Raw genomic sequence first — 72,089 nt, 5'->3', positions numbered from 1 at the left:
AGTGTGTGTGTGCATATGTCTGCGTTGTTCGTGTCTTTGAATGTGTGTGTCTCTGTCTATGAGTGTTTCTGCTGTGTCCCACACAAAAAGGCAATGATACAGCAGCAGAGGCAAAAACATGTAACGCTTAAGGCCCTCCCCCCAAATTTAGGCTATAACAATGTACAACTCCACAATTTTTTTTTTGTCTTTTAGCAGGAAGAGAGACAATGACAATCACCTGAGAAACACCTTCATTGTGTTTTTTTTTCCACCTTTAGCGCTGTTCAGTGACAGATGGAAGATGATCCTATTACAAACAACACGTGAAGGGCCAGATTTTCCAGAGCAGCTCGGTTTACCCCGGAAAACAGTTTGGTCATCCCTCGGGGGATGATGCCAAGACGACAGTGAAAAATGCCACCATGCAGCCCTTATCTGCACCGCATAGTGCCGTTTGGCATTGTACCGCCTAATCTGTCTCCCACACTGGAACGAAAAGGTTTGGATGGGCTTTGCATCACTTATAACGGCCCCGGTGATTCATACCATACTCTATGACTTCCACAGTGATTTGTGTGCTGCAATATAGAGAAAGAATATGAGTGTACATCTGTGTCACTCTCCTGACCCGGTCGGTGTCGCTCTAGCAGGGGGATGTTGGGGATAAAAAGAAAAAAAACAGTGGAGGGGGCAAAGACGTCACACATCAAGGAGAAAGGGATATTATCTCTCTGGGCTGATGGTGGCTAAGGAAGCATGGAAGAAGAAGAAGAAAAATGTGACCCACTGGAGTAACAGGACTCTCCATTCATACAAATCAGAGAGTAAAAGGAAATCTAAGCACCTGATAAGTACTACAATAATACATATGGTGATGCAATCCTTATTTAACTGGAAGAGTTGCAGGCCAGATATAGATGCATTATAATAAAATGACTTAAGCATGATTTAAACATGAACACTATATTAATGAATATATCATGGCCGTAAATGGATCTCCATAGAAAACTTGATATTGAAATTGATATTCTGACATTGTTTTATTTTACCTTGTTGTGCTCTGAAAATCTCAATAATTCAACAGATATAGCCTATGCAAATTAGCCCAATGATAGGATATATTGAGAGAATAGGTATTCTGTTTGATCTCTCTACCACTATGTAGTAATGAATGATTCTGTGTTAAACCAATCCAAAAATATTAGATTTATTTATTTAAAATGATGGGTGGCCCAAGACCCAGAAAACAGCAAATGAAGGCCCCGGCCATTACATTTGTAGTACTTTCATAAAAAAATAGAGAATTCTTGATTTAATCAATATCTGAACAGCGCTGGACGAGTGCTATTCAAATAATTTGACACACTCTCTGTCAGATCATTGTGAAGATTTGTAAGTCAATGAAGTCAATCAAGTGAAAACGGTGTCCATCCAAACATCTTGCATCTTATACAAAATTATTATTCAGACATATACATATAATGTCCCTAATTGTCTCTGATTCACCACACACACATATAAGTGAAGTTACTGAAATGCAGTTGACTCTCTTTCCTCCACTATTTCCTACTACTAAAGCAACAAATAATTTGCACTTCATGAATATGAGTGTGTACTTTTGAGAGACACTAATTTTCAAAATTGTAGTACCTGCTGAGTGACTGACAGATTATTGATAGTTTTCCTCCCAGAAAGGCCAGATCTAAATGTCAAGCTTGATTGAGTTTTCCCAGTCTGTAGAGTAATAGCCTGTGCCTCGGTTTAGCTCAATAGAATCATCATCGCCCATCATCAGTCCAGAATGCAATATATAACACAACACAATTCTTTTACAACAACATCTCTGAAACTGTTTCACAATATAACTATCTTTAGAGAACAACTTTTTCTCATAAATATTTTTTCAGCCCCAGTGACACTGAAAAAAACCCTTAAACTATCGCTTTTAGACTCTGAATTGGACAGCTGCACAATTGCTCTGTATCCATTCTTCACCTGTACTATGCCAATTTCAATTAGTGCAAGACCAATGGAGGATGACAGGAGCCATGATATCACCACAGCAACACACACACTCACACACACACACACACACACACACACACACACACACACACACACACACACGCATACACACATGCACACACCACTTCCTCCTGGAAGGACCTTGGTCCTTATCAGATACTTCTTCAACACTGGCTGGGCTGCAGGTGTCTGACAATGATAATACACCTGCAGACCTTTAATCACTGGTTGGGACCATTTGAACCATAATTTTCAGAGATATTGCCTGCTGCTCTCTCTCTAGAGATGGTGAGGGGTGGCGTACCACACACAGCCATCCTGTAGAGAGGGAGAAAGAGACACCATCAGAGGAGATGATGAGGTGGCATATGGCCCTGAAAACCTGAATGGAGTTGGTGAGACATAATTTATCAAACGATTATATCAAATATATACAGTATATATATCTATATCTATATCTTCACAGACATCACTGTGATTTGCTCTCACACTGTTTGGCTCGCATAACTCCCATCCATATTTCCTCTTTGTCAAAGAAAATCCTCATGAATTGAGCTCAGATTAGTATTTCATGATCTATAAATTGAAAGACAATCAATACGCCCACATCTTCACAAATCACATTTATTGTTATTTTATTATTGACCAGGTCTCTCTTGAAAAGGAGATTGCATCTCAATGAGACAACCTGGTAAAATAAAGGTAAAAAAAAAAAAAAAAAAAGTAGTGTGCTAGTGTCAATGACTGACATCTGGCTACTACTGAACTACAATGAGAGGATCTAAAAAGGCTTGCAAGTCTTTGTCAATAAAGTCCCTATTTTTTCTCTGACATTGATACATCATATTGTAGATTTCATCTTGTTTTTCCATAAAATGTGAAAATGGCACTCTCAGGTCACACTCAGTTTTGATTTCCCATGCTTTGCCACTCAAACATTTCAACTTAAATCAGAAAATGTGCCTTTAAAGTTTGTAGACATGTATTGTTTCCTGCTTGACAGAAGTGTTGGCACATTATTTCAGCACACTTCAATATGCTGAACATACAGATATTGTGGTGTCAAGCTATATGTCTTGAAAGGTGGAGCAATGAATACCTCCTATGCTGTTCATTATGTTGAAATTAATCTAATGGTGCACTGCACATAACAAGCAGACATATTTGCAGACATTTCCTTAGAACATAATATGCATACATAATTACATTTGTGACGATATCTATGTTCATTATTCCTATTTAATCCACATAAACTGTAATAATTCAACTGATAAACTGTCATTTTCTCAGAATAGGGCAGATTACCCACATAGCCTTGAAATGTTCAATTCTCGCTCTCCAGAACTTGCTGTGATACTGTGCTATCTTGTTGGATGGTGACACATTGCATCCCAATGAACATGAAACTGTATCAATTACAGGAAAATCAAGCTGTTGTAGAATGAGGAATGACACCTGAGGAGGACCAAGAGACTTGAAAGGAATTGCTTTTGTAACTGTGCTCTGCATGTAGACAAATGCCTTATAGAGCTGTTAAAATTAACTAGCCTACTATTGAAGCATATTCATATTAACCTTCTGCATCTCTCTTTGTAGGACAAAGAATGTAAATTGTTTCAAATTGTCTTGAATCAGTCTTGAATCAGTTTACCAGTGGAGATGTGGTGGTGTATCTCTGTTGTGAGTTTCTCCACAACTATATTAGGAATCACATTTCTGAGAAATAGAGCAAAATGGAAAAGACAACAAAACCATAATTGAGTGCTTTGTCATGCAGTTTAATTTTATTACAAAAAAAGTTTTTATACAAATAAATATGCATAACAGCTTTTCTGTAGTATATTGAATACTTTACCTATTGCCTCCTATGTTATATGTGGCGGGAAATGACACAGCACGTCCATATGTATCATTTAACAAAATAAATAGAAGGAAACATTCATTTTAGCACCATCCCTTTTAAAGAATGTTGACTATAAACTTAATATGTCATATGACAGTTTCTTCAGTCTCATCTCAATAAACAAACATACTGTATTGTACACAAACAGGAAGGAAAAACAATAGCAGTTCCAGCAAACACAAGAGAACACTTCATTATGCTTGAACAACCATATCATATAACGAATTAAAGAAGGTTAAAATAAAATGAAAAAATAAATTAATTTCTTAATTAAAGCCCCATTGTGAATTTTGGACAAAGCGCCTCCTGTGGTGTCACTATGACTTGTTGATCTAATTTAATTTTTATATTTACGTCTTTGGATTTAAGACATTTTGTCTGATAAACAAATTGAGTAAGCTTTTCATACAGGGACTGACTGTATTTGACAGCTAAACCTAAATGTACTTTAAAATGGTTAATGCTTTGTTTACATTTGAATTGCTTGTAAACATTTGGGGCAAGCTGGACCTGTGTTTTTTTTTAAATAAAATAAAAACCATTAAGCTTTCCTGTTTGCAGTCAAATGATACATTTGGCAAATTATGATCCTGTTGGGATCAGTCATTGAAACAGAAATCTTCCACGCTGTTGAGTTTGATCCTCTGGAGCTCCTGGTGGTCCAGTAGCTGGTAGCTGAAAGACACTTGGTTGACAAACTTCCCGCTGGAAACCATCCTCACCACCGTGTTGTCACAGCCTATCTTCAGATGAGCTGCAGGGCAAGGGAGAGAAAAGCTTAATATAGGTTACAGTTCCTTTAGTACAACCAAGAGGTTCTGTAATGTGGGAGGCAGGGAGAGGTGTGTGTGCTCACTGGGGCCGGTGAAGGAGTAGCAGAGGTCTGCGACAGGGAGCATCTTGGACGTGTCGATGCCATTTCCTCCTAGCAATTCCACAAAATCTCTTGATTCTGCACATCCAGTCACGGACCTCTGTGGAGAGCAACACATGGCTTTACCATCAAATACTATCTATCAAAAACTATTAAATCCAGTGCCATGCACTTTGTCACTGTGAATTAACTCAGTACAATTTTGGTATATATTTGGCCAGTGTGTCTGTGTGTGTCTTAAAGTCCATATAGCTTAGCAGTACTAATAGTATTAGTAATAATGATAATAATAGTACAAATAATAGCAATGATAAACTGTGTTTATGTAGAACTTATCAAAACAAAGTGTTACAAAGTTACAAGATTTACATTAAGAGAGCAATAAATACAATAACATGAAGCAAACAATAAAAATGGCACACATTAATCAATAAAAGGGTTATAGACTAATACTGGTGTATACAATGAAAATAAAATATAATTAAATTATGTAAATCCCGTCAGTAAAAATATGTTTTAGAAGTTATTTAAAAGCTGACACTGATTTTGTAAGCCCAAACTTTGTCATGTAGTGTGTCCCAAAGTGTATAGGCAAGGACAGCAGTGGCCCATTCACCACTGGGCTTTAGCCTCAACTTTGAAATAGCCAGTCTCTCAAGCTGTGCTCAAGTTTAGGAGGGGCTAAAGCTGAGCCTGAAAAGTAATTAGATAAGTCTTAGAATAAATTCTAAAACTAACAGTTAGCCTATGCAGAGATGTTAAAATACACACACAAATGACAATGTGATATGTAAAAGAATTCTAAGACTTCCAGTCTTTGACATCAACTAGTCAGTCAACAGTTGTAACATCGGCCAAACCAATTGTGAGATATACAGCTGAGTATTGTCAGCATAGCAGTGCAAGAAGTTGCTATGCAGATGAATAATGTGGACAATTGGTAACACATATATAAAGAAAACAGTACTGGCACAAAGATTGGGCCTTGAGGCACACCACACATAATTAATGAAGCATAAGAACCACCAGCAGAGTTTGGAAACATTCAGTTTGACATGTATAATGACAGCCAGCCAGGGCAGTCCCAGATATACCAAGCCCATTCCTGAGGTTATCAATTACACAATATGTATCAATTTGACAATAGCATTATCAATTGTATCCAGTCTGAAATCTGCACTCATCAGGAGATTTTTTGTAACCTGAAATTTTTCAAAATTTTAAATATTTATTTTTTGGATTTGCTTAGACACCACACAATCCAAAATTTTGGAGAAAAAGGTGCCTTCGAAATAGGTCTATTATATTCAGGGGTTAAAGTGGGATTTGGCAGGTGGGGGAACCCTGTTTCCGGGGGGGGGGGGGGGGGGGTAAAATACATAATTGGTGGGGGGATCAGAAAAAAAATAGTAATTTAAAACAAATTTCCTGCATTTCTACACCACCTAACCCCTTGGATTAAGTCAAGAAACAGCAACCCTGTATAATGTTAACCAAAAATGTAAAATTATGTTATATTACTAGATTTCAGCATTGAGGTGCTTACATTCATGATTTTGCATTGGCATACTAACCTAAAAACCTATTATTGGGAATCGCGAGAAAGTTTCAGAGCGACAGACACAGAGCGTCCCCGTAACCATAGTAACTCACTCTCACTCCTGTCTGCGTGCGCACGGCGCGAGAGGAGAGGGAGAGACGCAGAAGAGCCGCGGACTGACATTACTCTGAGCACCATGCATGGGAATAAATGACAATATAATAGATTTGTGTATGTTTCTCGCTATTCAGATGGTCTGAATAACTCTCTGCTGCACGGTGCTGCTCTGTCTCGTCTGTCCGTGCGCTGTCAGTGTCTCTTTTCACGCCGCGACGTTATCAGTTATGAAATTATTTTTCACTGCGTGAGAAAATGGACTTGTGGCGTGAGAGCGTGTGAAAAATGTCAATTGCGTGAGTCTCACGGTCAATGCGTGAGAGTTGGCAACCCTGTGAACTCGCTTGACATTATTATGTATGAAGCTGCCAATCAGATTTATTTACTTATTAATCGAAGGTGCCGGAACGCACTTTAACCCCTGATTATATTAGTTATTAAGGACTGATGGATGTGGTGGGAGTGTGTGTGTGTGTGGGGGGGGGGGGGGGGGGGGGGGGAGGCTGAAGACTTATAGTCAGGGACATAACCAATGCAGAGAGAGCTATTCACATCAGAGAGCAGATTAGTAGTAGAAGAAGTAGAGTAGAAGAAGCAGGAGCACCAGCAGGGGCAGATTTCGCAAGGAAATCAGTGGTAAGCTGTCATAGTGCTATGCATTTTGCACTGAGTGATGTTTGTGTTCACCTTGGGAAAGTTGTTGTGGTGTCCGAGGCTGAACTCTGAGATCTTGATCTCCACAGGATATATGATAGAGAAGCTGCAGTTCCTGTGTTGCTGGGGGATCAACATTGTAAAACTGCCCTCTGGTGTCTGGGAGATGACGTTACAGGCTAGAAGGAGACGAGGCGTGTTAGGAGGGTTGGCATGATGTCCTTACGCGGAGACACACACACACACACACACACACACACACACACACACACACACTAACACACTATATGCAAATTAGTGCCAAAGCACATGTACTGGCAAACAAGCAAGGATGCCATACATACTTATATCAAACAGCTCTGCATTTTTTACATGTACCAGCTTAAAAAGGCACAAAAGGTGAATTCATGCTCTTTATCTTCTAAACCTCTCAACAAAACTCTTATTTAATGATCCATCTTTTGATTTCTGTTGATTAGAACAGGTTTGTGAAACCAAATGTATGACTTTATTGAAATTTATTGAATTATTGAAATGACTAAAACAAATTAACTGTTGACAACAGAATTCAAGTCAAGAATCATGTAAGCAAAAGTGAAGGCAATTTTTGAAGCTTATCACATAGCTATAATAGAGACATTTAACAACTGAATTTAGGTTCAGTGTCATAAAGCACCCTACCAGCCTTGTATTAGCCTCCATCACACACATTAATTGCTGTTCAAATCTGATCATTCTACATACAAACAGTATAGAAGAGGAGTCCCAAAGTGGGATGAAAGCTGAAGCATTTTTTTTTTAGTGATCATGACAGTCTACTCACGGAAGGGGTTGATGAGCTTCTTGACAGTGAGGGTGAAGCTGCTGCCGGCGTTGTGAATGCGGAAGTAGACCATGGCCACATTCTGCGAGGAGCGCACAGTCCTGCTTAGGGATCCTGAGTCGCAGTAGTCCACATAGCGCTCATACAGAGGCAGAGGGTGATCCTGAGAGCTGGGGAACTTCTCTCCTTTCATCACCCAGCCATCAAACACCTTTGTGGGACACATTGACAGGGAGATGCTGAAGCTAGGGTTGTATATTCAGTCGAAACTGATTTCTGCAGGTTTCTGGGAGATGTAATCCACGTCTTTATTTAATCTCGGTCTCCAAAGTGAATCAGTAGATCATAATTACTTTTAAACCGTGAGTGCATTTGTTAAATCTTGGTCTGTGAACGCAGCATTTAAGATTTAGACTATCATCTATCATGATAAGTTAAGCACTTAGAGAGCAACCCTGTGCAGGACAGTACAACATGGATAAGTGTCTCGAGGACAGGTTACCTAAAGTAAGCAGGTTATATAGACAATAAATAGCCTTGCTATATTAAAGGAGATTTTTGTCTAATCAGGAAGTGTTTCTGAGTTTAGAGAAGCAAATGCAGCCTAATGACGGGGGTATTAGGCTGCAATATATCAAACATAGGTTGTACCACGCAAAGCCACAATAAACTCCATCACCATTTCACCATCAGTGACATCATCTGCTAAATGTACACAGAATTAGCTAATAGAGCTAAGAAGCAGTGTCCTTAAACTGGGAGTTGAGCAGGGGATTACAAGGAGATTATTGGGAAAAACATTTCTGACAATGTTGCTACTGAAGCTCTATGTCTGACAGAATGATGACATTAACAAAACAATCTTTCAAATCAGAGTTTGATGTATGAGCTGAAATACAAGAGCAGATACTGGGTGAGATTATAGGCAGACCTGGTGGGGGGTGTTTAGTGCAGGATGTCAGGGGCAAGAGGGGTTTTGGGGAGAAGGCAGGTTACCTTGATGAAGTCCCCTCCCCTGCAGTCGATGTCAGCGCTGCCGTAATCCACACTGATCACCTCATTGGGCTCTGCTATGAAGAAAGCAGCACAGCTGAGCTGAGGCCGCTCTGCTGTGAAGGTGAACTGACCCTCCACTGCAACCATGTCCAGACAACCTGAGGGAGAGAGGGGGAGAGGGAGAGGGAGGGAGAGGGAGAGAGAGAGAGAGAGAGAGGGAGAGTGAGAGAGGGGGAGAGTAAGAGAGCAGTACAAGAAGTCTGGCATATCCCATTCAAAAATTATCCGTTTTTAATTTTGGATTTAAAAAGAGAGAGCGACAGAGACATACAAATACAAGTAAAAATACAATAAATAGCCTCTCTCTCTTTTTTCTCCCTCTCTCTATCCATCTATCTATCTATCTCTGTCACACACACACACACACACACACACACACACACACACACACAACCCTTCAAGTTAAATTCAAGTTTCTTGAAATCATCCCTGAAAACACGTCAAACTGCTGATCCTTTGTCTATCGCTGTTTGGGGAGGAGGAATATAAGCACAGATTTTAGACTTACGTAAGGGTCGGCGATAAATGAATTCCCCAGGTATTTCTCTCTTGAGCTCCGAGTTGAAGAATGAATATAATTCTTCTTTGGTTATCTCGTTGTCCTGTGCAAAATGTTTGAAGGGCTAAAGTTTAACAGGCACATGGGCTTTTATCTGTGTACAGCTGACAAGCTAAAAAAAAAAAAAAATCCAACTTGACAACCAGTTTAAAGTATCTTCTGAAGACTTACCTCAATGTACCTGGAGTCTCCCTTGAGAACAGACAGACACAACACAAGAAAGAAGAGCTGCTCCCTAAAAGTGCGCTCCATAACGCGCCTCTCTGTCCGCAGGACGCACCTGAGAAAAGGAAAGTATGAAGCGAGCTCTCCGGACAGCGCTGCTTTTATAGGACGAACACGGTCGGCTCTATTAAGAATAATTCCTGTAACGACCAATTCATACGGTCGCGGTCACCCACCGTGCACCCCCCTCCCACCCCCCAACCAATTGCGTGGCTGTGACGAGAGCAAGAGGACAAGCCGCCTGTGACTATCAAGTTGAGGAGAGAGAGTGAGAGAGAGTGAGAGAGAGAGAGAGAGAGAGAGAGAGAGAGACGTACGTACATTTTTTGTTTTTATTTCACACTTGCTTTGGCAATGTAAACGTATGTTTCCCATGCCAATAAAGCCCCTTTGAATTGAATTGAATTGGAATTGAGAGAGAGAGAGAGAGAGAGAGAGAGAGAGAGAGAGAGAGAGAGAGAGAGAGAGAGAGAGAGAGAGAGAGGGCAGGCAGATGCTTGAGGCTCAGAGAGACGGCACGGCAGTCAGACTTCATCCTCCCTGAACCCGTCTCAGTCCAGGTAGCTGCTTGCACAATGCACCTCAATAAACTCACTGTATAGACCAGCAGCTCCATGGGCTATATGAACAACTCTAAAGGTAATGTTAATTAATAGTAAGCCTGTAATCACATGCACTGTTTTGATGAAGACTACAAAGTGAACATCCATTATAAAACATTTTAATTGCACTGAAATTAAGCCATGATACCCAATGAGGAGAGACCAAAGTTTTCTGTTTAATCCAGAGGAAAAGTAATAGATTAATTGCTGCCCATCTCTGTAATGCCGCTGTTGTTTTATTATCCCAGCCTCTCTCTCACACCTACAACATCATCTTTGTGACAGTACATGCAACAGGGGAGCCGTCCTGTCTGTGCTGTGAGTGTAACTGAGATGGCTATTAGCAAAGACAGGATGATATGAAGCTAACATACACAGAACAGTGAAGTCCAAGTCTCCATGTAACTACCTGCTGTGATTCATGCGCCATTTACTTCACACCTAGAGAACATGCACTGAGGCTGCTTTCACGCCCGCCTGGCTTGACGTGGTCCTATCAAACCCCGGAGCATTCAGCCACTTTGTCTGTTTGTTTGGGGAGGTGAGAATGCACCAGGGTGCGCCGACACTACCTAGGCTTTGAGAGGTGGTCAGACACTTGCTGATAAACCCTGAAGAGGTTCATTTGAAGTGAGAATGCAGTATCCTCTCTGAATGTTTTCATGACCGCTGTAACTTCATTTTAGTTTGTTGGGAAAAGCCAAATAATGTCATAATACTGAACAAGTTGCATACAAAATTGTATGCATAATCAGTCAATGGAATAGTGTAACATTTTTGAAAGTCCCTATCACCAAAATGGAAATGACAAGATTTTGTTTGTTCACACATCTTGTTCATTAGGTTTCAAAATGTAGTCTAATGAATGGCTGACCTGCAAAACCACAGAGCTTTGTCAATAAATCATCGTTTGCTTGCGAATTGGCACTGAAAAATAAACCAAATCACTTGAAAACTTCCACAAAGTAACAGTTCAATTTCTGACACGATAGGTGAGAAGTTCCGAGTTTTGATTTATAGAGTTTATTAAGAGTCAAGGACGTACAGTACATGTCTCGCACCCGTCTGGGCTCAGCCCCTGTGGTCTGCAGGTGCCTCAGGCTGTTGAAAAGGTCACTTCATTCAAATAACGGAAATTGGTCCTTGGTGTACTCCGCACTGTTAGAGGAGAGTGGTGCGAAACACCATGTTTGTGTTTTCAAGATAAGCCATGTAGCCGAGTGCAAACACACTTGTTAAATCTAAGCTTGTAAAATCAATTTTAATATTTTTCATACACCTAGAAGGCAAAATACTAAGACAAGGTTAAAACAATATAAGTTCTGTGTCTCTCAAGTTTTGGGACAAAACTGCTCACGACTCCCTTCAGTGGCTTGCAGCTCAGATATTACTGTATAATTTACGCCAAGGTGTTTCAATTCACATAGTTTGGAAAGATTATTGCATGATCAGTCACATGAAATTGTAAAACCTCAGGGTAGACTGAGTCCCCCCCCCAAAAAAAAGATACAACTGTAAATTCAAAATCTAATTTGAACAGCGTCTTACTTATATGGCCCTGATCATATTTCCTGATTGATATAGCAAAATGGAAAAAAGCTCCTTTGCTTGCACGGATTGATGTTTAATAGTTCAACTGGATAAGAAAGTGAACAGCTGTAGTTTTAACTGTGGAAAACCATCAGAGTCATATAGGCCTTCTGTGCTGGGCCAACATCCCTCAGAATCAAGAAAAATATGTATTTACATGTTTATGTCAAAAACACAATATTCTTGTCCAATTCAATTTTTTTTTCCTGTGGTATCTCCAAGTGAAGAATGAAATCTGACCTCTGCCCCTCAGAATTCAGATTGAATCCCTCTGTTGACCAAATGGAAGTATTATGCTGGAGACAACACCACTCTCTTTGTTAGTAATGAATTTAACGTTGTTTAATTGTTTACATTATGTTGCACAATATATTTAATGTGCAGATAATGCAGTAGTCAGCAGCTTGTAATATTGTTACTGGCATCGCACATTACAACCATATGGGACCTCTGTCACATACTCAGACTCATTGATAGCCAGTTCAGTACAACCTATCCAAAAATGTTATGCCTTTAGAAAAGAACAGAACCCAAACTTGTTAGTGATTTACAGATGCTTAGGGAATTTGTGAGTTAGTTTCACTGCTCCACTCACCAAAGTAAACCTTTCTACCCGTGTCTTGCTGCTTTTATAGTCTTCCTTCAATTGTTGTAAATCAGATTTCTGTAGAAATGACGCAGTTGGCAAATCGTAGGTGTTGCCTTAGTGTAAATCACTGCCTTCCCTGTGGCCGAGTGCCAGTCAAACTGCTTGGACTGGCCTGTGTTACGCTCCACAGTCCAAGTGAAAATGTATCTCTGACGGGACTCTGAAAAGGAACGGTGTTACGTCTTGATCAGTTTATCAGTTATTGGAACACAGACATGGCTGTGCATTTAATTTATTTGAAATGTCTGTAGATGGTAAATATAAGATGTAGAGCTGCCTCCTCCCAGTATAGTGGAACGATGATCCTGAGATCCTGGATCCACAAATGAAACCTAATGATTGTCCTTTGCTGACTTAAATGGCTTTTTCAGGGACACGCGCGTTGTTTATTTCAATTGATGATAGCCACACATCATCTGTGTGCCGGTGACATTTGGAGTTATAGGGACATAATTGCTCACAAGGCCATATAACTGGCAAATATCCAGTACCTGTTTTCCATTACACTGGACTATAACAGTTTTATTGTATGAATTTTACATGATATTTAAATAAAAGCAACTATGTCACTATGGTTACAGCTGATATATTTGAAGTCATGGACACATTGAGTGCCAATTTGAGCTATTTTGAAAATTGCATATTGACCCATCTAGTTGAATAATCATCACATCTATTTTCTGCCTCTTTGATGCAATTTGCGTAATATTCATTTGGCTCTGGAAGTGAATTTGTGGAGATGCTGGCCACTTAAGGGATTTTATGGGCTTTTCATTTGGCCCTGAGAAGACTGGTTGAATAATAGAAGCCACTAACTAGTGGTGATAAAGCTTCATGAAGCTCTGTCAAATGAGATGCTCCCCTTTGTCCTGTCCAGACGTTATGTACATTATGTTTGAGTGGAGCGGACATGGACATACTTATGTCCACTTCAGTAAATGAGGCTACTCAAATATGCTTTTGCCATTTTGGGAAGAAGGATTTGCATCTGTGTGAGTTACATAAGCTCTTTTGACAAAAATGTCTCCATATGGTTTGAGAGTCACTTATGATTGAGTGGATTCTCGAGTCTCATGCATTTACAGGCATTTGTCATTCCTTGAATAATGCCAGAAGCTTCAGATTGTAGTCCAAATCTATTCCATTTCTCATAGGTGTATTTGCTGATTTGCTGCCGTTGGTCTCTGGCTTTGAAATTGCTTTTTTCAAGCCCAGTATTTGGAAGAATACAACCCAGTAGGCAATGCTGAAAAATCAGCCAAGGCAATGGGAAGACTCGCATCTTGACCCGCACTCACCCTCTACCTGATGACATTATGTCTGACTCCTGTCTCCTACAATGAAAGGTTAGGCAGAAAAGCCCGGAGCTCATTGCTACTGTTGCTACTAAATTCATATGGAGGGTGTCTCTCTCTGAAATAACAGTGTTTCAACACATGCTGCAGGCAGCAAGGCATTCTTTATCTACTGTTCACTTAACCAGACTGGACTCTGTTGCACAGTCAGTAGTCTGACTAAATGATAAAAGATGATGACTGTTTGATTGTGTATGCATCGCTGTGAGTAGAGGTATTCAATAGCTGATGTGCTGATAAACACATAAACACAAAGTGATAAACAGCAAGTAGTACAGAAATGCTTATAGGAAGTAAGCAGATGTATTTTATATAATGCTATATTTGACATTTTGACCTGCAGTATGGACTATTGCTACTGTAGACCTTCCTCTTAGATTTAACCGGAATAAAAATGCATTAGAGGAACTGCAAAAACGTCAAATGGCACGAATCAGCTAAAGATTTCAGATAGTCCACACCTCAGTACAAATCTCTGGAAGAGCTTTATTGTCAAAAGAATCAAAACAAATGCACGCAGACAACAGATAACAGCATCGCATGCCGATATAAATTCTGAACATGTTGCCTCACAGGGTCTCGAGCCAAACACTGTGACTGGGATGCTGTGACGTCACTGTGAGATTGCCTTGTATCTGGTTCCTCTGACACTGATAAACAGCCCTCACATTCAGTAGCAATGACATGTTAATGAAAAGTTCAATTATTCCTAAATGTCCAGTCTTCCAGGTGTTTCCACATTTTTATTAATAAGAACATTGCATTTCTTATCGCACAATAAAGCGTCACACCTTATCAATAATCTACTGCCATCACAACTGATGCTCAGACTAATACAGAGGGTGGGAGAGGAGAAGACACCAAAGAGGTCTAAAGAGGTTTGTTGGCAGCATGTTGAGCTCACCTGTAAGATCCAGTGCATCTCTGTTAAGATGTGAACATCAACACCAATCTGTTAAACATGTCCCAGAGGCCTGCAAAGACATCTTTACCTTGACATTCAGAGGGTTTGGTGGAGGAGAGGAGGATATTAGTTATTAGTTCTTAGTTTAGTATGTGGATACCACTTGCAATTTAAATTTTCATTCATTTGCACATACAAATGATAAAACAATGAATAGAGATAAGCCAACAAGAAATACAAACTGTGCAAGTGAGACAAAGAAACCCTAAGGGGCTTTATGAAAACATCTCATCCCAAAAGAAAAAAGACTTAATATGAATTAAATATGATTACAAAAGAATATGTTAGTGTTAAAACTAAAACTACATATTTATCTTTTTACTTTAATGAAATATTCCTCTCTTCTACTCTAAGAGAAATATATGCATCACTCACATACACACACACACACACACACACATGCACGCACACATGCAGACACAATGACTAGCCAGTATAGCTGTGTGGGCTACTGTAGGACAATACACCACTATATACCACTGTAAATATGCTCAGAATTGGATACAATGAGCATTGTAATATTTTCTCAGAACAATTTCCTCTGTAACACACACACACACACACACACACATACACACACACACACACACACACACACACACACACACACACACACACAAGTTGAATCTCAGTGGAGTTACACAGTTGCTTAACATCATGGGCGACATCATGTATTATGGTATTTTGTTGCTTAGTGGATTTTCTCTGGACTAGAACTGATTTACATGGTGAGTTTCACTTCACTGAGATGTAAAGTTGTTGAAGTTGGAGAGGTCTGCCACATAGATATAGTTCTGTCTCACTGTTTTGATTGTCAATTCCAATAACTGACAACAACAAATGAGGGATAATAACTCATAAGTCCCAGTCAGCCTTGATGCCTTTTTGCACAAGACAGGAGTGAATGACATCAGTATTCATATTCATATTGTTCTGTTTTTTTTCTTCTTAGTAGTTAAAACCAGGTGAAAAAACTGGAATCCTGGACAGTCAATTTTGCAAAAAGCTAAAGACAGCACATATTTCAATGTTTTTCCTTGGCATTTGCCTAAAGCATTATCATATGTCATGCCATTTACACATGCTGTACCTTAAAATAAAGCATAATCTAGCAAATGGAAAATATGTGCCTAACATCAATATAGGATGTATATGAATTTGTTTATTACCTTTACAACAAAGTGAAGAAATCCACATAAAATTGTCTCAGCAATTTCTAAAGGTTCCCATGACCTGATGAAATGTACTGTACTGTACTGCACCTTCCACATGCTCACATCCTGTACTTGTGAAATACAAAATATTTTCCTTATCTCAACATCCTGAAAACCTGTCTTGATAAGAACAAAATACAGCTTGAATGTAAAAGAGTGTTGCTTTGTCTCACCAATATAATGACAATACAAAACGTAACTATTATGTAAATCCTGTAGGTTAGGTCTGGTAAATTACAATTTCTTCAATATGTTACACTACAATTTCAGTGATTTCCCTGTGTGAATCTGCATGATTGCATTTCCGTTGCAATTATACTGTATTGATGTGTTGGTTATATAAGAACAAGAGCTGTGAGATTGAAAAGGACAATTTCACAAATGTGTTTTTTCAATAGGGGCTATACTGTATGGAATGATACTCTGAAGTAATGTCCTCACACTCCAAAGTCATATCACTTCTGACACGTCACAACATCACATCATTACATGCAAATCAAAATCAAAAACTACTCTCCATCTTTTGTGCCCATGCTGCGTATCTCCTTTCTCAGTGGAAAATGAAAAACAGACATGTATTCCACCTTTGCACATAACACACAGGGGAAATAAGAGAGGCATATAGGATGTTATCTGCCATCTTGACACTGTAGGACTCTCATCAGGACGAATTGTCCGATGCCATCCACATGCCACGGTGTCGCCCATTCCTTTCGTCTTACACCTTGACCCATAATCCTCTCTGTCAGCATCACATCACCTCGCCCTTTTTTTGCCTGCCACCCTCTATACTTTTAAAGACAATTAATGGCTCCTCTGATACACAAGTAAAAGGTTTGTGACAACCTCAGACGTCAGAGTACATGCACGCACACATGCACACGCGCACACACACACACACACATTCACAAACAAGTGTGAAAGCCTCCTTCATGCACAAGGATGAAACTGTAACATAAGCAGTCTGTGTCATGTGTATTGCCTGTGTGTGTGCGTGTGCGTGTGTGTGTGTGTGTGTGTGTGTGTGTGTGTGTAAAACGGATTCAGCCATGCATAATTCAGATTTAGGGAAACAAAGGCCTGCTTATGTCATAACAGGGTAAGCTACACATTCTTGCAAGTTGAGCAGAAGCGACTTGAAATCCAGCTTCCTGGTAAACAGGATGAGAGGACATTCAGCATCTTAGCTTTTTATGCCTTTTGCAACAAGACTTTGTATGTATTTTATGCATTTATCCATCTAATAAATGGATTTGAACACACATTTTGGTAGTGAGCTTGCTGGGCCAGACCAGAAATAAATGTATTAAAAGTAATTAATTAAAATGGAAGTTGCCTATGTCCCAGGCACGTTTTCTTTGTTTCCCCTTTATTTATTTGATATACTACATTGATAAGTGTTTGTTTTTATGCATAGTCATCTCATTAAGTCCATAGTTGTGCAATGACTGACTTTCTTCCCACACAGTGCATAAGATGAGGCTGTCTCTCATGTGTTCTGTGTCTCATCACTATACAAGATGTGTCTCTTTGTGAACTGTTGCCTAGAAAAAATGCTTCACGCAAGACAATTTGAGTGTCACTTTACTGTGTTTTCTCACATCTTCCTGGTTTTATTAGGCCTCCCTTTCTTTTTCAGACAACACCTACAACACTTTCTGATCATAATACAGGAAGGGAAAGTGACAAGATCTAAAAAAAAAAATTTGCCTGGAGCTTATAGGCTATATGGAGTGGGTGAAATCTTAACTCCCATACTCCTCATGCCCCCTGCTGGCCTGCTCAGGAATTACATCATGATGGTCTTTAATGCAGCAATATGGCTTAAGTATAAACAAGAATTCTGGTGATGAATAAGCCTATCACAGATGCTAGTATTACACCTGAGTAAACGAAAGAAAGAAAGAAAGAAAGAAAGAAAGAAAGAAAGAAAGAAAAAGAAAGAAAGAAAGAACAAACATATCTGCTTGGCAGCCATGAGCCATGTTGCACTGCACTCTAATGTGGAGTGGAATATAAAATCATAATGCCTTGTCTTTGCTAAACAATTTGGGGATGGAAGAATGAGATTGAAGGCGCCTGCATACCAAACGTACTTAGCTTCATCAAATGTATTTTTTATTGTATAAGTTTTAAAATAAGGGTTTCATGGCAAAATTATGTTTCCATTTTGGGAGAAATTGGGAGCAGATTGCAGCAGCAATTGTTCAGCAGATAAAATAATAATAATGATAATGATACTAAAAATAATTGTTCAGCAGACCTATCTATCTAACTTTCACTTTGACATGCCACTCAACAATGGCAATTGTAAATTGATGGACATACTGCATGTATACAGTGCATATGAAGAAAAATATATTGCTTAATGAATGTTTGAACAATGTAAACTTTCTGCCAATTAAGTTAAAGCCTGTCCAATGAACTTGCATACCAATTTTAGTGTGAGTATGGTTCATGAGAGGAAATGTTTTGAAATTTGTTTGAAATCTGAAAATAGTGGCTAACAATGTAATTGCCCTAAATTAAAATAAACTCTACGCTAAAGTATGGACCACATGACAACAATTACTACAACAGTACTCACTATCAATTTAAATTATAACATAAATGGGACTTGGATTAACATAAAACTATGACAGAGTTGTGAAGGCCTTGGTCTTGGCACAAGCAAACCTGCATTGAACAAAGCATTATAAAATAGAAAACTGGTTGTGGACCAAATACATCATCAGGAGGGAGTGGCAAGGTCTGGCAGAACAGTTTCTCAAGCTAAACAGAGACATTTGATAACCTGAGAAAATGTAGGGAGGAGGAATAATCTTAGTCAGAAAGATCTTTGGAATATGGAATACATCACCCAAAAACTCAGCCAGTGGCGAGGCTGCATGTTCAGAAACAGGAATGCTAAGACAGGTGCTGTCAGAACACAAATGTCCTCTTTCCCAAGGTTGATACACTGTGAGGCATCATCAAGTGTTGCAGACTGTGGCTTCTCCAGCAGTTCAGAAACTGAATTGTCCCAACAATCACAGGCTAAAGGGACAGCTGACCCTCCAGCAACAGCAACCACCAACAACAACAAAGAGGGCCTTGACACAGAAATTAGTGAGCTTTGGTTTTGGTTTGGTTTACAGAAGCTACAGAGGCGAGTGGGCAGCAGGGTGACCTAGTGGTTAGACAGAGTGAGGTTCAGGCCCCAGTCAGCAAGCATCTGCTCTGCTGAAGTGTCATTGAGCAAGACAGTGAATCACTACCAGCTCCATGGGACTACAGATGGGAAAAATGGTACTATACAGATTGAATGGATGCAACAAATGACAGTAAGGAAACAGATTTCAACTTTAAATGAAATATGAAAATGTTTAATTTGTTAGACTCTCATTGACTAACCCATCAGTCCTCTCCATCGCTGACATGTTGTGCGACTGACAGTGGAGGAAGAAGTGTGCATCAGCCAAAATAGACTTAGAACTTAGGCCTATGCCTTCATCAGAGCATATAAAAAAATGCTGCTGAGGAGGCCATGATGCAGACTAGTCTAGGGATGCATTATTACCACATTACTGGCTTTTTCTACCTTGGTTAGTCTATTGCTGTTCGGTAAATCAGGCTCTATGAAGCTGTGTGAGGTTTGGCAGCAATTTGTCTGGGGAGTTTTTTTGGCTAGAATTTTAGAATTTTTATTAGTTTTAGTCACATTTTAGCCATTTTCACCATTTAATATTTTTGTTTTTGTTTTATCAGATCTGTATACTCCATGTGGGCACATACATATATATATATACACACACACACACACACACACACACACACACACACACACACACACACAACTACACACTACACACATAATACATTAACACATACAGTATATGCATGTATGCATATGTACATACTGTATGTTTCTACTAGTGAAATCTCACTCAGTGACCACAAGGGGGAGTGGATTGCTCAATAAGACATGATGATGGTACTCAGACACAAAACTTTCTGTTGCAGAGACCATCCATTCCAAATACAAAATAGCCTACTTTTTCTGTGCAGGCAGACTCCCTTCTTGATTGCTGTTAAGAAGTAGTCAATGTTGATTACTCTGATTACACTACATGATGGTGTACCAGGGCAGCCAGATTGTAATGTCATCAAAGGCAACAGAGTCTTACAGGTTCGCCATTCACACTGCAGTTTGTTTAGGTGCCTCTACTTTCCAAGCTCACATCTAAGCTTTCGATTAATTGAATTGAGTGAAAGAATGATTGGTGTATTGATGCATTAAGCACTTTTTGGTCCTTGCCTGCAGCCTGAAACCAATTCTGAGTCCTCTGACCCAATGTATAGTGATGTGGTAAAGATGGGAGAAATGATGCTGCCCTGCTATATTGACTCAGGACCAGGCACCTGTGACGGCTGTGAGCTGGATCAGAGGTGACGGCCCACCTCAGCAAACACAGGATGGAGTATAAGTCAAGTAAGACACTTTGTGACGCCGTCTCCATAGCCCAGCAAGTGATCTGTCTTTTTCCCCGTGCTTTTCTGTCAAAAAAACAAGTGGGAAATGTGAGGGGGAAAGGTCAAACATGGAAGTCGAATAGAAGACCTGGTAAGACTGCAGTCCTGTGTGTCCTGGTTCAAATCCAGCCTGGGATCTCTGTTGCATGTCGTCCCCCTTTCCTGTCTCTGTCTCAACTGTGCTGTCCAGTAAAGCAGTAAATCCATAAAAAATAATCTAAAAAGAAAAAAAAAGTCCCAGTGGCTGGCATCTAATAGAGGCTATAAATAGAAGTTGTTATTTTGTATGGCATAGATTGGCATCTCAGCCAATTGGTGTGTAGTCAGTTATTATAGGTATTATTGTTCATATATATTTAGTGTACATCACATCAAACCACCAGATAGCTAGCTGACTGATCCTCTTTCACTAGCAACAACCAAAATAAAAAGTAATTGAGTGATGAAGATTCACAATGTGAAATGTTGTGTCAGAATTTGTTAGCAGCAGGTACTTACAGTTGTTCTCAGACAGTTTCAGGGAGGAAAAGTAGCAGGCTATTAGCTGTGTGCATTCGCTCGCTCCATTCCTTCATGGTGTCTCCATTCCTTCATGGTGTCTCTTGACCAAGCCTACATACTTATTACTCATTCATTTCATTGCTGCCATAATAGTTTATAGCTGTCTGATGGCTCTGGTTAAAGAAGATTTCACCTTTGGGATGTGTGGATTGCATGATCAGCCTCTGGGTCACCTGGGCGAGGCTGTATTATCGTTGATAGACCCAAAATGCACACTGGGAGCTCAATGTGGGCTGGGTCCTGCTTCAGTTGGCTATTAACCTATACCATTAGCCTGAATAGCCACTGAAGGCCTGTCAACTCAGCATTTTGTGCCACGCAGCTCGTAAACTGGCATGCAAGGTCTGTGCGTTCCATCTGCAGCCTGTAATTTAAAGGATGTGGTGTGCATTTTCAAAGTGCTGCACAATTGCGCACGCCTCATCCAAATGGTACCTTGATTTAATCTTGCGCAACTACCTCCAAGCTTTTGCAAATTAGGATTACACTTGTGCACACCTAAATGTTTGGTTATAACTTGACATTTCACACAGCTTCCAAGTTTATACAGTACCAATCCCACTCTCATCATCAGGGGTACAGGAGCACAGTTGGTGGCATCCTGGCATAGAGCCTGAAGCATGGCATTTTATAGTGGCAATACTGATAGTCATATGGCAGTGCCGAACAACATGATGTGTTAGAGCAGAATCATGGCTGTAATTGTTTTGGTTAAATTTGAAAGTGGTGGGACAGGAAACATTTATTTCTTAGCCAACAAAACTCTATCTCCACAGTTCTATGATTATGGGGAGTTGCCAGTTCATGCAATCAGGTAAATGGCTTAATCGTGCCTTATTCACAGTAAGGCAATATGTAGCCAAATGTTGCCTGAACTGAACACAACCTTTTTAATCACTTAAGTAAAATAAACTACAGGCAACTGACAAAATAATGTAAACACATGTTGTTGTACTACAAAGTTAGTTGTATCTGCACGTGTGGTTATTGTGTTACTCATTAGCTTCCAAAATAAAAACTTAAAAAGGGACATTGTCTGCTCTTGACAGCATATTTGAGGTGCTGGATATTCATATTTGGGTTGCGGTATATTCATATTTGGGGTGCAGTATGTTCACACCTTGCGGTTCTCCACCTCCCAGACAAGAACATCTGTTTCCTCTTGGGAGAAAACGTTCTGGACTCCCCTCTCCATTACGAAACTGCCAATGCACCATGATGTGGAGCACTCTGCTTTTAAGGGGGATGAGAGGAGCTGATTTGATCAGCCATGATTGACACCAGCCCACTCCACACCTACTGATAATTTATTCCTGCTAATCCAACCCCTTTCACAACTACACTGTCAGTGTGCCAGCACCTCTGGTCATGAAATTACCAAAAATCTGTTGGCCACACCCAAACGAGCTAGCGCCAAGGTGTGAGCCAAAAATGCTGAGTCGACAGGCTGTCAACAGCTGTGTTATGATCTTATCGTAACACAGCTGTTTCTGAACAGTGGGTCAGGCTCTCTGTGTAGTTGGACAATTCAAATGGATGGCATGAAAAACTGGACAGCACCACTCTGTCTTATTTCTCATTTCATTTTCAACATAGTACATTTTTGTAACATGTGGTTTTGATGATGATACAGATGATACTGTACAAATGCAAAAAGTAAGTTGTTTTTTAAATCAATAATATAAACAATAATGCTTAATGAATGTTGGTATTTGGATGGATTTGATTTTTTACTATGTATTTGGACAAATGGATCTGTATAAGATAAGGTAAAGTACCTTTACCTTACCTGTATAAGGTAAGGTAAAGTTGGACACAGTTTTGTTCATGAGGGTGTTGGGATGGGGAGGCGGATAATGGGTATGGCCTTCAATAAGAAATAGTTGTTAAATGGAGAAGCCTAAAATGGGTCACTAGTGTAGGCTATTGAGCAATGACCAATAAGGTAAAAAAAAAAAAAAAAAAAAAAAGTTTTCCAAGCTACATTTATACTGCAGAAACTGTTACCTTTACAGTTTTATGTATTTTCTGAGTCAAAGGTTTCATGTCAGTGGTGGAATATTACCTGTGATTAATGCATACATATATGTGCAACCATTATTATTTGTTATCTAAAGGTGACTAAAAGTAAAGAGATCTATAAAATATGAACATTTAGGATTCCTGAAATGTTAAAGGAGATAGTCTTTTATACCAACCAACCTTTCCCCTTACTTTTCTCTGTACAACCCCAAATGTTGTGACCACAAACAGAACAAGAACAACCTAAGATTCTACAGAAATAGTTTTCCTGCAACTGTGGTAGTATACTTGATAAAATGTTTACAACTATGATAAACAGACTGTACCAAAAGACCACAGACTGACTCCACTGAATGATAGACATTCTCTTTTATAAAATACAATATTGGCAAAATTCATTGTTTATGTGAACGGTAGCATAAACAGTGAAAAGTAGAATAAAACTTTTACCACCTCCTGCGATGTGAACACTACCATGACTATTATTAATTCTCCAGTTGCTTTCAGCTCACATTTTCTCCAATGTAGCTTTCGTGGTTGCTTTTTTAATATTGGTTGTACCATATGACAAAAACCTCACTCTTTTTCCACGTTTTTTTGTTTTATTTTGTTTTGTTCAGGAATAGTTTATCATAAATTCCTTCTGACTGCATGAGAGAAGAAAAGGCTCATGGATTTCAGCTATTGGGCAAGAAATATTTCAGTACGTCACCAGAATTGACACATCACTTCACTGAAAGGGATAACATTATCAGAACACCTACAAGAGTGGTGAAATCAACTCAGCCTTTCCTTAAGTGAATATTTTCTCAAGGAAGTGTAAGACTAAGCCCAGTGGTTCCTAAAACAGGGTCATTTTGAGACACCTAGAAAAAATTATGAAAAGTTTAATCACACTAATGTTTCATTCACTATAAGTTAGCACAAATAGGCTAGAAAATGTGTAAGAATGACTTGAGTCAAAGGTTTCATTTTCTCCACTGTTAGGTAGGGACAGGAAATCTCTTCAGATGGGGCTCCCTCAAGCACAATTTCATTGGCATCTGATGTGCATTTATTTGAGTGCGCTTGACATGAAAACCTTTGGGAACCCTTGACCTGGGCTGGGAAACTGTTCAAGAAAGAGTCTGACAAAAAAGCACTGAATCCATTTCTCAAGCAACGTTTTTTTTAAGGTTTTGTGTGTGTTTCAAAATACTCCTGCATACTTCTTGAAGCAGTTGTGCACTCAAATCTTTGTGTTGAGCCTTTATTTGCCTTTGCTCAGTTTGTGGCTGTAATACGAGGACACTAGGGCCCCACGGACATCTATCCCGTTGGAGGAGTCTGGACCAAAAAAGTTTTGAAGTTCACACCGACATCTAACTATCCACCACTCGGACCCCTGCGGGCCACTATCTCGATGGCTAGAGCGGCTATAAAACAGAGACGGTTATCAAATATATTCCATTTGTAAACAAAACCTTTCATTTCCCAGCATTTTGTATTCGTACTGAAGGAGCAGACATCGTGGCTCAAGACATGAGTGGACTGTCAACAGAGGAAAGTGATTTGCCCAATGGACCACGAAAGGTAAGAGCCCGGCTACTATAATAAACAAACTGCCGCTTCACTTCGACACACTCAACCACGTCGGTTTAAATATGGCCGTTTCTATTTAGGCTACTCTGCACTGTAATGCATAACCAATAAATGATTTAGGTCATATTTATAAAAGCACTCTGAAACTTAGATTAACACGGGTAGGCCTATTGTAGGCTACTGTCTGTTTTCGTCAATATGTCGAATTAGAATTAAATATTATTCCTATTTTACCCCATTTTAGCCTTTGTCCTTTGTCATAATACAGAACTGTAATCCATTACAATGTAATGTAATGGAGGTGGGTTGGCTATACGCCGAGATTTACCAACCAACTCCACACACAACACACACACACACACACACACACACACACACACACACACACACACACACACACAACTAACCACCACACATTTTGCTACTGCCTAGCCTAGACAAAAGGTCTAATGAATACAAAACCTAGGTTTATGATAGGTTTATGATCTTATTGCCTGTAATAGGGATGGGGATTGACTGCACAAATATGTGGACGACAGAGTGGGTGATGTGGAAAAATTGTCATGACAAAATATGGCTTGTTATAGCCTGATTGTAAGCAAGGTTGTTTAAGCTATAATAGGTGTAGACTAATTCACTTAATTGACTGTAATGGCCCCATTTGCTGAAGGTAGATTTTGTTACACATTAGAATAATTAATATCTTAAGACAAATACAAAGTCATGTCAAATACACCTACTCTAAGACAAAATCACTAGTTTTGCTATTAATTTTCCTTCTGCTTGACCATATCAGCAGAACTCAGTCTCCTTCATGTTAGTTGGTTTTGTCCATAACTCGCATGTCCGGTTTTTCTGAAGAAACGTGAAACATAATAGGGGCCAAGACGCATCAGAAGGTTAACCACTGCAGAAAGAGTGGTTTGTTTTTTATCAATATGATAATATGATTATATGATATCATAACTGATGATGCGGTGGCAACTGTGCTTTGTTGAGATTTGCATTTGTCGGCTGCTGGGATTCTAGGCTACTGCCCACTGAAATATAAAATAATGTCAGTGCTTTAAATAAATAAGATTATAGGACGGGGAGATTACTGCATCCCAGCTCCCTTTTCCAATGGCTGCTGAGCTTTGATCATGAAATCTGAGGCCTATTACTGGTCATTTTAGGTGTTTTTAAGTGTTTACCTGGATATGCTGATTTGGTAGATTTGGTAGAGTGGTGCTGGTGTTCAAGATTTGAGTGGTAGCCTATGATACCACTCAAATCTTGAACACCAGCACCACTCTACTCTATGTGAGGCAAGTTGAAAAGGTTATAGGCTTGCCACCAGGGGGCTGTCTACTGTGTAAATACGAAATTTTTTGATAAAGTGAAGGAGCAGATCTGTGGGCTATAAGACAGCCCTCTAATGCAAATGAAAGAAATGAGAAGAGAAAGACAACAAGAGTAGAGTATCAATAATTAATTTCCTCATAAAAGTCTCCCCCCATATTAAGGGAATACTCCAGTTTTTAAGCTCCCTACTGTGATTTTTTTTCCCCCACAGTCACTTTTTACAGTGGATTTATAAAAAGTGGCCATTTGGTCAAAAAATCTTTGGAGTTGGACCACTTTTTCCATCTCTTATTTTTGATATATCTAAGTCCTAAGAGACACCAGCAAAACCAATAAACCAAACTAAATTCCCATTCTTTGTATAATCATGTGGTACTGTGGCTATATGCTGTGGACTGGAGTAATGTTGATGGTCTTTTCAGTGTCACTCAACTGAAGAAAATGCTTTGGTAAAATCCCAACCTGGGCAGCAGCCAGGCCCGGTCCAACATGCAGCGCTAAAGTGCTTTCCTTGACTTTGTCCAGGGAGGAAAAACAGTGCATAATAAAAGTAAAACATGCTTTTATTGTGCGCATGCTTAAAGACATGTTTTAATTTCCTTTCTGACAGATGAACTGTGTTTATCCTGAGAGTCAAATTTCCTAAGTTGGCCCAGTGTTCCCTATGACGTGGAGGAGGCCTTAGGATAAGATACTGTATAATTCAGTGCAAATGGCACATTTATTATACAGTTTTGGCGCTGAAGTCTTCCTTTCACATCCCCCCCACCCTCACCCTCACCCTCACACACACACACACACACACACACACACACACACAAGGCTGATAGACTGAGTATCTTTGAGTGTCTATTTGGATCTGTTGAAAAAAACAACTAAATAAAATAGGCTATAAGCTGAAAGAGTAAGTGGTGAGTGGTTAGGGCATTGATTTTTTATCAAGTCATGAGATATAGCCTCCATCACTTAGATCACTTATTCAGCATGTTGTGGTTTTACAGTAAATGACCCCTGGGCAAGGGGCATGGCCACGGAGGAGATTAGAGGGTCATGATGGAGATATGGAGATGATACCGTACATGTGTGATGTACATAAGAGAGAGGGGGGCTCGAGGGAGAGAGAGAGAGAGAGAGAGAGAGAGAGAGAGAGAGAGAAAGAGAGAGATGGACCGTGGCCAATGATCCGCAAGGAATATTCATTTGAAAGATGAACTAAAGTAGCGACCCACAGATTTCATGCAGCCAGTTACTCTCAGCGGCATAAAACGCGAACATGGCACAGAGGATGAGGAGACGAAGCCGGATATGAAGCGGGAGGTGATACAATAATGAGCAGCCAGGTGGTCCGGTCTGTTTATTAATTTTATTCATTAGTCTGGGTCATTTCATAGATGCGCACGCGAGTGGTAGCCTACAGGCCGACGGGAAGGTTTTGATTAGAACACCTTTCGCTCCGAATATGATATCGAAATCCCCGATCCTGCTCCCCCGGCTGCAATAGAGGAGATCGAGGAGCAATCGGATCCACGGGACGCGTGAATTAAAGGGTACAGTTGTCTACACCTCACGCCCCCCGCTTAATGTGCTCAAACGGGGAGCTGGGGATAGGTGTGGAGGAGAGAGCGATTTCAGCCCGCAGCCGATGCTCGGAAACAACAGCAGCCTCCGCGCGGGCAGCTGTGGAAGAGAAGAAGGTGGTACCCAAGTGTCGGTGTTTATTATCTGGGATCTGACTCCGGAGGCGCGTCGCTGAGGCATGGGCTGCGCTCCCAGCATCCACGTCTCTCAGAGCGGGGTGATCTACTGCCGAGACTCAGACGAATCCAATTCCCCCCACCAGACCACCACCATCTCTCAGGGCACCGCGGCCACCCTCCACGGGCTTTTCATCAAGACCGATGCGGCCGAAACCATCCCCTCCGTCATCACCTACCAGAGCCGGCACTCGCGGAACAACTCTCACCGGGATCGCAAGGAAAACAGCGGCGGACACATCCGCATCGAGGCCGAGACGCAAACCAGCCACACCAGCGTCAAGGTAGGGCGCGTTGAAACACGGTGTGTTGTCGGCACATTCACAGCATCACCGCTGGGTAGTAACTGAGAATCACATGTGAGCAGGCCTGGGGTTTTTTTTTGGGTTTCCAAAAGAGGCCCGGGCCTGCTGGTGAGGTGCTTTGTCAAATTGCAATTCTGTAATGACTGTAGTGACCTGTTCCCTATCAGTCTCTCCCCACACTCACAGTCTGTATAAATGCCTCGTTGCAGCCATTTGTAGGCTATGTATCACATCGTGCTTTGATAGTAAAAGATCCGATCTGACCTGATGCAAGTTAATTATTCCACTGTTCCACTGCATTACTTGCATTGTTGCAAGGTTTATCCTAATAATGCTTGTAGATATGAATGACAGGTACAAAAACATGGGATAAAAGACAAAACCATCCACCCAGAATACAGAATTTATTAGTTGATTTCAGATAGTTTAGCATGGATTCAACTTTGTGGACTGTAAAAGATACAGCAGATCTATGTCCAGCTGTGTCCTGGCGGGAATATAGTGTCACTTCTTTCAGCATCAGGTCTTTGATGAGGAGGTAATCTGATATATAGTCCACTACTGTAAACAAAAGCTTGTTTACAGACTATTGTGTATTGTTTTTCTCAAAGAGCACCAAGTACAGCCCCGCAGCCTCAGGCCAACGATTTTAGAATCCTTACTTTGTCTCCAGTGGGAAAACTGTGTCTTAGTGTATCCAATTGGTTAGTTCACAAGTAACTGTTTTATAACACTATTTCGTAGCACAGAGAGTGGGTGTATGAAAGGACAAAAAGTCAGAAGATTAACTGTTTTGATGACTTGCATGACTTAGGTGCATCTCTGAAAAGAGTTTGATGTCGACCCCAATCAACAGTCTATTGCAGTGAAGCCTCTGCTGTCATACTTGCCATTATTTGGTTTCCTCATCAGCGCTATATGCAGGATAATTACATGCTTCAAAGTTAAGTGAGAAAAAGTGAGATTCATCATGAGAGATGGGTAGGTGTAGCAGCCAGTTTCAGATGCCACATGTTCTAAACTCTTCAATCAAAGCATGGAACCAGAGTTTTGGAAACATCAAAGTTATTAGTCATGTAAACAAATATTTTTACTTCCTGAGTGAAAGTTCAAAATGGTAAAAAAAAAAAAAAAAGTTTGTTTAGTCTGCTCAAGTCACTCCAGTGCTATGTCTAGTTTTGAGTTGTGGACGTGTTTTTGCATATTACTTGTGCAGTTTTAAGCTGTTGGAGTGAGCATGTGAACAGATACTTCTTCTTTATGATTGAACCCTGGAGGATAGCTCTGGCTTGTCTAGAAATTATGCAGCAGATGATCATGACATAAGACCCTCAGAATATTAACCCATTCAGGCATAGTACCGTTCTAAAATGAAATAGCCACATTTGAAAACTGTAACAACTTTAAAAAAGCAGACTTACTGTATGTAAACTCAATGCAGCATATTACTGACATAGTTTCCTTGAGGCCTTTCCTTAAAAAATCGTGGAATCATTTGACATTTGTGGATAAAATCATCTGCTTTTAAATATTGCATAATTAATACCATTTTGGACTGAAATTCAAATTTTTTATTCAAGTTTGGGATGGCAACAACATCTGGGTTGACTGCTCCTAATTTAGACTGAAATTTAGACTGTGATTGGATTGAATGAAAATCATTTGGGCAGCCTAACAGGAGGTTTCTGAAGCAGTACCCAATGACACATAATAAAATACAACACCTTAAAGTAATTTAGACCCAATGATTTAATGCCCTTTATAGATTTGTGTCATGAGTTTAGGGTGGCACAAACAGTGTAGCACTGAGAGAGAGAGAGAGAGAGAGAGAGAGAGAGAGAGAGAGAGACAGACATGTAAAGTGGGTTTGTCAGCTGCTCTTTTGCTCTCCCTCAATTCCTTCCTCGCTCTTAGGATTGAGAAGGTATCAATGATACCATTTAGTGTTAAAACCTTCTGCCCTTCCCTGCAGGATCTTGATAATCTGCCATGGTGTTGATAACTCTCCCAAGTGTGTGTGTGTGTGTGTGCGTGCATATGTGCCTGCATGTTTATATACACAAAGCGTTTGTTTACCCCTCTGGACAGTAAGGCCGGGGTGTGAACAGTCACATGTGAAAGAGCTGATGCTGGTCGCCTGTACAGATCTTCCTCCAGGGCCTCTCACACAGCGGCCGACTTATAAGAATATACAGACGAGGCCGTGGCTCGCTGCTTTCTCAACATCACAACAGCAGCCCCTCACTTTCCTACTGTCAGACCTGACTAGCCCTGGCCTGATCTTGCTGATGTGTTTGGACACACACAAATTTGGACATACAAACGTTTCCATTTGCATTTTAATACTAACTAACTGCATCAATAACGGTTACTATTGGTCTAGGCTAATGATCATCAACAATGTGTTTTTTATATTTTGAAAAATCCATTGTTGGTAAGACAAGTCTATGGCCAAAACAAAAGTTAAGTAAAACTTTTCCAAACCTATTAAGCCCAAACATCACAATTCCCCTAACTTGAGAAAAACTTTCGAGGTAGAGGCTTTTTTTTTTCTTTTTTTTTTTGACTCAAAAATAGTATAGAAGGCCTGCCCTAGAGTTAGAAACAAGTACTTACACTATGAGGTTAGATAAGCAGAAAATACCAGCACAAAAAGACACTGTAAATGATTATGATGAAAAGAAATGTGATCTGTTAGCTGTGATGTGGCAGATTTTTCCATAATGGAGGTTTGTAATGATGAACTGAAAATTGGCCTCGAGTTGTTCAGAAAAAGCAGAGTGAGGAGAAAATAAGCTTGGGTAAAATTTGTTAATATGTACTTGACGAATATATTGAAATCTTGCCGGTGGGAGTTCAGTCTAAAAGAGGTGTTTAGATTCACGTTTGAAGATGCTAATCCACATAATATCACAGTATGCTATAAGGAGATGGATTAGATCCCTGATCCTCACTGCACCGCTCCTCCAGCTTATGGAACTCTGAAAGTCTGTATCTATGCTAATCCTTGATGTTTCAAAACACAGTGCAGACATCACATTCTCTGATACATTTACAAAAATTATTCATGGCATAACAGAGGTTATTCATCCTGTTTACACACACAGCTTCTGATGTGACTATCCCTTGTGTCATTTGGGTGAACGCTGACCACAATTACAGTCGTCTACATTTCCCTGTATCTACATTTAGGTTTATGCCAAGTTAAAGGATAAGTTCTGTGGTTTTACACCTATATGTAATTTGTCTCTTACACACCTGTAGTACTTGGACCCACAGACAATATTGGCTCCAGAGTCAGCTGTCGGTTGAAACGGCGAGCTCCTGTTGCTAGGCCTCTTGCTGCTAACAAGCAGTCCAAATGGGGTTTGTCAAAATATCTCCAAAAAAGCCATTTGTAGGCTCCGCAGGGGAGTTGAGAGTAAACGGAAAAGTTGCAAAGTACATGAATTCAAATTAGCTCTGATGTCATGACACAGTTCTGGCATTATGCACACATTCACTAATCAGGAAATCACAGAACTAGTTTTTCTCTGCCGCAGCACAGACTGCTGTGGGGTGACAGCGTGCTACTGGCGGCGCGATCTAGTTCTGCGGACGGTCAGGTCAGAATGTAAACAGTTGCACATGGAGCCGGGTAGAGTTTGGGAGAAGACTATCCAACTGCCTGTAGTGGTAATGATTGTACTTTTTATATGGGCAGAATTATGTGTTAGGTCCGCAATAGGAAAGTACAAGGAAGGCGATAATCATGACAGCATGGTGGAAAAATAGAGAGCAATGAAGTCTAACTATCCAAGAATGAGACTGACCTCTAGTCCAGAAGGCCAGCGGCGTGGAGATAAGATGTGCTGAGCCCTTGTTGCAAGGACTGTGATTTACGTGAACACCAAGGCCTACTGTTAACAACGATGAAGAATAAGACACAAAGAAAAAGGACTACTGGCCTTTTATCTGGCAATAAAACTTAAATTGAAAAAAAAACATTTGAATGGTGGTTCTGATACAAATCGAAATGACGTAATACATAATAATACATAATACATACACGTACATAATACAGCTTCAGATGGTTGTGTGGCAGCCCTGCTCTGAAGGCCGCACTGTATCATTTCTGGTTTCCAGACAGTCTGCTGAGCTTCAAAGCACGGGCCACACACAAGGTCAAGTCTAGATGAGCAAGGCGATACTCTTTCTCACTTACTCAAAATGATTAGACACTGGCCTGTGGCTAAATATCAGCAAAAGCCAAACCTTCACCCTTCCTGTTCTCCGGCCATAATGTAAACTAACATCTTCATAATCTCTAACATCTTTTCAAATAATAAAAACACCTTCAAAAGAGAACATTAAGCATAACTTTATTAAGTTGATTACACTCTGTAGAATAAAAAATGCCTAAATGCCCCAGCAGGCCTTTGCAGTGAAGGCAATGCTTTATCTGTGGCAACAATGTGTATGGGCACAATGACAATTATGTGTATCTCCCAAAATCACTTGGCCCACTTTGGCCCAAGTGGCTCCCATCCCTAAATGAGTCCAATGAATTAGAGTAAAAAAAAAGTTTCAACTCAAAATGTCCTATACTCTGCTGATAATGACAATACTTTTTGCAATTGCAGATAATTAAGTGAATTTATCATCAGTAATTACATGGGAGGGTAGGAACTTAACAACAGTATTTAAATTCAATTGATGTGAACGCATGTTACCATCTCAATGCCATAAAATGTACATTTCTGATAAAATATCACAATCTGCTGTGTCAAATGTTTTTGGTAACAAAGACTCCTTAGTCCTTTAGACTATTTATCTGACACTTCAACTGATGTCATGAGGTGTTGTTGCCTAAGATGACACTGAAAACAGGATAATGGAATATTGAAGGGTCACCAGGTTTAGGCATCAGAATGATATTGCTCATTTTTGTTGGTCAGGAGATACACCTTCAGTTGGGTTATGACATCTGAGTATTACTAAAGATCTTTAAATGCAAGGCAGGCACTTGTTGAGCTACAGTCTATCATTTCTAGCTTTAACTGGTTTGAACTTTTGTTTTTTGTTCTGCTTGTTAAGGTAGGTCCAATATTCATAATGGAACGGTTGGATTTTTTGTATATTGATCACATAAATTGAATATCATTCATTCATATCAATGCAACAGTTATCATCAAATTCGGACCACAAGGCTGTGATAGATGATGATTTGTTAAAGATTTGGTTACTATTGTCAGGGATGACACCAGGTAGATGTTTACCAGGTGGTTGCAAGAAGTGCCATATTCCCTTCATAGCGTGTCACTTCACAGTCATCTCAGTTGCATAATGTCTCAGTCACAGCTTTCTGTCTTAACAGGCATCTGTTTCTCAATGACACATTCTAATAGCACTCCTAGAGGCTACTGACCAATAAATATTTACAGTCTGGCTTTGGCTCTAAAATAAGCCCTGCTCAGTTCACAAAAATACGACTAATTGCCAATCAATCTTTCAAGTTCACACAAGATCACACAACTTGGGCCATGAACTTCATATGCTATTTTTTTGTTGTCCTGCTGACTAGCAGGCCTATGTCATCTATCATCTGTATGACATGAGATGTGGTTTTGACTCCTTTGATGTAACTGCTGTTTCAGAATTACTGATAATAATGCTGATTTACTAAATACAAGATTAGGTGAAAGCATGTTTTCATTTATTCATATTTTTTTGATGTTATTTTACTATTCCCTGTAGAGTTGGGTTCAGCAGTGTGCCTTATTTTCCTGTTTTGAAAGATGAGAGGATTTCAGTGGTGTTTATGTTGTGCCCCATTCACCAGCAACCTATGGCTCTTACACTGCACTATTCTGTTTTTCGACTCCTCATATCACTTCACTAAACTGAATTAACATGTCATAGCTAACATGTAGTTAGACCATAGGGCTCACAACCTGAACCAACGGCAACCTGGTGTGAAAATTACTATCATTACTACTACTACTACTACTAATAATAATAATAATAATAAAAAGAATAATTAATAATAATGATAATAATAACTAGAAGGCACTCGGTAGAGTGGACAATTCTCCAACTTGCAAAGCTGCAGCCTCCATAACAGTTTATGTTTTGTTTATCATTTGTCTTTCATGTGTGATTTTCTGAAAAAGGAGCATGTGATTGCAATTCTGTTTAGCAGCCAACTTGGATGTTCCAGACGTCGGATGATACAAAGTCGTGGCTAAAACATGAAAATTGTCAAATGGCGGAAATCCCAGATCCGGATCATCATAAAAATCGAATTAACTGATCCTGGGGCCATGGGCTATCTGTCCACCAATCATCATCCAAATCAATTTGTAGCTTTTTGAGATATCTTGCTAATACACAGTCAAACAGCCAGAAACAGACATTGTCTTGATATGCAAGCTTATCATGAAAAAAAAAAATTAGTTTTGTTACCATTCCTAAAAACTGTATACCCTAGAAAATTAGAAAGGCCAACATTTGATAATGTGAGTTGAACTATTTCAAAACATATAATGTATATATGACATGGATAAAAAAACAAATTAATTAATATTAATTTCCATTACCACAAAATAATATCTTACCCACAGTATTCCAGTATGGCTGATAAGTTTGATTTGTTAAAGAAGTGTGAGAATTTGCAACAAGAATCATTTTGATGACCTCGTCGGTCTCTCCGTCCTTTCTCCCTCTCCTTCTCTATCGTCTCCCCACTCCCTCCATTTGGCTTCTTCCACCCTTTTTCTATGGACTCTGCCATCTCCCAATTTCCATCTACCCTCACATCTTTCTTTCAACTTCTCTGTCCCCTTTCCTCTAGACCTGCCTGTCTGTCCCCACCTGCCCCTTGGCTGTCTGAAACTTTGTGAATCAAGCATATAAACCTTCAGCAGGCCAAGACAAAATGGCACAAATGTGGCTCGTCAGATGACCTCTCCAACTTTCTCTCCTCTCATTCTTCTATCCATCCCAGTTGCTTATCTCTCTTCTAACACTCTAAAACCACTCTTTTTAACCCCCAGAGACTATTCTCTATCTTCTCTCTCCTGAATCTTCCTCCACCTACGCCTCCCTCCTCTCTTTCCACTGAGGATTTTGTCACCTACTTCAAGAAGGGGGGTGACGGTATCCAAGGCTTTCTCTCCCAACTACCCCCAGCACTCAACCCCGATTCACTCTCTACTTCTAACTCTAACTCCAGTGACTCTGGCTTAACAGCTCTCCCTCATTTCTCCCCAGATGATGCCTTAAACATTGCCATCAACAGGTCTACCACCTGCGCCCTTGACCCCATCCCCTGTTTTGTCCTCCAGACCATTGTTGCTGATCTGCTCCCTTTCCTTCCTCCTTCCTCCGTTTAGAGCTTTTCATGAAGCTAACCCTCAAACCATCTGACATCAGAAAATATACCCTGGTATCACTTCTTTCACTTCTTTCCAAAACACGTGAATGTAAGGCCTCTAACCAACTTTGTCTCACAGAATGACCTGTTGAATCCCAACCAGTCTTCCTTCAAGATGGCCCATTCTTTGAGCCTGTGCTCCTTGCTGACAATGAAGCACTACACCACTAGATCTGGTTTTCTCCCCTCTTCTCCACTTCTGACCTCTCAAGGACTAGGATGTCTTGTATTATAGATTAAGGCAGGCTGCACTGCATTCGCCTCCAGAGGAGTGTGTTGGACATGGTGCAGAGCAGACTGTTCTTCTTGAGGAGGCTCAACGTGTGCAACAGACTATTCCACATCTTCAATGGCACATTGTTCTTTGCCGTTGTGTGCTGGGTAGGCAGGCTGAACAGCTTGTACAAAAAAAAAGGCTATCTCAGGCAAGGGGAGGATGAGGTACCAACTGAACTACACCTTGGACGATACTGCCCTCTCCACGATGAGCTGGTGCAGCTACAGAGCGCCTTTAGCCTATGGCTCATTCCTCTGAAGTGTACCACGGAGCGCTTCAAGTGTTCCTTTGTGCCATTCCGCTGCACAATGCGTCAGCCAGCTAGGTGGGTGCTGAAGCCTGGTGGCACTATACTATACTTAACCTTGATATATCTCTGAACATATCGCTGTACATGAGATATGAGGTATATTTATGGGCACATTTATATAGGTATGTTACATCCATCTGTAGACCTGATAATGTGAATAGCTAACGATGCACATATTGGACATTCTGCATATATGGTCTCAATCTGGTCTGTAAATTTGTAACTTCAAATATCTGTAAGTCACTATTAACATCTGGAACTTGCTATTTGCCAGATTTTGTGTATAGCTTTATTGATCCATTTTATTTTTATCTGTATCCTTTTCTTTGCTGCTGCAATGACCCAATTTCCCCTCGTGGAGAATGAATTTTCATCATCATCACCATCGTCATCCTCCCCCTCCTGTGGAGAATGAAGTTCCATCATCATCATCATCATCATCATCATCATTATCACCATCGTCATCCTCCCCCTCCTCTTCCTCTTCATCATTACCGTCATCATCATCATCATCATCATCATCATCTTTAACTAAATCTTTAACCTCCTTGCTGGGCTCCTAAAATATTCTCTTGAACTCACCCTGCTGCAGTATTCACTCTCTTCAAATTCTCTCATCATCCTTTTCCCGCATTTCCTCTACTGATGGCCTTTGGCTGCTCATATTGAATTCAAAACACTAGGGCTGGCACACGAGGCTCCTGAGGGAGCTTGAGGCCATCGTCCAGCCCTGCACTCCAACCTGCGCTCTGCACTCTGCTACCAGGTGCTTAGCTCTCCCTTCCTGGCGTTAGCTCTCCTCCTACCTGGCTATTGCTTCAATTAGCTAGGGCCCCATTGGTGGAATGACCTTACCACCCCAGTCACTACGATCTTTCATTGTAAACTGAAAACTCACCTCAAGAAATATGCTTGAAGAAATATTGTGAATCCCCAACTCCCTCAGTAAACCCTGAGTAAACTGCTAGTGAATGTGGCAACAAAGCTATGGCACCCAACTGCCACAGAGCATTCCTTGGATTTTCAACTTGGCTTCTCAGCCTCAGTTGCTAGCTCTGTGTTTCTAAGGTTCTTCCTTTCATATGCCTTGTCTACCATGTCTCCCTCTCTTCAGCTGGTGATAACTACCTCTGATCGGACTGTAAGTGACTGGCCTGTGTCTGCTTGTACTTCCTAACCCTTATAGCCTCCCTAATATAGCTGTCCTACCTTGTGCCTACTCACAGAGAATTCTTTTATTGGCTTGTTCTCCTTCACATATAAAGCAAATTTGATACATTGGCCTATGATTCTGCTACCAAGGGTACTGACCTTGTAAAAGACTAAGGTTTCATCCTGTCAGGATATGTCCTGCATCTGAAGTCAGAGTCCATGTGGGGTTTTCACCTGGACACTAGTTTTGAGGTAGTAGAGAGCATCATAGGTTGTGTGTTTGTCTATCTGTGTTTCTCTGTGTTAGCCCTATTATGGACTGTTAACCTGCCCAGGGTGTTTCCCTGCTTTCTGCCCAATGCATGCTGGGATAGACTCCAGCCTATAGTAGCCCGTGATGCTGAATAGGAATAAGCAGATATGGAAAATGAATTAATGACTACTACTACTAATAATAATAATAATAATATCTTAATATCTAAGTGCCACTTGTGCTTGTTTAACTGCTTCTGTAGGGGTCCTTATCCACCTAGTGTTGGCCTAACACTTACATGTAATCTTGAACCCACCCTTTAACTAATGTCTTGCCTTGTTAACATTGTTAAAGTGCGTTAACTGCATCTAATTCTGGCATATTCTCTTGCTTGTACACATCTATGCACTCGTGTACATGTACACACACACACACACACGCACGCACACACACGTGTCCCCCCCGTGTTGTGCGACTGCAGATGTCAAACAGATAAATAACATTTCTTGTCTTGTTTACTCTATCAGTAGCGAGGGATAATGCATTACAATGCAAAAGAATGCAAAACAATAAAAATGAAAAAAGAAAAGTTCTAGTCTGTTTAGTCAGATGATGGTGACCAAATGAGCATGAATAATTGTTTGTGTGTGTGTGTATGTGTGTGTGTGTGTGTGTGTGTGTGTGTGTGTGTGTGTGTGCGCGCCTGCGTCTGTGCACTGGTGGGTGGTTGATTGTGTGTGTCGAGGGCAGGGAGGAAGCGTGGATGATTATTTTGTGCTTACTGGCTCATGTGCTCATATGCTCAGGAGTTTTGCAGAGCTCTTTTATGCTCTATTCTCATCCACAGACATTCATCTTGCTAACAACACACTATGTTTTCAAGCGCCGATGTTTTCTGTGCCTCGCTACACATACATGTCAGGCACTCTTCCAGTTAGGAACCAGAAATGCTTTTATTGAAAGGGTTTGGATTTAAGTCAGCGTTATTCAAAATGTATTTTTGGATAAGTTGGAATAGTTGAGATAACTGAGATAATTACACTAGCAATAGCCAGGCATTTTAAGCTGGCCAGTGGGTCATATTTTGTTTGAGGTCAAGACACATGCGTCATGCAACAACATCATAGTGATCATCTCCGAATGTGTCCTTGTAAACTGATGTCAGTCAAGTCATTAGCAGCTGTGGTTATTTTCTCACCATCAGATTATGGCAATATCTACCCTGGATCAGACACACACACACACACACACACACACACACACGGCAGTCCAGCCCTTTACAAACGTCAAGTTATTATTAGGACTGGGGGGATAATATGAAATAATCTCCTGTCTTCTTGATGGGCTAATCCATGGAAGTGAAGGCCAAGAGAGCAATGGAATTATCTCTACCAGGAATCTCTTTTTATGTTGTCCAAATTCCTTCTTAATTCCTTGAATTTAATATTCAAGGAATATATATATTTTAAAATGCATTCCGCTGCATACTGAAATTCTCAGTAATGATTTATTCATTGCTATGGTCTCCATGGTTTTTCTATCATGTACTCTAGCTGAATATTTAAGTTAATCTCAAGCGCTCATAGACTTGCTAGACCAATAGAGGACCATGCGCACTTAAATTTTACCGTTCATTGCCATGACTCAATTAATTGCCATTATATTCACAATTATATGCTTTTATTAAATTGTGTTCTTCACAGGCATATCAGTAGCCTCGATCATCACAGACATTCAGTGCCATTCATTCAGCATTGGAGAATATATCCTCTCCTAATATTTAGGCCAGTACACAAGTTTCAATTAGCACAAAGAACCAGGAAAACAAAACCATTAGCAATAATAAAAAAATAATTTAACACATATCACAAATTTAAAAAAATACCAGGCTTCAATATCTGATTTCACATATTGAACAGGAGAATATTTTCTCAATAAAAAAACAAGGTAATTGACAATGCTTGAGGTTTGGGATGTGCACAACTCATTCAGTGTAATGTGAGGGACACATACTATGTGTTATAAAGGAAGCAGGATATTTCATAGTTACAATATGTCACTCTCAGAATAAAGAACTTTATTTGTTGTGTCTCTTGTGCATGTGACCTTAACCTTGTAGTGCTACTTGATAGGTTGTTGCTTTCCATCATCAGACTGAATGTATGAAAACACACCCACACATCATAAGTACATAAGCAGGTCTAAATGCTTAGAAAACACACATATGCTTAACAATGTGCTATTTGTTCCCTTATTCTTTGCATGGAAACATCTCAGCAAACATGTTCAGATGAAGAGAAAGAGAGTTTGCACAATTGAATGAATGGAGAGTCAATGTTTTCATCTTTACAATTGATAGCAGAGGCACAAAGAAGAGGTAAAGAAAAACTGAATGAGTAGAGGTCAGAGAAAAAGCAAGGTTATGGACTCTCAGTACAATTACTTGACACATCTATACAGTATCACAGTTGAGTGATGCTGTACTTTACAGTGTAATTGTGATAATGATATTTTATAATCTACAGTGATGGATAGCCAGCTTGTGACAATAAAGTTACGCTTGCTGTACCTACTCAGTGCCTACAGAAAACATGACTTAACCTCTCATCTTGTGCCAAATGAGCCTATGTTTTTGTGCTGCTTACTCTGTAATATTGCATAATCTGGTGGAATGCATATTCACTAAATTTCATATTTATTCCAACATGTCCATGCATGAATGTTTTGGTACAAATGTTGCCCTCTTTTTATTGTAGTCTAAGCCTATAGGAAACTTACTGGCTTAACAGTCCATAATTTATTCTATTGTCCCACTTTATAAATTACACATGGTACATGTTCAAAACTTCAACCAATAAAGCTAAGCACATTCCATCTCCATTTATTAGTAAACCAAACATTACTACAAAAGTCATGAAATAGCCTAGTCATTATATTTTGGGAAGAAAAATAGCCTTAGATGAAAAAAACAAAACAAAACATCTGTATATCTGATAAAAAGCCATATACAAGGAAGCAGGGAGACAGCTTTTGGTTTACTGTCACATTAGGTATGCTATTTAATATATCTAACAACAACAAACAAACAACAAACAATATGTATCATCTGTCTTTCTGCTTCCATGTGATGCCATATGCCTCCAAAACTGTGTCAACCTTATTTGCGTGATTGGTATTGGTAAATCAGATGCAGGATTGGAGACATTTTCAAATTCATATGAAGATCATTCATATTATTGTTGTTGTTGTTGTTGTTGTTGTTTCTTTAGGTGTCAGGCATGGGTCAATGTTAAAGTCATTAAAGGCTAGTACATGCAGGTTTAAGAACATCCACCTCTAAGCCTAATTACATATGACACATAATGATGATGGGTGGTTGAGTCACCAGCTCCTGTCCGCTGCCCTGCGCCTGTCATACATGTTCTCAATATTGCTAAGTCAGGAGTTTGGAGCGGATTATGAAGATCACACCTCTAGATACACAGATACACACACACACTCTCTCTCTCTTTCTGCGGGTACCTCATAGTTCTCTTCAAAGTACACAAATGGTCATGGTCATGCCCAAGTTCAAGTAAGCTGGGGAGAGACCTGGTTCTGGTGTATTGCATTGTCTCTATGTATGCATGTGTGTGTGTATTTATGAATATGTTTGTGGCACAAACCACATATTCTAACAAAAGAGCTTTTGCTGTAGCCCTCTGGAGAAAAATGACTCACCTACGCAAAATTTGCTCAAAAATAACCTCGACACCTGATGGTTCCTTCTTGGGCAGAACACAGAGAGCTCAATGTGCCGTCCACTATGATATTGTATGATATTGCATACCGCTGGGTGGGTGTGTGTTTCAAGCATGGTGTACAGTATGTGTCTATGCGTGTGTGTGCATGTGTGTGTGTTTGTGTGACTGTGTTTGAACTGTGCGTCTAGCTGAGTGGCTTATTCACAACAGAATGACGCACGTAGTTAAGAAGCCTGTAGAAACCGCCCAGACAGGCCCCACAAAACACAAACACGCGCACACACACACACACACACACATGTGATGCTCCTGCACTAGGATTATGTAGGCAAACCTGTGTGTTCAATCTGTGGTTGGCTGCTAATACCTTCTAAAGAGGTTTGCAGTGGACGGCTCCATGTTGAGTCACTAATGCTGCGGGAGTGTGTGTGTGTGTGTGTGTGTGTGTGTTTACCTGTGCAGGACAGGAGATCGCAAAGCTTTTACTGTAGTAAAGAATCCAGATATCTGCTGTATAGGGTGCTATTGTATTCTGTTTCACTCCTGGCATCTGCCTTCTGAAAGGAAATGTTACCTTACTGGTGTGTGGAATGTTGAAACAGAGAGGGGGGCAAGAAGGGAAAGAAAAGGTGGAAAAACAAGTGATACAGATAGGAAGATAGGTGATGCAAGGAAAGACCCTGTGTCAATATGCTTCTGGAAGACAATGGTAAAATGGTAAGCAGTGCTCACAACTCTTTTGCTTGGTATGTGTGCGCTCTTGCCCTTTTGCGACACATTCTCATCTTGTGCCATTGTATTTTTTGGCAGGTTTCAGCTACAGAAGAATGTATAGGACCTATGCGACTGACCCAAGAACCGATTCAGGTAAGACACACTTTGTCCAGAGTAATGTTTCATCTCATTGTCTAATGTTTGAGTGATGGATGTGCACTGATGTCATTTTGAATGGCAGAGGGTTGATACTGTACAACCAGTGAAGGAAATGGTCTAGAATGAACCAGAATGTCAAACCAGCAGCAAAACAGTGCCAGTGCGCTGGATCACCCTGAACAGCAACTGGTTTTAGTTTTACATTTATGAAATGGTAAAAAATAACATAATGAAATAAAAAGTTGTAAGCCTTGCACAATGTTTTGTCACACACACACAAGCAGCCAATCAGAAGATAGGAATGTGTGTGTCTTTTTTCTGTCAACTGCACAATGGCTGAATAATCTACAAATTTAACCTGCAAAAGTATTATTTGATATCTCACATTTCTTATCTGTTAATTCTTAGGAAGCAGAAGGTAAAGAAAGACAGGGAAAGACAAAGAAAGACTCAAAAGAAAAAATAGAGCAGAGAATGACCAAGGGAAACTATGGAGGACATACAGTAAGTCAGTGGAAATTTTGGATAAGGAACAGTATTGATATTGCAGTTATTCTGACCCAGAAAAATATTTTCGCGTTGAATAGATTTTGATAAGAAGGCCTGCACCAACGTTGAAATCCAGTGTAAATATGGCATCAGAATGAAAGTTGAGATGACAGCCATAGACGTACATAGTTGCTATCTACATTGATTTGTGAAATCAGAATCTAAAGATCTTTCTGATATCCGTGTCCAAAGCTGTATAAATATGATTTTTCTACTGTGTCATAATGTGATACTGTGAAAAAGTTGTGCTCCTGTGGCTTGATGTTGAACCTGGCCACCTGCTGCACAACACCATCCGTCTGGGAATTTAACAATATGGCATTTACCATACCTTTAGTTTTTCATCATAACAAGTCAAAATGTGCAGTGACATCTGAATAAAATTTACTCCCAATTAATTATTTTCTTCACTATCTACTATAAATAGCTTCTTCATGGCTGCTCTCAGAAATTAATGAATGATACAACTTGAGCAGATTAAATGGAGCTGCTGCAATTAAGGAGGAATTAACTCAGTTCTGATATAAATCAATTGAAGGTGCATATTTGCACATTATATAATTGGACCAGTCAGTTTATTGCAGGACAGGAATGTGCCATTTTTTCCACTGCAGCCACATCTGCCTGAATCATCCTATCTCACTGATGCTTTTTCATACAGACACTATCATTTCATTATCGGTACCATTTGAATGATGCATTTGTGTGTATTTGTAGAAATGTTCGCCTTAGACTATATTCCCACAGACATTTGTTGTCTGTGGGACAACTTGTCTCGTCTTGTCCATCAGGAACTTGGGATTGAGCAGGGATTGGGACGGGGATTGTCTGAGTTCATCCTCTGGGCAGGGATTAGGTCAGGGTTAGCCAGATTTGCCCTTGTGTAACAAAGAAAAGTGAGAGTTACCGCAGGTTAGCAGTTGGGATGCAGGTACCACAAAGCATTCCTCTCTTTTGGCAGTTCCTACCTTGAGAATCAGCTAGTTTATTAGGTGCTTGCTTTTTGCTTTGATTTAATTTGCTTCTTTTCTTTTTTTCTTGTTGTGTTGGTCTGACCACTCTCCAGGGGTTTCTGGGTTCAGCTCAACTCCTGCTCCGGTGCAGTGATGTGAGCGGCCTGGCATGCCACTCATGTTCATGTAGAGCTATAGTATCTGCTCTATCCCTTCGCCCTCCTCCTCCCGCCGCATTTATCAGGCCAAATAACATCACACCAGGAATCTCTGGCAGCGCGCAGGCAGGTGGAGGGACCAGAGGCTTTATTAAAAAGCCTTCTAAGACCTAAACACATGCCCCATAAAACCCTCAAACTGCTCTCCCAAAGCAGCGCGCTGCACTCGTACGCTCCAGCCTTCTGCTGGATCCATGACCTAATTCCCCCCCTCTCCCGCCTCCCCTCCCTCCACAGGAATGGAGAGATGAAAAGAGAGAGATAAAATGCTCCGCAGGAGAGAGTTATATGTTGCAAGTTTTCCTTGACGTTTACTATTCCCTCACAGTCCTGGAGAGTATCAACTTTAGATAAGCTTCTAGTCCAGCTTATCTAATGATTCATGCGCTTCACCCACTAAATAGATTGATGAAGGCAAAGCAACTGCTCTATGTAAATGAATTCTTGCAAAATGCACTATATGTAAAAAACTCTATCTACAGTTTGTATCTCTTATACTGGTAATTCCATTGCCTTAATTCAGCAGTTCTTCTACTTAAACAGTAAATAAGATAGAACTTTGCTCTTGGGAGCAATACAGTGAAACACCAGTGGCTTTTATTACATGCAATATCAAACACAGTGATGAGAGCTTCATTATTACCCATAGGGCTTTATAGTCAGCATGATATGTGCTTTGCAGCTCACATAATTAACTGCAGTGTACTGGATAATTTTTGAGGCTTAGGAACATAACATTTTGTCACACTGTGTAGCAAACGTAAAAACAAAAACAGTTGTGGCATGTGAAATTATTGTACTATAAAGAATAAAAGAATAAATCAATTTATATCAATTATCAATCATAATCAATCAAATTTGTGTACAATCAATAAGTGTGATTGTACACAAACTCACTAGCTCTTCTGGGCTCTGGAATGTTGGCACAATGTAAAAATCACGGCAAATAAAAGAATAACAATGGATCTCAATGGGCCGTTATTCTCCTTCAAATAAAAGCCGGTACACTCCCACACAGACAGGCAGCGCTCAAAGCCAGTTAGCCCAGTGACACGTCTCTGTGTTTTGGAATCTCCCAACTTTAGATGGCGTCTGGCCTGGGTGTGCAAACATGGCGGATTAACCTCTGAACTCTGAATATGTGAGTCAGCTCACCGCAGCAGTCGGGACAGGCCTCGGTGCCAGCTGAACACAAGCGGCGGGGCCTCTTCATACACGGCTCTCCATTAAGTGATTGTGTGGAAACAGTTGGCTAGTGTAGGCAACTGTATAAACATGCTTTTACTTAAAGGACACTACAATCAAGTAGTTGTGTAAACATACATCCACTTACAAGACATTATAGTAATTCACGGTCAAGCAGGAGTGTATGTGAGAGAGAGAGGTACAGTATGAGGGTGTTTTCTGCATGCATGTTACCGTAAATGTGCGTACTCAGACCAATGGCGCCCCCCACCAGGCTTGTCGTCGGTGCCGGACTGGGGCGGCAGGTCAGAGATCTGTGGGGACGGCGTGGTCCCAGGGCCGGCTGGGTCCTGTTTGTGTGGAATTTCACACGCTAGCACCATGGTTACACAAACCAGCGCCATGGTTACACAAGCCAGCATTGGATCAAAGGCTGTGGACCTTTCACAGGCACTCACCAATACCACCTCATTTTCTCCCTCCCTCCTTCCCTCTCTTCTTCTTCTTCTTCTCTTTCTTCTTCTCCTTCTTCTTCTTCCATTTTTCTTTCGTCTCCTGCCTTTTTCATGCCAGTGACTGTCTGTCCCGTCTCCAGGAGTGAAGGTAGATAGATGTCACACTCTGAGCTACTCTCCTTCTCTAGTTCTGATTGAAGACCCTGTAGGAAGTGTGGAGAGTGATGCACTCTGATGACTTTAGCAGCCTCCTTTTTTCACCCGCTCACTCATTCTCTTTTTCTCTCTCGCTCTCTGTTGCACCTCCATGCACTCCCTCTGTCACTCTATCCTTTGTTGTCCTTAGAGGGAGTCAGGAGGTGATGATGCTGTGAGGCAGAGCTGAGTACTATTGGTTCTGGCCACAGCCCAGCTGCCCATGTATGTGTGTGTGTGTGTGTGTGTGTGTGTGTGTGCGTGCACGCATGCATGCATGGGAGCACGTGTGTCTTTATGTGTCTCTTATTTCCTCACCACTTTACCAAAGGTGGCTGGTGTGTTCCTGGTGAAACCGCAGTGTGGGATCAAAAACATGTGTCCGCACTCTGCAGGCTTCACATCTGTTGGTGTGAAATACAGCTTTCATTTGTGATTATCTGCTGCTCAGTTTACTCTCAGATAAAGGAATAATTCACTGTTCTCTTTGGAAGAAGGGATTACTCTGAAGGTGGTGTGATGTAGTCTGTTTAGACTGGCTGTACGTGAACAACACTTTTTTCACTCTCAATTTTTAATGTCCTCAAAAATTCCTCTTCCTCACTGCTAGACTTTATGACTGAGGTGAGTCTGTTACATGTCATCCAGATCAACATAAGATTTAGAGAGTTTTGTTTTCATCTCCATTTATCTAAATGGAGTCTGAGTAAAGAAGTTGTTAATGTCAGTATTATTCCAACTTAAAGCTACTTATAATAATCGCCATAGCCTTCCAATTCCCCCTGTTTCATTTCAAAAGTTATCCTCACCAAAGACTGGATGACGTCCTTGATTTAACTCTTTTGGCTCTTATACACAGGCAATTTACAAATGGGTTTCCTGTGAATGTTTTTGTCATCTAAAATGATCATTCAAATTCACCCATCCATCCATCCATCCATCCATCCATCCATCTCTCTCTCTCTCTCTCTCTCTCTCTCTCTCTCACGGTAACAGCACTGTCTCACCCCAGCGTCCGACCCTTCCTGTCCCCTCAGGTCCTGCTGGTGTTCGCCAAGGAGGACAGTCAAAGCGATGCCTTCTGGTGGGCCTGCGACCGCGCCGGGTTCCGCTGCAACATCGCTCGGACGCCTGAGTCCGCCGTCGAGTGTTTCCTCGACAAGCATCATGAGATTGTGGTCATAGATGGACGCCACTCACGCTACTTTGAGCCTGAAGCCGTCTGCCGGTGAGCCTTACTGGTGTTTCTGTTTGTTTGTCCATCTGTCTTTTATTGTCTCTTTGTCTGTCTGAATTGCACTGTGTCTCCATCAAGTAGTTGAACTTTCACACTTAGCCGGCTTCTTCCTCCTGTTACATATCACCGCTGTCAGGTGAAAAACCTTGAATCTCCAAAATGTCAGCTTTTCAGGAACAAAGAAAAACAGCCTTGCGGTCAGCCTTGACCACCGTGCAGTTTTGACATTTTCCAATGGGTTTCGAAAGGGTTTTATAAGCCTATGAGTTCAGAGACTGTTCTCAACCCGTAGAGGAGCATGTAGTCCTTCAATTCAAGGGAAAACATGAAAATCACCAAAATTGGAGTTAAAAGGTTTTCACCCAACAACAGCAATATGGAAGGGTGTCTGAAGTGCATGATGTCTAAAAGCAGCTGTACAGTAAGTTGCTAAGGGGCATTGTGGTGGAGGGCTGCTATGCTCCCACCTGTTGGCTCCATCTGGTGCCTACTGGAAGCACTACAGGCGTCTCCAACCTGAGGCTGCACACCTGGGGTTAGTCGGGCTTGTTGGCTGGAACAAGCAACACAAAAGGCTGCTGCCCACAGTGTGTGGCTGTAGCAGGACAAGTTCTGGATACTGAATACCAGAATTACTGGCTTCTGAAATGAAGTGGCACTTGAGTGAGCCTGTGCTGCATGATGTGAGTTTTTGGCTGACCCGTGAGCCAGATAGTGGCCTGGTTTGGACAGGAACCAAAGAAGTACATAGCTAAAAGCTAGAAAAGGAGGCCGGCTTTTTTGTTAATTTCGTGCCCAGTTTCTATTCAGTTATTTTCACAATAAAAGCCACTGGCCACTATTCAGAAAAAGAATTTCATCTCTTTTCCTTCACATCTTTGATTGTTGTACAGCCACACTGCTGTGTGCTCATTATGTCACATGCATGCATGCTGTCAGGTACTCATTGGTATTTTAAGATTGGGCTGAGTCAACAAATTTGGGGCAGTTGGGACTATCAGGCGGCACAAATACAGAGGTACAAATTCTTGTACTTCTTCTAAACAGTGTGCCTTTCGATCCAGCTGATTCCCTACTAGTATTCAAACGTTGGATTTTTACAAATCAAAGGAGATAAGTTACATGCCACACACATGCCACATTTTTACAAATTGAACATGGACAAATCGGGATAGATTCCTGTAGTGTGAGAAAATGTGTTTGAAAATGAGTGTTTGAAAATGAAGACTAACAATTGTCACTAAGTGTTGAGCTCATGACAAAATATGCATGGCAAATTGATGAATAGTGATAATAAAAGTGTTGTGTAGGTTACTGTGGGCTGCAACTGATCTCCACAAGCCTACATCACTGTACTACCCACTGTCTTGATATAATTTTTTTGTCTGTGTGATTGTCTTGTCACAAAGGAATCCAGTTTATGTAACAGAGATCCCGGTGGATGGTAGTTTAATATGTGGTCCATGCTTGTCTTATCACCATGTGAGCGCACCTCTCAGTCACTATAACAAGGATTTCTCTAAAGGCCTTTGGTTTAGTGTGAAACATTCTCCCGTTTTGCAGTCTGTTAGTATTTTACTTCTTGCAGTGTGTGTGGGTAGCTTAAGCTGTTGTTTTGCCAGCAGTGAAATAGTCCATATTCCTCAGCATTTTAAGCAGTGAAAGCTATCTGTATGTTTAATTTTATCACGGCCATGAATGTGTGAAGATTGCTTGGCTATACTTACTGTTAGATACAGTGCATCCATCCAAAGTTCTTGGATACACTATGAGCCAAACCACCATATACTTTGTAAAGTGATTTATTATTAGTGATTTATTTTCCCCAAAGTAAAGGAACAGATCCATTCGTCTCTCCTGTCTCCCGATTACCGCAAACGGTTTGGCAACTGCTCTTTGTCAGTCCATCGCTCCTTCACTCCTCTCCTTGTCACTATTTTCTCCCTATCTTTCCTTCTTCCTTCCCATCCTCATCCCCCTCAGGAGCCTTGCCATCATCTTTCCTATCCTGTCTGCCCCCCCCCCCCCCCCCCCCCCCGTCCCCCATCACTGCCTTTTTCTCTCCCTTCCACCCCCAAACCGGTTTCCCTCATGGCCTGCCAGCGCTGTGGCTTTGTGGCCGGCCTCTGAAGCAGATGCTGTGTATGGTGGGTCTGTGCGAAGGAGAAAAATGTTCTCCCCTCTCTTGCGGCAATGACATCACCTCCAATCTGCCCACATGTTTATCCTGTACCTGATTTTAAGCCACTTCTCATGAGCTCAAACTGTGGATCAAATGAATACATATTAGTCTCAAAATGCTCTCCTGTTGACTTTTAATCCGTGTTAATTTTCCCTCCAGGTTGATCCGGGCCACAAAGCCCTCTGAAAACACAGTTCTCCTAGCCGTTGTGCCACAAAAGTAGGTGTGATTTTACCTCTGGTCATTCATTTGTAGACTTACTGTATGTACAGTGCTGAAAATATTAGATAGAATTAGAAATATTGCAACATTAGGCTTTGTATTGAAAAACAATACCTGTGGACCACTATATATACTAAACATGTTTATGAAAAATGTTTGCACATGGTAATGTTGCATTTCTGTCCATGTGTCTTGTATTGTATAGATCCCCGGATCAGGAGGAGCCATCTGTTCTCCCTCTCCTCTGTGCTGGATTCAGCAGAGTACGTCCACTAAGTTGCCTTCACTTGTGTTTATATTAACGCGAGCTTGTGGAGAAACGGTACTCCCTGTTGCTAATTTGACTGTGGAACAGCATTTTCACACATGCTAATTCTAAATGATCTATCTTCGCTCTGTTGCACCATATGTAGGCCTGAATGTGTTACTCTTGTTTTTGATACTCTAGGAGCCGCCGCACACTAAAATAGCGGCGTGTTACGCATTTTGAGAGCGGCAGTTATTGTTATGGGTGTTTGATGGTGTGAAAATGACGTCGGAGGTTGCAAAACAAGTCGCCCCTGAGTAAATCCTGACTCATTCAGTTTTCCCGCTCCCCTCCCTCTCCTTCTAACACCGCTTCACCTTGTTTGTCCTCCAGAGGTATGTGGAGAACAGCAGTGTGTCAGCTTGCTATAATGAGCTCATACAGATTGAACATGGAGAGGTGCGCTGCCAGTTCAAACTCAGGTACAGTGGGGGGGGGGGGGGGAACCTCATCAACCACACGCTTAACATGCGGTCGTACACTCACACAATACATCATCCAGTATGTAATCACATGGTGGTGATGTTGGTGTTTCTCTGTGAATCCTGTACACTAGTGATTAATGGCTGTGGCTTTACTTATCCACAGGGCGTGCAACTCTGTGTTCACTGCTTTGGAGCACTGTCAGGAGGCTGTGGAGATCACCAGTGAGGACCACGTCATACAGGTAGGGGAGATACACACTCACACACACATACTGTATATGCACATGCACTCACACATACACTCTGGCTTTCTCTCTGTCACACACACAGACGCAGAAACCTTAACTTAACCTTAACCTTTGCTTGGTCTTAGTATGTGAACCCAGCGTTTGAGCGAATGATGGGCTACCACAAGGGGGAGTTGATAGGGAAGGAACTGACTGAACTCCCCAAGAGTGACAAGAACAGGGCTGACCTGCTGGACACCATCAACACGTGTATCAAAAAAGGAAAGGTCAGTCACACATCCATCCGCCCATCCATCCACCCATCCATCCATCCATCCATCCAATAACAGGATACTGTTGTGTTGCCTGACTGTTTTGTCCTCTGTGAAGGAATGGCAGGGTATCTACTACGCCAGGAAGAAGTCAGGAGACAGTATACAGCAACATGTGAAGATCACGCCCGTCATCGGCCAGGGAGGGTAAGCAATCTCTGCACAACCCAAACTGGTCACATACATTTCCAAGATACGTATGTCTGGAGTACAAAATAGAAATCAACGACAGATTCTCCCGTTTCTCCCCACAGGAAGATTCGACATTTTGTAGCCATCAAGAGACCGCACAGTGACAACAATAAGCAGGTGAGCCAATGTGAACTCACTGTTAGATTGTGAAAGACGGTTGATGATGATTTAAGACCTCACTAGTTGTTTACCTTCACTCTAAGACAAGTTGAAGATGTTCTGAAGGCAGTAGATGTTGCAAAATCGTCAATTACTGATTTTTCACCCGATCAAGTATCACAGAACTGGCAGTTACTGTTAGATAACAACTTCAGATAAGCTCAAGTGTTTGATTTAAACACATTCAATGCTTCAATTCCACGGCATGTAAGTGTGTTGGTCCTCAAACAAAGTGAAAGGCATGCAGCCTTACTGGCTTGCGGCTCTGCTGTGCAGTGTGCCTGCTCTGGAGCAGGTGTGTGTCGCTTGTCTCAGCTGGGTTCCAGACTAATAACGTCATCCTATGCTAAGCTATGGCTAAGCACTGGGATCCCCCGCTAAGGCCTGCGAGGGCTAGCAGCCAGGCGCCAGGGCTATTTATACCTAGGCAAAGCTGCACTCTGACTAGCCTTAGCTCATTGCTTACTTTCATCGTGTGTACATAAGGTGAGTCAGCCGCTGGCATCTGCACGCCAAAGCCAAATGGCATTCATTCCTGGTCAGTGGAATTGGGAATCCTTAGACATGGCAGCAAATGATCCCATTCCCGAAACCATGGTAGTGAATATAGTCATCCCTTCCCAACAGAATCTCGCTGTTCAAAACTGAATGGTATGTTCATGGCATTCCATGTTCGCCACTGATTATTAGATGCCACCTTTTTTAATTTAATTGCACTACACATTATGGAAAGGAATGGGGGCAAGGCATGATGACAGCATTATCCATTTGACTATCCAAGGCCACAGAGGAACTTTCAGTAGAGCACTGATCTGATATCACTGCTTAGGACTTTTTCCTTTAAGCACTTAAACCCACACTTTATTCCTTTTCTTTTCCCACCCAGACCCTTGGCTGTGGACCATGGTTTCCATTTCAATGTGTTGTTTAGTTAGCAGTATTTGTCTAAGCACTCTAGACTTATAGCAGGTTTTAGGGTCATTTCTGTTTGTCTTTTCCTCTCAGTTAAGGGCCATCATAATCTCAACTATTTCCCAGCTTTAGTCAAGTTAATTCAAAGATGTTTTTTTTTTTTAGATGTCTGTTTGTGCTTTGCAGCCCAAGAAGCCCATTAAGATGCAGCCAGCTAAATCTGGCAACCTTGTATGTCATTAGAAGTGTTTATACTGTCTTAATCCTATTTACTCAGTATGGGACGCACTGGAGACCTGAGAGAGAGAGAGAGAGAGAGAGAGAGAGATAGAAATGACGAAGAAGGGATGTAAAGAGAAAATGAGCAATTGTGAGAGAGAGAGAGTGACATGGATTCTAAAAGCCAAATAAAATTAACCAACATTTAGTGTACCCTGTTCTGCCTATCGAAATAATCTTTTTTCTGCTTTTGTACATAAACATATGTGTGTATATACAGTATGGTTGGATGTATGCGTACATACATGTGCATTATGCATAATCATCAGTGTACTGGAGAGGGACAGTCAGTCACTAGCAGTGTAAATCCTCTGTAACCGGATTAGAGGTTCCTGGTTCTCCCTATCTCAGATCCTGTTCCATAGAACCTCAAGGTCCTTTCTGGGTTGAGGTCAGATATACTCCCACACCTCTCCTTAACCCAACACCACATGTACCCTTGTGACCAGGGGACGTGACTGACCTGGATATACTGACAGACTCATAATGCACTTATACAGAATAAACTGTATAAATCATATTCTAATTGTAGCTATTTTTATTTCCTAACAGAAATTGTCAAGTTCCACAAGCGATTGGGAACTTTTTTTTCTAAATTCACTAAAATAGAGATTACACATAACCTGGTGGGAGAGAAGAGCAACTTTTGTCTGTTTTGCAGCCTCTGAAGAAGAACCTCCTTTGCCTTTTCTTCAGGCGCTGAATCTTTTAAGACTGGAACATTTTTTTTTATATTTTAGTTAAAAGATTAGCATGACATTTTCATCAAATATGGTGAGTTTGTTAGCTTTTCAAGGTGTAAAGATTGAAGTTATACTGGAATCCTTTGTAAGTGATGAGTCAGTGTAAAATGGCTAACAAACATTGTGATCATGGAGAAAATGTAGCAATATGCTCTCAGTTATTAACTCATCATGGCAAAAATGTCATAGGACCCACATGTTAAAATCAGTGGTGGTGCAGTTTACTAAAAGTAGACCTGCTTTGTATCCTTCTCCTATTCATTAATAGGTCATCTAGTAAAAGCTCTTTTTATTTGCAAGTAGACAACAAAATTCAGTGTTTGCCACATAAGAATATCATATCAGAATTAGAAGTAGAATCGCTTTTATTCACAAAAAGTGGATGAATAACAAATTTGACTTGGTCGTTTGGTCTCCACTCCTCACAATAACAAGTCACACACTGCAGACTGCTTGTTGGCTCGGCTCCTCCCACAGACAGTAATCACCTGCTGATGAATGAACAGATTATTCCGTCTGCCAAACATACTCCTTGTCTTTCTCTCCCGCTCTTTCTCTCCTATCTCTACTGCTTCCATCCACTTTCTCTGTATTTCTGTTAGGGCTTGCAGGCCTCTGAAAATCTTGAGGGTATCCACAGGCTGTAGCTGCAGTGATGCCTTTCATATTTAAAGAAGTTACATTTACCAGGAGTCAAAGAGCATCCAGATTATGTAAAAAGCGGTTTGGGGACATGCTCACATTCTGGCGTCACCAGAGCAGTCCCCTCATCCATATTCATGATTACACATTACAACCTTCATCAATTGAGTCATTTAGGAGAATGAAGTGTTCAGAACTCTGAAATATATCAAAATATCAAATATTTCAAAATATGAAAGGTCCATGCACACATCCAGCGTTGCTCTGTAATATCTAATTTGCAGTTCAAAAGCCCGACAACTATGCACAATTAAAAGAGTATACTATATATTTTATTTCAAAAATACAGCATACACTTTGGTAATATATTATATATTAACAGAGTTTAGTATGCAGTAAAATACAGTATATTCTATTACTTGTGCATGGTTGTTGGGTATTTGAACAGCAAATTTTGAATTCTTGAATATTTTTAGCTTGACCACCATGCATCTTTGAGCTTGTTCCATGGGTTTTGAAATGGTTTTATAGCATGAGGATGAGTACCATAACCATTCACTGGGTAAAATGGGTGGGTGAATGGGTGAAACGTTCATTGTACCCATTCACTATACCCCTGTTGTAAGTCTGATACATGAGATTGAAGTGAGATTCAAGAAAACATTCCTTGACACCTTGATTCACAAGCTCACACAAACCTCGTATTGACAGAACTATTAATCCCGCCAGTGTGTTGCTGTATGGGAGCAGGACATGTGCGACGTGCCTTTTCTTGTCTGATTATATTCTTCACACTGCAGCGAAGATGAACCAACTTGCAACCTGCTCTCTCTCTGTCAGGTTCACAAGTTCAACAAGGAAGAGAGATGCAGCGGAGAACATTCTCAGTCAGGTAAACCTTGATTGGACTGTTGATTAAGAAATTAAGAACCATTAAGAACTTTAATAGATTATCATGGAGTAGCACTATTTAGAAGTGCTTTTTGAAGAATAACATCTCGTCTTCAGTGTAAATCTACCTCTCTTTCTTGTTCTCCATCAGTCTAAGCATGTACTGTAGGTTTTAATGTATGTTACTCCCCCTACAGAGTGCCATACTTTGCGTCACCGGGACAGGAGGAAAGATTCGGTTGATGCCAGGTCACTCAGCTCTCGCGGCAGCGACGGTAAGACCGTTAAAAACACATTATCTGTCACTTGCTTCTTTGTTGGAATGAATGGAGCTCCGGTTTTCGCCGCCGTAAAGGGAAGATGAGCGAGGGAAGGAGAACATGACAGAGAGAAGGAAAGAGAAAAGGGAGAAAATTATGCAAAGGATACTTTAGAAAGGAACAATAGGCAAAAAAAATAAAAATAATGAGGCGATGATGGGAGATGGTGAGTCAGAGTGTGTTATGGTAGGTGCTTGAACTAAAGAGATCTTAAAGAGAGATGTCGGGGGCTGATGACATTACATGCCTCCCTCCTCATTCCACTTTGACGCAGCTGCTGCTATTTTCAGGTGTCTGTGCTGAGTGCTGCTTTTCTTCTGCTTCTCTCTCTTTTTCAGTGTAATTGCTCTCTCTCTCTCTCTCTCTCTCTCTCTCTCTCTCTCTCTCTCTCTCTCTCTGTCTGTCTCTCTGCATACCTATTCACCTCATCTTCCATTACACTTATCCCCATATTCCCCCTATCCATACATTTTCCTTTCCTTTTTTGTCTTTCCTTCACAACCTATATTAATGGAAAGTAACTCAAGCCATAGTATGCTTGTACCAATGCAATATAAAACTTGTATTTTGTTAAGTAGGCATGTATTTACTGATTTATGAAAGCCCTTTGGTTATCTCATTTTAATTTTCTGGATTGCAGCCCCCAGTTTACAGAACCGAAGATATTCCTCTGTGGCTCGGATTCACTCCATGACCATAGAGGCTCCCATCACCAAGGTATGGTGCATCCTGCTGTCTTCTACTCACATGTCTTATGTGTCTTTGTCCTTTTTTTTACCCTGTCTCTTAAGTGTTTTTTGTTCTTTTTTTGCCTGAATGACGTGAGGCGTGTGATCAAGAATTCCAACTTAAAACTTAAAACTGAAACTGAAACTGAAAACTTAAAAGGAAAAGCATTATCTACAGGGACCTTCTTCAAATAAAAAAATCATATTAAATTCTATAATTCCATGTGAGCTGTTTTGTAACCACTTTAAACTCAAATGATTGAAATTATGTTTCTTAGAATGTAGGAATATCACATAAATGTACTTTATGGTCTCCTGAGAATCTAAAAACAAAACTGTGATTAGTCATATTATGTTCAGTTCTGCATATTTTACAAACATTTGTGCATATTTTAGGAAAGGTCAGTCAGGTCTGGTCTGAAAGTCACACTCTATTCACAGTTAAAGTCCTCCACATTAAGCCATTTGTTACAATGTGTATTTGTGACCATCACATTTTATAATAACATTCAGAATTATCAGTGAGGTTATTGGTGAGGTGTGGTATTTCTTTACCAGGAGGGCTTTCTGAATTCTCCATGACCTGGCTGTCATGATACTATGAGAGTGGATGCTTTGTGCCTGTACTGTACACAGTACCTCACATTCTCTTTGGTCTGCCTCCTACTGTAAGTCCTGTGATGCCCTTGTGTGTTTGAGAAGCAGCTTTATTTAGCTGTTTTGCCCCAGACAGGATTTCATTGGCATCACATGCACAACTCCATGACAGATGCACAAAGAAAGAAGCGCTCTGTTGTGGCACCCCTTGCCCAGGGGCCTTTGTGTGTGTGTGTGTGTGTTAGTGTATCTACTGCTTGTTTTGTCATGGAAAAATTACATTTCTTTTTCCTCTTTTCCAGGTAATAAACATCATCAATGCGGCCCAGGAGAGCAGTCCGGTGACGGTGGCGGAGGCTCTGGACCGGGTGCTGGAGATCCTGAGGACCACTGAGCTCTACTCCCCCCAGCTCGCCTCCAAAGAGGATGACCCCCACACTAACGACCTCGTCGGGGGGCTCATGAGTGTAAGAGGCTGTGCAGATACCTATGCTTTTTTACGCTCACAGGTGTGCAGACAGAAACACTTTTTGAGGAGAAATAGTCTGTAAAAATGTTCTTATACCTTATGCGTAAAGTTGAGCTAGATTCCCCGTGGCTTCCAAAAACAAATCAAATGTGTATTTTTTGGGGTGCTTTGTTTATTTCTTAATTGTTGAATAAGTTCAACTATGAGGCGAGTCACTGAACGTGAATATTTTGGTCTATTCTAAAGGTAGAGCCGATTTTTAGATCAATCCGCTGAGTGTGGCAACATCCAGCTAGGAAGATTTCACGTTACCAAAGTACGGTTAACCAGCTTTTCTCTAATTTAAGCCCATCTAATGAATTACAGACTGATTGCCAAAGTGGGAATTTGTTAGTTTTGCGGAATATGTTTTGTAGCATTATTATTATTAATTATTAATAAAACCATTTATTGTTTTCTTTCCTCAGGATGGGTTGCGGAGACTGTCTGGGAACGAGTATGTCTTCTCCAAAAGTACGTTTCAAAGGACACACAAGTCATCATATTATATCACTGATCATGTATAATATCATTCTCATATATTATATCTTATCATTTTAATATATCAAAGTACCTTTTACTCACTCTGCAACTGATCTGCTCCCGTAGTTCATGGCAGTGAACACAGTATTTTCGAGTCCTTGGTCCTTCCAAATCATAAAAACAATAAAAAAGTTTGTTAAATAAATAGGTTTCTAGAAGTCTGGATCTATTCCAAAAGTGAATGCTTTGTTAATAAGTTAATAAGCACAGTAATCATAACTGGTTGTGGGGCTCCGACAATGATACTATATACTGATAATGATTATACTGACCACAGTGGTTCCCTTATAAAAATTAGAGCCACTGCCTTGAGTGATTCTCATGAATAAATATTAAGTGGAAGTTGGCTACTGCCATGATGAACCCATTACAATGTTCTTCAGTGTGACTCCTTACATTTCAATGGAGGAGGGTTATTGCATATCCCCATTGTACTGATTAAAGTCACGATGACTTATGCAGGAGACAGAGCGCTTAATTGAGAGAACATCTGAACCAATAATCTCTGCTATCTCATCTATTTTCTGAGAAATAGTCCTGTCTTACTGTGAAAGGCTTCATCAGGTTGAAAATGTATTCTCTACTCAGACTGTTGCTCCATCTGCTCCGATACAGCTCCTCACACACTTATCCAGTATGTTTGCACCTGCTGATGTCTGTAGACAGAAGGTAGACGACCAAGGTTGATACAGTCTTAACCCTTTATCTGACTCTACCTCACACACCTTGCTCTTTATCTGTCAAACCCCACACACCACTCCCCCCCGAGCCGGTTTGCTCTTTTAGATGGTCAGTGGAATCACCTTGAAGTGTGTGTGTGTGTGTGTGTGTGTGTGTGTGTGTGTGTGTTAGATATGAGCCAGAGCCAGCTGGCCATCCCAGTCACTCTGAATGATGTCCCTCCATCCATTGCCGAGATGCTGGATGACGAGGAACGCTGGGAGTTCAACATCCTGGAGTTGGAGGCAGCGACACACAAGAGGTACAAAGAGAAACGGAGGGGGGGATTGGATGAAGGGAGCAGACAGGGGAAGGGCTCATACTCAAAAAAGGCAATATATGTAAAAAAAAAAAAAAGAAAAAAAAAAAAGAAAAGTCAATATATTACTTGTTGCTCAGTATTCATTTCTAAAGTATTGTTACAATGCATTTCTTTTACACCAAAATTGACGGTTGGCGTCCTCTCTTCCCTTCACAAATCTGAATAACTCTTTTCTCTCCTGTGAATGATCAGGGAAACCTATTTTTGATTGAAACTATAATATTATAACTGCAAATGAAATACTAATTCAATATACTACTTGTTATTGGGAAAAGTAGTAATATAACTGTAATGCAATACTAAGAAATGCATTACTGCCCAACACTGGATGTAAGGAGGGAATTTCAATAAGATAAAGACGCAGGAAGAAAGGATAACAAAAAATACTGAGATGAAGTAGAATGAGTAGAGCACAAGTATCGGGTGAAGGATAGGAAAATATTGATTAAAAGCACCGCTCCATCCACCCGTTCCTCTGTGTGACCCCTGCAGACCCCTGACGTACCTGGGGCTGAAGATCTTCACGGGCTTCGGAGTGTGTGAGTTCCTGAGCTGCTCGGAGGCCACGCTGCGCTCCTGGCTGCAGGTCATCGAGGGCAGCTACCACGCCTCCAACTCCTACCACAACTCCACGCATGCTGCGGATGTGCTGCACGCCACCGCCTACTTCTTACGCAAAGAGAGGGTCAAGGTTAGACACAAAAAACAATCACACATTTTACACAATTTAAAATATTTGGTTGATGTGCTGACGGATTGACAAACCCATGGATTTATTTCACTAGAGTAGGGCTGAGGTGTTGGTGTACTTGGCATAGATGTAGTTCATGTGTCTGTAAGCAGTCAGAGTCACACTGTACTGTGAGTCATGTGCTCATGTTTTACTCAGCAGGTTGCTCCTTAGCTGAAGCCTTGAGCTGATCCTAATGTTTGCCTTCTCTTCCATCAGCACTTATTCCGACCCGTAAATATCTTCCCTCCTGTCATAAAGTGACCATTTGTTCGTGATTATCAATTATTGTTTTATCTTGGTATTTTAAAGATCCATATTATAGGAATTCAGATTTTCCTCTATTAGTATACATGTATGATCAAAGATGTTTAATGGAGACGGTGATAAAATTAGCTTTTGTTTGAGTGGTTACATTTTTTAAAATCCACCCTTTTTACAGTCCAACTCCAGTCAACGCATCACAACTGGAATTGGTCCTGATTGGCTCCCCTCACTAAACAATATTGCTAAAATCCTTCCAATCAGACCAGTTTGCAACATTAACCAACATTATACTTATCCTTAGCCAAAGTATATTTGAAAACAAAATAACGAAAAATGAATATTATGGGACCTTTGAGCTGAGTATGAGCTTTTACTGGAAGTTGATCTGGCAACGTTTGGTCTGTAATACTCTCTTACTCTATGCTTCTTCTACTGTTAATGCTTAACATTTCAAAGATGGAGAGGATTAACCTCCAATGTAAATTGTCCTAGTTGTGCAGCACAAAATCTGTGGTGCGGTAATTTGAGTTGATTCATAAATCGTTCATAAATATTCAATATATCTAAATGAAGTGCTGCATATTAAGCACCCCCCTGATCATCCATGTCCTGCACAAGCACAATGGATCGCAAACTAGAAATGTCAGAAATGTACAGAAAGACGTTCTTGCCAGCAGAATCCATAGGCCTATACTGAGTGAAGAGGTAAGGAGTAAACCCCATTTATGAATAGGGAAAATGCCGACCGCTACAGTCTTATCCACTACCTTGTTAACCTCGTTAACCATCTTACCTCGTTAACCCTGCCCATGAGTTTCATGAATATGGGCCATAGATTGTAAGAATTGAAAATTTTTACCTAATATACCACATGCAAAACATTACCCATGTAACCCTGAAATTTAGGTCATTCCCACTAACTATAACCAATGGTTCAAGGCACCAAAATAACCAGTGATGACTTTCTGTTGTTTTGTTTCAATTACACCATGGCATATTCTATATGGAGAGAGGCAAAAGGATGAGAAGGAAGAGGTATCTCCCCCAAGTCACTAAAGGCCATGAGCTCTCCCAACTAACCACAAACACTGTGGTTATTGCAACTGGAATAACACATCCACTAACCTAGTTACACAATAATTGGTGAAAATTCTTATTGTACAACTGGTATGCCAGTATCTGTGTTTGTCACAGGCTGTTTTTTCGGTGCGTTGTGGGTTGTGTAGTCCAGTACTGACAATGCCCTCTGCCTCCGGTGTTTTATTCAGAGCAGTCTGGACCAGCTGGATGAGGTGGCGGCGTTGATAGCAGCCACGGTGCATGACGTCGACCACCCGGGGAGGACCAACTCCTTCTTGTGTAACGCTGGCAGTGAACTGGCGATCCTCTACAACGACACGGCAGTGTTGGAGAGCCACCATGCAGCCCTCGCCTTCCAGCTCACCGTCCGGGACAGCAAGAGCAATATCTTCAAGAACATTGACAGGTCAGGCAGGGGAACACGGTGGCAGCAGTTAGGTCATTGTATATATGTTTTTCCATGATTGCCTCTAGATTAGCACTAGACTGATCCAAGTCTGTTTGCATCTACTCCACTCCTTCACTGTATACAGGAATCAGTTCCGAACGCTGCGGCAGGCCATCATTGACATGGTGCTGGCCACAGAGATGACCAGACACTTTGAGCATGTCAACAAGTTCGTCAACAGCATCAACAAGCCAATGGCTGCCATAGAAGAGTCCAGCTCAAATGTAAGTGTGTGTGTTTTACAGCTCATTACATATTAGCAGATCTCCTGTGACCAGAGAGGATTGACAATCTGGTAGATCTCAGGAGAGAGATGGAAGAGATGGGTGTGTGTGTGTGTGTGGGGGGGTGGGGGGGGGGGGGTGGGGGGGGGTGTCCATTGAGACCAGGAGCCAAAGGAATTTTGCATGAGAATAAATCATCTGAATTTCACTTATGGACATTTTTCATTGCTAATAGTTCTATTAAAGAATGCATAATATTAAGCCCAATTGACGTGACCTCAGTTTAAATTTATCTACAGTTATTGCCCTTAATGCAAGAATATCAGCTTGATTTTATCTCTGCGTACAGCCAGTTCTTTGTTACAGATAGAGTTACATTCCAGGGCATTACTCCAAAAAACTTCCTCTCTGATGATCAGCGTATCAGTCTCCATGTTAGCACACAGTTCAATGTCAGAGTAACAGTGCTGACATCGAGGTCAATGAATGTGTGTGTGCGTACACATGGGCAAACGTGTTCCAAAAGTATGTCCTTGTGGGTACAGCTCACACACATGTATTGCCTACTGAATGTACCCATGCATATGTATGTCTGTACACTTGTGCATGTATGTCTCTTCTGTCTGTTCGACAGAGTGAGAGCAGTGACTGTGAAGGTCAGGCCAACATCAGAAACTCTCCGGAGAACCGGCTGCTGATCAAGAGGATGATGATCAAGTGCGCGGATGTGGCGAACCCCTGCCGACCGCTCGAGCTGTGCATCGAGTGGGCTGGACGGATCTCCGAGGAGTACTTTGCACAGGTGCGGGGGACAGAGCGATTTAGAGAAATGGATCTACAGCAGCAACTCATTTTGATAGATGGAATGACACATTCTAAAGCTGTGAGCAACCTCTGTGAGGGAGGCGGGGGTTCGTCACGGCAGCTCTCTCTTTACATCATTTTCATTTCATTTTCATGTATCGCTGCTACTGATTTACCTTCGCTATTGTCATTCCATTTTGGTCTCTCTCTCTCTCTCTCTCTCTCTCTCTCTCCCTCTCTCTCTGATGACTTGACTTGTGTTTGTGTGTGTTTGCCCCGCAGACGGATGAGGAGAAGAGACAGGGGCTGCCAGTGGTGATGCCAGTGTTTGATAGGAACACCTGCAGCGTGCCCAAATCGCAGATCTCCTTCATAGACTACTTCATCACTGATATGTTTGACGCTTGGGATGGTAAGAACGCTGGCACACTTTATCTTCGCTACAGTGTGTTTGCGTGCTTGCTTGCTTGCTTTTCTGTTTGTGTGTGTGTGTGTATGTTAAGTGCCTCTCCCCTTCCACTCCCATTCCAAGTATGCTAGTGTGTTCCTGGATAAGCCTCCCACTGATTTCTTATTAAGTCGGATTGTGCCGATAAAAGGTCAAGGTGTCAGGGTTGGTGAGTCAGATGGACAGCATGCCCATAGGGGATTGGCCTGTTTGTGCTCTATTAACTAGAAGCAGAGCCTCTTCCACCCCATTCTCACTCTACTCCAGCCCATTTTCCATTTTCCGGTCCTCCATTCCTACCTTCATTATTTTTGTTCATTCTTAATTCTTCATCTTTCTAGTTCCCATGTGGCGGAGAGCAGGATAGGAGCTTATAGGAAAGGGAGAGGAGGGGTAGCCGTCCCCCTATTCCCACTGTAGTTTCCCTTCAGTTTAGTCTCCCCAAGAGGGAAACTTGTTTACTGTCAACACAGCTCTGATGTCACGGAAAGATTCCAAATGCCAGTGGGACGGAGAGGGATTGCTGGGGCGTCAGGGGAGAGGAAGCTGGGGGAAAAAAGCGAGGGATGGGGGTTTATAATCTTTTGAAGGGGAGGGGGGTGGGGGTGGGGAGTAGGGGGTCGAGGGGGGTCGAGACGCGCTCAAGCAGAACTTAACTCGTACATAAACACAAAAACACACACGGTCACACATGCAACCGCTTTCAATTCATCAGGGTCAGGGCCGGGTCACAGCGGGGTCATCGCTGGGCCGGGCTCATGCAAAGATACAGCGTGGGTCATCAACAAGGCCGGAAACGAGGAAGTAAACAACACGGGTTGAGCGGGCCCTGTTCTGAGAAAACACACACACACACACACACACACACTGCAAGCCATAAGCTGTGTGCGTGTGTGTGTGTGTGTGTGAGAGAGAGAGAGAGAGACCTTTCTACCCCAGCTGTCCTTTCGTGTGGGAGCAACATTGCAGAGTGTACATAACATTAGACACTGTACATGAACTAACAGCACCCCCCCCCCCCACACACACACACACACACACACACAAACACACACTCCCACCCACATACAAACACACATGCTCACACAAATACACACATATTCCTCATTTGGAATGATAACAGGATGTTGAGTGATAGCAGGTGTCTCATTTCATGGTAGGTGTTTGCTGTTTATTCCTGGATTTGAGAATCACTTGCAGAACCTTTATTTTCCCAGAAGTTCTTCAATCCTGCAAAGCATGCATGTACAGTATGTGTCCATGTATACGTGTGTGTCTGTACAGTTATGCCGTTAACCTGAGCCAACCCCAACCTTTCTATATCTCACCCCAGCCTTTGCCAGCCTGCCCGGCCTCATGGAACACCTGTCAGAGAACTACAAGTACTGGAAGAACTTGGACGAGATGAAGTGTAAGAGCCTGCGTCCGCCCCCTCCTCCTTGACCGACTCCTCATCCCCTCCTTCCATCCCTCACTCCATGCAGGGGGGACAGCGAGTGCGGCCCCGCGCTGGAATTAAGTCTCTTCTACTGTGATTCTTCGGAGCTCCGCGCCCTCGCAGGCCCTCAGACACATCCGGGGCCCGAAGCCAGGCACCAGGACCCCGAGAGCAATCCCAGAGACATCACCGGCTGATGAAAACTGAGACACTGTTTCCATCTCAAATCACAGCCTCTTCCCCTGTGTGGTTCTGGCTGGAGGTGGTGCGCTACCAACGGAGAATAGGTTGTCATTTGAGACGGGCCTTTGGAGCCCTTCCAACCCCTGCCAACCCTCTTTTGCCACTTTATGGCCCCTTTATGTATTGTTCATGGCACCTCTATGAAACTCTGTGGACCTCACGGCTCACCTGACAATCTGCACCAGACAAGAGCAAATACAACACGCTAGAAAACTGCACTTTAGCTAATCGAGACATTTCAGTTTTAAGCTCCCTCTTGTTATTTTTCCTTTTTGTCAGTTTTGAGTTGACTCTGTTTTTTTTTACTTTTCATCCATGCATCTGTCATGTGTAATTACTGTAATGGCAATGTTGTGAATAAGATGGTGACCAAAGCTGGAGGCACTATAACGAAAAATATATAGAACTATAAATTAAGACTGAATGTTGGCATATAGAGAGAGATCTGTTCATGCTTGTTAGGAGATGCGTATACATGTGTGCACTCATGGGTATGCTCTCTCTCTCTCTCTCTCTCTCTCTCTCTCTCTCATACCTTCAAATCAAACTTCTCTCTTAAATTGCCAACATGTAAACGTGCAGCTGTGGGCTCCGCTTGAGGTGGCGTTCAGCTGGAAGCATCAGTTTAGTATGAGTTGCGATAAGGCGTAAGAGACACACAGAGTTGTGTCTGGGACCAAATTAGCATTCAGAGGTCCCATACCTTCCCCACTTGTAAGAGCGCAGTTGAATAATATATTTACGCCCCAGATATGGGCAGAAATCCCAAAACCGGGTCCATTCAGTAGGGTAAAACCAGCCAGCACACATCTCTTCTGAATGTCCAGCCGCAGGGACATAAGTCCAATTGAATGAGGGATGTATTTGTGATAACTGTTGGGTTGGATGATCATGTAGCTATATGATGGGTGGCGCAATATCTCACCCAAACATTAGTCTTAGGGGAAACTGTTCTACATCACGGCCCTTTGTGCACTGTGAAGGCAATACAGCATTAATTACCAGTGATGACAATGGAGCTCAGATGACCTAAAACATAGATTGCATCGGTGTTGTACAGTAAGAGCTTTATTTCAAAACAAATGAGGCACAGAAATGTACTGTATCTGGACTCTTTATGCCTCTTTTCATTTCAACATGGAGAGGTCACTGTGTTACATACATTCAATTATATGACATTGGACAGGACACAAACTGTAGACAATTGCTTCTTCCCAAATGTAAAAAAAAAAAAAAAATCTATTCTGACTTGAGAGTAAACTGGTTTGGGTGTCCACACTGTGTAACCATTCTAAGGGAAACATCAGTTGCCTGTATGATGATCTATTTTATCACTCTGCAGTTGAAAAGTGGTCACAATCAAGTTATACTGACTTTTACACAGTGCACAGCTCTTTCCTGCCCTGCTCTCTCTCTATGGGTCATGCAGTGCCGTTGTCAAAGTAGCATAGCTGTGTGGTCTGTGCAGAAATGGACCTCACAGCAGCCTGACGGACGGGTAAGGCAGCAGCAGAACCTTGTTTAGACCCAGCCTGAGAAAACACAAGTTGGTGGGCCAGCGTCTGTTCTGCGCCTAGCACTAATCAGCTCCTGCTCTCAGATGGTTTTTGTTAGGCCAGTTTTACTGTACAAGCCCACCAGAGTTCTGCTTTATCTCAATGTCTGCAAATCCCACAGCCACAGTTCACCTTACACCCATCTTGTTCTCATTTGGTCGAAATCTCGTAGCACTTGAGCTTTAGATTATTTAGATTTACAAAAAAAGAAAATACTATACAAACAGTGAGCCATTGGAGCGTTAGATTTATATGATGTTTTCTCCATCTGGTGGCTAAAAGGGGGTACTGCAGAACTATGTAATATTGTACAGTATAATGGTGCATCAATTGTGTGAGGGTGATGGGTCAGATCCAGAGAAATGTAGTGATTACCATACTGTGATTGGGAATAGAAAAGGAACAAAGTCAGTGATTTATCAACAGAAACTATATACTTGTCATATTTGAGAATTGAACCACCACTGAACCAGTATTATTTCTCGTCTTAGTCAGCTAATTGACAAATTCCTGTGACATACATTACCTCTCTAATCACTTTCATTTTAGTCTTAACATTTGATGGTGAAACACTATTGGATATAACAGAAAAAAATTGAAATCAGTTGTTAAATCAAGAAGATTCAAGTACTGATTATGAATAAAAATGGTGATGAGTGGTAAAAGCTATAGATTCCGGTACATGTGCTGTTTTGGTGATGTGTAATTTCATCATTATGCATTCCCACATCTATTCCCAACACTACAACTACGGTGGTCACAACTTAATTAGGAGGACATGCTGCTGCTTGTGTGTGTGTGTGTGTGTGTGTGGGTGGGTGTGTGTCTATGCTAATCCAGGAAACTAAAATTTCAGTATTAACCAAAGGCACAGAGAGCTTCTTACAGGTGCCTTATTCTTTGGTCGTCTTTAAGGAAAAACAAAAGTATTCTTTTGGTTGAAATAGTGAATCCTCTGCTGAGAAAAAAAAAAAAAAGCCACGAGACAAAGCCATAAATGTTTTATTTCAGAAGACCTTTGAAATAAAACATGGGACTTGGGAATGTTGTTTGGTCTGTGCTATAGTTTTTGAGTTGACTTGGCGAGTCAGTGCTAATAGTTCTGTCATGATGGTCCTGACGTTTTACCACTTTTGTACATCCATGAGGTTCTTAAAGAGGCGAGGACGGGACATGCTGTATGTTTCAAATTGTTTCAGGTGCAGTCAGATCAATTCTATGTCAAATCAGCTGTAAATTCCACTATTGATGATTGTTTCTCAGTTACGGTTTCAGTTCACTTTCTGATTTGCAGAGATGGAATTAATCACACCCACGTACGATATATTTATGATGATGTAATCGTTTTGGTCATGGAACAAGGTCTTAATGCCTTAATCTTCTCATGTCTCACTGTGTAGGTTCGCTATTGTTGCAATACACTGTAAACTACCTATTGTACCTACTGTTACTGTCAATATCCAGCTAGGCCACCATATCATTTCCCTTAGCGTTATACCGATTTTGTTTTAACCTTTTACTAACTTTATTTGTCTGTTATATGTTGTAGGGATGCATTCCAATAACTTTGACTCTAAACAAGATTCCCATTTTGTACAGTGACTTGAAATGTGGCACGAACTTTGAATGTTTCATATGACTGCTATTATTAATCAAGTGAGAAGATATTTTTGCTAGATTATAATGAAGATTTCTATTCACAGACAATTCAGATATTTCAGATTTACATGTCACGTACAGACAACATGCCTTTTCTGTAAGCAGTAATGACTGGAATGTGATGATATTGATTAGATCAGATGACAACCAGTCTCTTGCGCCTCGCTTCTAAATAAGAGTCTATTAAGGTAGAACCAGATTGTATTACTGCTTGTTATGTAATGATAAGCCTTCATCACTTACAGTGATTCCTGTTTCCTGTCTCTTCCATCTCTGACACTGATCGCCGTGGGTACGGACAATGTGCCAATTCTGTTATTTTGTATAATTTCTAAGCAGAACAATAATTAGAAATCTGAAAGTGATAATATATGTTATATATAAACTCTATTTTTCAAGGAATGTTCATCATCATTGGCCATGACTACTGTAATGTCTGTGTTTTTGAAAGATTTTATTGCCTGATGCATTGTAGTGATAAAAGCTTCTGCATCGACGTCATTTAGAAGTAATCCACCATGTTTCTTTTAAAAGTTTTATGTATTTGCCCTCTCTGGTTTCTGATGTCTTATTTTGATGTTCTCTGTCAAAAACTTAAAATGTATTTGTGAGAGACAATTAAAGCATTCTTGAAATATAAAGTTGTTACTCAACGGCAGCAGCTTTTTTAACATTATGTTGGGGATGTCCTCCCACGTGGGGAATATTGACATAAAGGATATAGGGTCACATGATTATGAATAATTAATTTTCATAAGGTGGCACAAGTGCTAAGATAAATATTACTACAATATGTAAAGATTAGCCTCATATGTCTCTTAAAGTTAACTATTCATTTGGAATCTCAACTAATAACTGTAATTATTATTGAAATGGCAATATTAATAGTTCATCTTAATTAAACTACAACACTATACCTTTAGCACAACACTAAATTCATAATATTGATCATTCAACTAAGGAAGGAAGTTTGAAGGATAAGGTGAGGTCTTTAAGTGTTGAGATGTTCTATCTCTAGTTGCCCGACCCTTGATGCAGGTGGCCCATACTGCTGATGATCTGCAGTGTATTGGGATTGAGAGAATTTGGGCTAATCATAGCAGTGGTAATATTGAAAGGACTCTCTTACAATGATCCTTTTGGATTTTTACCCTTTATTGTCAGTGGTAACTTTTTAATTTAAAGGACACTGCAAAATAACATCTAATTTAGTAGGTCCACAGGTGAACATAGGAGTGTCAGTGCTTCTGATTGGAAATACCAGTTGTGCTTGGATAATTTTGTTTTCCTAAATCTGGGTTTCAGGATTTGCTGAGTCAGAATTGTGTCGTGAATCCTTACGCTGTGATTTTGGAAAATACAACTGGTGATGGTCCAAATTAAGAAAAAGTCCACTGATTATTTTGTAGAAAACAGTATAACCACCCAAATCCCATCTTGGCTAAGGTACATGTGTATTGTCCCATCCCTGAGGATATATCAGCATTGTCCTGGCTGCGCACATCCTACCAACAAATTCAACCTGGAGCAACTGCCAGCAAGACCACATGAGTGAAAGCTATAATTTCCCATTTATAAAACCAGTTTTGTAGTCCAAACCATCCACTTTACTCAATTTTGAACTTCATGGTAAAGTTGCAAAGTTGTTCTAGATGACAAGAAATCATAATTTAGCGTCTCGGCATCAGCCTAGGGTTGTGAACTGATCTATAGGCGAAAGCCACTGATGCCAGGAGTTCCACCTAATGTTGGAGGGTGGATATTGGGAGGCAGAACAAGCAATGCAAAGGAGTCAGCGAGGACGTTTCCGCTTGTCTGATGCATTCCATGCATCGGATTGAATGTTGGCGACTGGCTCAACATATGCTGATAGGTAGCCGAGATTACCCTTAAGTGTAGGCAAAAAAGGACAAACAAGAAAGAGAAATTTTGTGACATCCAGCACTGAATATCTGATAGGCAGGCTTTGAGTTGGGTTAAGCTACTGAGTCATTGGTTTTAAGGGGTATATACAGCTGTGTGTTGTCTGAGTAGCAGTGGTATGAGATGTTATGTTTGTGAATAATGTTGCAGAGAGGAAGCATGTATATGGAGAAGTGTATGGAGCTGAGGACTGGACCTTGGGGAACTCCTTACAGGAGCTGGGCTGAAGAAGACGAGGCATTTCCATAAACTACAGAAAAGGTTCTATTTGACAGGTAAGAACGGAGACAGTTAAGAGCAGTGTCCATGATGCCAACCCAATTTTCAAGGCAGTTTGTCATGGTATGTTACGCTCTGCACTGAGATCTAAGAGGACGAAGATTGAGCAACTTTGAAAAGAGCCATCTCTATACTATGAAGAGCTTTAAAACCAAATTGAAATTTCTCAAAGATATCGTTTATATTCATAGAAGCGATCAGTTGTGAGGAAATCACTTTCTCCAGAACTTTAGATAGAAAAGGCAATTTGGAAATTGGCCTGAAATTGTTCAGAGCAGGGAGATGTAAATTGGGTTGTTTCAGTAGAGGTTTAACCATGGCTTGGTTGAAATAGGAGGGGACAGTACCGGTGATTAGGGAGCTGTTTATGATTCACAGAATGTGAAGTATGGATAATGTCCAGAGGGATGAGGATTTCATTTGAAACATGGTTGTGAAATGAGGGAGTTAGGTAAAAAAAAAAAACTTGCTAAGAGAGGCACAGATTTCTGGGGAGAATGAGAGATTTGGCTCAGAGTGGGAAAACTGGAACCTAATATTCTTCACCTTCCTGGTGAAACTCCTCACACTTTTGCGGGGAAGTCATTCCAGTTACGACAATTTTTGGAGATATCGGAGAAATATTCGGAGAAAAGTCCTCACAAACTTGTCTGCTTTCTGTTACTTTGAGATTTTTTAGAATGTCCAGATTGGTTTGCATTTTACTGGCCTTCCATCCCACACGTCTTTTTAAGGCCTGCGTGTGCTCATTTAGCCATGGGAGGGTTTTAGGAGGAGCTACAACATCAAGAGTGGACAGGCAAATTTTATTAAAATAATTTGTTAGCTCATCAGTGTGTGGTGACATTCTAGTTTGCAGCTGAAGGGAAGGCCTCACAGAATTTAGTAGCAGAATTCAAGTCGAGGATTTGGAAACAGAGAGGAGCATATGTCTTGGATAAAGGGAGGATAAAGAAAACCTTAAATACAATGGACAATGGAATAAAACCAGATGAAATAACTAGTTCAAGTGTATGACCTTTAGTGAGTTGGGCATATTAACAGCTCGAACAAGATTAAAATATTCCATAAGGTTCAGAAAATCACGGGCAGGAGGAAGAGTCAGACAGCAGACATGGATATTAAAATCACCAAGAATGATTAGTCTGTCATCTACAGGCACAATAATTGAAAGGAGTTCAGAGAATTCTTCAATAAAAACACTATTTGGTTTAGGCGGTCTGTAAACCAGAATACACAGCAGAGGGGCCTTGCCAGTAAACAAGAAACTGAGATGTTCAAAAGAGGCGAAGTTGCCAAGGGAAACGTTTAAAATCATTTTTATGAATGACTGCTTAACCACCACCGCACCCAGATAAGTAGTTGGGAGGTGTGGCTTCAATTAGCGGTGAGACCTCACCATGGCTCAACCATGATTCTGTGATCATAAAAAACTCTGTCATTTGCCATAATGAAGTTCTGGCAGATGAAGGATTTATTATATAGGGACCTAAAATTTAACAGACAGATCATACTAGGTGTGTTCAAGGCAGCTGTTTGGAGAGCAGGTCAAAGAATAGTAATTAGGTTATTATTATTTACAGCATATAGGCAGATTGTCAGTGTGCAGCCTTGTGATAATATGCACTGAAATATGATAGGAAATGGTTCTCATAGTATTGTATTTTGTCCCGTTTGTGCCCCTCTGTTGTCTGGGCAAGCCTGTGGCTATAAGAAATTGGGTAAGTTTTGGCAGGGGCAGACAGGGGCAAAGTAGGAGTTATTTGCATAGCATCATGCAGTGCCTGTCGTGCAAGAGTTCAAGGTTGGTAACTGAATTCTGTCTTGTCTAAAAAGGCTGGGCTTGTTCCAGAAGGTGGTGAAATTGTAAACAAATGGGATGCCAACGGAGCAACAGTATTTCAGCCATACGTGAAGTTGGCACATGCGGCTGAACTTCACAGGGCCGAAGTGGGAGGAGGGCAGAGGGCCAGAGATGACGATCTGTTTGCCAGTTTAAATAAGAGTGTTAACGAGGGTTTTAAATTCGTCCTTGAGAGTCTCTGATTGTTGAAGCTTAATGTCATTTGATCAGCACGTGGACAATGATGGATGAGGCTGTGGCGTGGTCATGCTGAAGCAGGGAAATTATAGAGTTAATGTCTAAGACCCGTGTGCCAAGTTTCAGATTTTGGTAGTTTGACATGACGCACCATGGAAGAACCTACTATCAGTACAGAGGGATGGAGGGGTTTCTCTCGCAAGATGTGTCTCCCAGTGGATTTAGGCCTCCTGTAGGGATAGGGTGCTGAGCAGTGTGACAGCTGGGGTGAATTCTCTGCCCTGAAAAACTGGCAGACTAGGCTCAGATGTAGGGAGCCTCTCCACTGGCTGAAATCTGCAGGTCTGTTCGTGGTAGGGGCCCACTGAGTCATGGGACGCTCGAATCCCCTTACCAGCTTGGATCCAGGGCTCTGGATTTCGGGGAGTAGAGCAGGCTGGGGGCTCCAGAGACTCGGGTCCAGTGCCAAGCTTCGACAAAGGGTTCTCTTCATTTGTGAGAGCAGATGAGGGCAAAGGGTGCTTACCATTTCCGACAAAGGTGCCATTCCAGGGGATGGTTGGGTCAAGGGCATTGGAAGCCTCTTTGATGTGGGTGGCATTGGTAATTCTCATGTCAGAGAATAAAAACACGGCAGTACAGGAGACCGGGGTGCACAAAGAAAACACTGGCT

The 72,089-nt window shown here is 41.1% G+C and overlaps 2 protein-coding genes across 11 annotated transcripts; one reads left to right on the top strand and one right to left on the bottom strand.

Annotated features, from left to right (window-relative positions):
• Positions 1–4,509: 4,509 nt before the first annotated feature.
• crhbp (corticotropin releasing hormone binding protein) lies at positions 4,510–9,785 on the bottom strand. 2 transcript variants are annotated; one of them, XM_071901756.2, is made up of 7 exons: positions 9,705–9,785; positions 9,483–9,597; positions 8,915–9,072; positions 7,919–8,129; positions 7,129–7,274; positions 4,767–4,884; positions 4,510–4,664 (listed from the first exon to the last, which is right to left on the bottom strand). In XM_071901756.2, the coding sequence occupies exons 1-7, from the start codon at positions 9,783–9,785 to the stop codon at positions 4,510–4,512; spliced, it is 984 nt and encodes a 327-aa protein (XP_071757857.1). The 2 variants fall into 2 exon arrangements, with proteins under 2 accessions (XP_071757857.1, XP_071757858.1); XM_071901757.2 differs by having other exon boundaries at positions 9,483–9,576.
• Positions 9,786–27,908: 18,123 nt separating this feature from the next.
• pde8b (phosphodiesterase 8B) lies at positions 27,909–64,648 on the top strand. Of its 9 annotated transcripts, XM_078286737.1 has the most exons (23): positions 27,909–28,190; positions 39,814–39,816; positions 42,171–42,227; positions 46,826–47,016; positions 49,367–49,426; positions 49,635–49,692; positions 50,070–50,158; positions 50,325–50,403; positions 50,535–50,675; positions 50,779–50,867; positions 50,975–51,029; positions 54,488–54,539; positions 54,736–54,813; positions 55,499–55,575; positions 56,486–56,650; positions 57,120–57,187; positions 58,100–58,216; positions 58,769–58,967; positions 60,542–60,759; positions 60,887–61,012; positions 61,668–61,827; positions 62,112–62,241; positions 63,611–64,648. In XM_078286737.1, the coding sequence occupies exons 1-23, from the start codon at positions 27,909–27,911 to the stop codon at positions 63,718–63,720; spliced, it is 2,604 nt and encodes an 867-aa protein (XP_078142863.1). In that variant the 3' UTR covers positions 63,721–64,648. The 9 variants fall into 9 exon arrangements, with proteins under 9 accessions (XP_078142863.1, XP_071757816.1, XP_078142861.1 ...); XM_071901715.2 differs by lacking the exon at positions 39,814–39,816; XM_078286735.1 differs by lacking the exon at positions 39,814–39,816 and having other exon boundaries at positions 60,887–61,025; positions 61,666–61,827.
• Positions 64,649–72,089: the final 7,441 nt, after the last annotated feature.

This window comes from Centroberyx gerrardi, chromosome 2 (assembly GCF_048128805.1).
Source record: "Centroberyx gerrardi isolate f3 chromosome 2, fCenGer3.hap1.cur.20231027, whole genome shotgun sequence".
NCBI classification, from domain to species: domain Eukaryota; kingdom Metazoa; phylum Chordata; class Actinopteri; order Beryciformes; family Berycidae; genus Centroberyx; species Centroberyx gerrardi.
The sequence above is the reverse complement of the archived record's forward strand: the minus strand, read 5'-3'. Positions and strand labels throughout refer to the sequence as shown.

Bases quoted from the DNA above. Each gene is read 5' to 3' on its own strand.
- crhbp (XM_071901756.2), bottom strand. From the start codon at position 9,785: ATGGAGCGCACTTTTAGGGAGCAGCTCTTCTTTCTTGTGTTGTGTCTG. The intron at 9,073-9,482 runs GTAAGTCTAAAA...TCTCTCCCTCAG, and splicing joins CATTTATCGCCGACCCTTAC to GTTGTCTGGACATGGTTGCA. The intron at 4,665-4,766 runs GTGAGCACACAC...CTTGCCCTGCAG, and splicing joins CTACTCCTTCACCGGCCCCA to CTCATCTGAAGATAGGCTGT.
- pde8b (XM_078286735.1), top strand. From the start codon at position 27,909: ATGGGCTGCGCTCCCAGCATCCACGTCTCTCAGAGCGGGGTGATCTAC. The intron at 50,676-50,778 runs GTCAGTCACACA...TCCTCTGTGAAG, and splicing joins CGTGTATCAAAAAAGGAAAG to GAATGGCAGGGTATCTACTA. The intron at 58,968-60,541 runs GTTAGACACAAA...TGTTTTATTCAG, and splicing joins TACGCAAAGAGAGGGTCAAG to AGCAGTCTGGACCAGCTGGA.